Below are 72,089 nucleotides of genomic sequence, written 5' to 3' on the forward strand. Positions count from 1 at the left end.
AGAGTTAAACAGCTGAGGGTGCGATGAGAGGCCAGCACGAGGAACAACACATTTGGTGTGTCAGACCTCAACATGGCTGAGCAGGAACTCAACACTGTGAAGTACGGAGGCTTCACTCAGGGAATAGTTCACTGGAAGCTGGTTAACGGCATGTGGAATGATAAACACGTTTGCAAAGGAGGCAGTGTTCAAGGACAGAGGACTGTGAGGAAGAGAGAGAAGAAGAGAGAGAGAGAGAGAGAGAGAGAAAGAGAGAGAGGAAGGGAGAGAGGAAGAGAGAGAGGAGAGAGAGAGAGAGAGAGAGAGAGGAAGGGAGAGAGGAAGAGAGAGAGGAAGAGAGAGAGAGAGAGAGAGAGAGAGAGGAAGGGAGAGAGGAAGAGAGAGAGGAAGAGAGAGAGAGAGAGAGAGAGAGAGAGAGAGAGAGAGAGAGAGAGAGAGAGAGAGAGAGAGAGGAAGGGAGAGAGGAAGAGAGAGAGGAAGAGAGAGAGAGAGAGAGAGAGAGAGAGAGAGAGGAAGGGAGAGAGGAAGAGAGAGAGAGAGAGAGAGAGAGAGAGAGGAAGGGAGAGGAAGAGAGAGGAACAGAGAGAAAGAGAGAGAGGAAGAGAGAGAGGAAACAACTTACTGACACCTTTTCTTCATTCTGACAGTTAATCCTCACCCCCACATCCCTCACCCCCATCCTCCACTTCCCAAATACAGACACCACACACACACACACACACACTGCCGCCCCCCTTCCTCCCATCCCGCTCATTCGCCCTCATCTCCCCTACCCCATCTAGACTTGTTTCCATGGAAACGGAGGAATAAAAAGGAGCTAGTGCTAGATTAGATGAAAGATTTGAAGTATCGGATAATGTTAGGAGATCTTTTAATTGTGTTCCTCGAATTCTCAGCGTTAACCTTTTTTCCCCTCTTCCTGTAATACGCCAGATGAACACAGTCTGGGGTGAACAGAAGGCTGTGGCTTTGCTAATTCTCACATTGCCTCGTAATTCGTTCTACGATCTTTTCAGCTTGGAACAGTCCAAGACAGGGACTAACACTGTTGAATGGTGCAGTACTCTGTGTGTGTGCACTTTTTGAGTTTCATGTTGTTTATTGTAACTTGTTTAACTGCATGCTCTTATGGTTCTTCCCTTTGGCACTTATTTGTTTTTTCGCAATGTATGCTTCATGTTTTGGCTGCTTGCAATGTTTGGGGCTACCTCGTTGTTATGATCAGTGACCTATGCTCTTTTGTAAAGCTCTCTCTTGGAAGAAAAGCGTCTGCTAAATGCATAAATGTAATGTGTGTGTGTGTGAGAGTGTGTGTGTGTGAGAGTGTGTGTGTGTGAGAGTGTGTGTGTGTGTGAGTGCCCAGTGTTTTCAGAGCGCCTGCCTTGTCTCTGTGAGTGGATGAGGAAACCAGGGTGACATCAATAGCAGCTAAAGCTTTTACCAGGGCCTTTCCAAGACGCCTCTTCTTTACACATGGATGAATTCTGAAGGAGATCAAACTGCTACCTGCCTGAAGGCACACACACACAAAATACGTACACACACACACACCAAAAAAAAACACGTACACACACAAACACACACGCATACACCAACTCATACGCACACAAACGCGCACTCGTACAAACACACGCAGACAGAAGCCTTAATCCCGAGAGAGAAAAGTAGAAAAACAAGTTGGTCAGAGAGCATGGCTGGTGTCTGGTCATGGTGGTCCAGTATCTGGGACATCCACGTCTGAAGCACATCATCTGTGTCGCACGCGGGGCCCTTCCCTTCACACAGCGCAGCAGCCTAACAATGAACGACAGCTATTGTGCACGGCCAGAGCAACACCCTCGTGTGATTTACGAGGAACACAGTTCACCAAATTACACCTTAATGAATTGTACAGGGAGGCTGATTGGTTACAACACCTCTTCGTTTTACTGCTTGGTGGAACACAGGGTTACGGCCCATACTCGAAATCGATTGTGCTGGGGATTGGGGGGTTAATAAGTAACGGGTGCGATCCAATATGAAAGGAATGATTTACTCTTGTCATAATAGGGATTTATGGTGTGTGTTTTTACGCTAGACCCTAAAGGTTGAGTGCCAGCTCCCATCCAAAGAATGTCAGCTCATATCAGCTTTGAGCACAGTATTGTCCACGGCCCTGACGACTCCCCCGCCCACCCACCCACCCACCCCTACACCACTGCACCATGGGCAAACATGCAACCGGTACATCCATTGGCATGTCAGACACACCATTAGATACTGCAAGCCCACCCTCACCCTCACCCTCGATGATTGGGAGAATAAATACTGGTTTCTGACGCTCCCAAACTGCCAAACCTCTGGGGTCAGGGTCACCATCCGTAAATATCTCCACACTTGTTAACGTGTCAGGGCAATAATGCCCCGTTAAACAGCCCACCTGGGACTGATGGGGAAAAAATCTAACCCGTCGGCTAAAACCCCCCCCCCCCCCCCCACCACCACGCCCCCATGTTATTTTTACACATCTTTACGACTCAATGTGGCTAGAGGGAAATAAAACAAGCAACGTTGTCAAAGCTTTGGGAGGGGAGGGGGGCAGAAGGGTGTCCAGGCTGGTACTGGCAGGTTCCCTTAGCTGTTCCTTCAGCTCCTAGCTGTCAATGATCTCTGCAGGGAAGGAGAATGATAAGGATGGCGTGGAGGGCAGAAACAGCTAATCAACACTGCTATTGAGATCAGACCCCTCAGCCTAGGGTTCAGATCCTGAGCCAATCAAAGCCCACCGGGTATCAGGATGATGTGGGGGCCTGTGTGTGTGTGTGTGTGTGTGTGGGGCAGTCCTCAGCTCATCCAGGCTCACAGGGCGTACCCTTACACTGTTTGGGTACATCTATTCCTCCTCCTCTAATCCTCATCTTAATTAAAAGAAAAAACTAAACAACACACATTTCAAATGCAAATGAAAAGGCTCTTAAAAAGCAAAAATGTTTCTCCTTTCATTCGACTGTTTTAATATTCCAGCGAGGGGATCCCCAAGGAAGGAACTGATTGGCATTTTTCCTTTTCCTCATCGGATCGGGACACAAATAGAAGGTTTTTCTGTCTGTGTTAATTGCGCTCTGATTCGGCTTTACAGTGCTCTCCATAGCAGTGTGCTAATGGTGCTGTCTTTCCTTCAGACTGACTTCTTTTCTTTTGCTGTTATTTCAGACCAACTGGGATTCTGCTGTCAGAGAGGGTGGTTACGATGCTGTAATTAAAATTCTGTTCGGCATGACAACGTTGTTTCATGCCTCATTTTCAACACATAGGATGAAAACACCCCAAGCACAGAGACTGTAATAGGTAAACACACACTTTAGTGGTAAGGCTGTTACAGAGACAAATCCTTTTACACAGAGGTATAAGACACACACATTTCCGTTTGAATGTTAATTCACGTAGATTTCATTGTCACACCTGTAATAATGTGAATGCCAGGTATTGAATCAAATGCTCCTGTTCTTTGTGAGTCTGTCTGTTGTCGGTGTCTGTGTGTGTGTCTGTGTGTGTGTCGGTGTCTGTGTGTGTGTCTGTGTGTCAGCTGTTGGTGTGTTTGTGCTTTTGGATGTGTTTGCTTCTACGTGCCCCTGTGTGTGTGTGTGTCTGTGTGCTGATTCTGATTCTGTGAAGTGTTTACATGGCTGGGGGAGGCTGAGGGGGAGGCTGAGGGGGAGGCTGAGGGGGAGGCAGGCAGACAGAGGTCTCCTGGGATGTCGTCCACCAGGCTTGTCAACTGGTGTCAGTCACTCATCACACCCTGCCTGTCGCTGCGAAGCGCCGACAGGGGCTCCAGCGGCCCGGGGACCATCATTCCTCCATGTTTAACCTTGCTCAGCCGGCTTCCCACTCTCCCCGCTCCCTCATCAAAGCTTGCTGGCTATTTAGTTTCCCAGCTTCAGCGGAGAGTTATTGCTCGTGACAACGATCGCGGACGTTTATTTTCTCCAGACTCGGTGCATGCTGGGATTGCATTACCCTGTGATATTCGAGGCGCTCTGTATTAAATATGCATGAACTCTGGAGATGAAAATTAATTTTGGGAATGCTCTCCTCTTTGATTGTTCAAATATGCCTTCATCTGCCTTTGTATGAAGCCTTCAATTCATTATTTAATTTACCGTGATGGGGTAACCGAATGCACAATGGAGGAATTGATCTCAATAAAAAGGGGACGGGTGTCTCTCTCTGTGTTTGTGTTTGTGTGTGTGTGTGTGTGTGTGTGTGTGTGATCAAGTTGAGAACTGAACAAGAGTTCAAGAGTTTGAGCCACACAATAAGAGCAACCCCACTACTGTAGAGTATAGCTCACACCAGGAATATCAAGATACCGATGCTGGAACCAAGTTTGAATGATGTATGTGTTAGAGGATGTAAATCAGGATTACAAGCCTGTAGACGTTCTTCTCTTTCAGGCAACATGATCCTCCTTTAAGCATCCAATCCATCGTTGAGAAAAGAACAGCATGCCTGTGCATTGTGCACAGGATGTACGGCTTTGACCTCCGTTCATAGAAGGACCGTGACCCAGTCTAATGCTGTCGTTTGGCCCGTGTGAAACGGAACAAAACCACGGTACATGGTAAGTTCTGGATGTGTTTTGACACTCTGTCCCCGGGAAGCCCTTCCTGAAGACACACCAGAGTCCAGGGTGCAGGTCAGACACACGGACACACACAGAGAAGAGCGGGGGAGCCTTCCTGCACCGCTACATCACCCCCCACCACGCGTGGCACTCGCTCACACACAGCAGATCTGCATAACTGCATCTTTCATGAGTTCTGCTCAGCAATGCCTAAATCCCAATGATTAACAGAGATAAGAGAAGGGGAGGTGGCGGATAAGGTAGCTCAAACCTCTTCCAGGTTCGTAGCGTCTTCTCACCTCCTGCCCTGCTTTTTTTACTCTGAACGATTAGGAAGCCCTGTCCGTCCCTTCCATCAGCCTCATGGTTAGCACTCGTGGCACCTTGTTAAGCCTGGTCAATATTTACAGAAGAGGGATGGGGGCAGGTGGTGGGGGCATCCTGGGGAGTCTTATCTGGTAAAGTGCTTTTTGATTAGTGTTAATGGGGAACATTTAATGGCCTTTGGCCGAATCCCCCCGTGACAATACTTCAACCTGCTTGGCGTCACGTCTGCAGCTGTAGTGAGTCGCTCGTACGCCTCTTCCAGAAGACGTGTTATCAGTGCATCAAGCCGCCCCACATTCTCTTGGGCGGTTGTTGATACATACCAGTTCGGTTTCTGTGTTAATGTCTCGCACTGCAAAGTTCAACCAGCGCCACCACTACTCACTCGCTACGACTCTTGGCTATTGAAAGAATGCTGATTAGGACCATTGTTGCAACACGTCCTTCTGAGCGTGTCGCGGTGCAGGGGTTGTTTCAGTGTGTCACAGTGAAAGATGTAAGGTCAGTGGAATGAGGTTCTTCTTGTCGTGCATAGATTCTGGATGAACTCACAGCCTCCAAACAGGGCCCTCCTCCCAAAAAATAAATGCCTGGCATCTGCTACATCTGACAAGCCATCCATGCTAATGCCCAGTTTATAATATTCTTATGAACCACGAGTGACTTCACATGTTAGCAAGCACTCTGTCAAATTAATGTTGATTCCATTAACGGTTCCGTCTATTCTTTGCGGCGTGCCACGCTGGGTGGTGTTCGCATGGTAGCATATGCGCAGACAAACACGCACACACACACACACTTTCCCTCCCTTCACCACTTCCTCACACACACACACACACACTCGCTCAGTAACTCGCTCACAGTCGCACATACACAAAATTTATTTTTTTATTCCTCCGCCAAAAGGCAAGAAGAAGAAGAAGGAGAGGAGAATAAATGTTCAGAGTCATTCATCACTGGGGCCCAACAGTATAGATGAATCGGGCGATGAAAATGTGTCCTGAGAAATGTCGGGAAGATATTAACACCAATACATCACAGTAGAGCTGGGTCTCCAAGCTCACTGCCAAGCGGAGATCCTAGATCCTACCCTTTGGTTACATTCAGAGTATAACGGCACCAGTGTCATTTACGCCTCTCTCCCCCATTCATCACACAAACGAGTACATAAAGACACACACAGAAAGTCGCTTTCTTCCAAAGATTACCATTCGAAATGATGCAGGGCGAATGTCATTAGAGCTCAAATACGATTTCTTAAATCTGTCTGGTGTCACTGAACCATGCGAGAGAGAGAGAGAGAGAGAGAGAGAGAGAGAGAGAGAGAGAGAGAGAGAGAGAGAGAGAGAGAGAGAGAGAGAGAGAGAGAGACAGAGAGAGAGAGAGACAGAGAGAGAGAGAGAGAGAGAGGATAATCGCAAACAAAAAGATCAGCCCTACTGTAAGTAAATCTGAGTTAGGGATGACTGGAAGCCTAGGAGGTGAGACAGTTAGACTCTAATGGAAAACAGCTTTGCTTTACATGCCTCCATGCAAGTTATAATTGGCAAAGCAGTTCTGATTAAAAAGTCTTCCCTCGTCCAGTGACTTGTGAGAATTATAAATTGCAGTTCAACTCATTGGTGTTTTTCGAAGATACAATACTTCTAACGCAATTCCATGCTGAGCAAAAGGAATAAACTCCCTTCAGTGATGGCTTAGACCAAGATGACTGCATGTAGTTCTGAAATAACCAGCTTCACTGGAGTGCAGTATTTCAATCCTAGTTAGCCAGAGTAGAGGAGAAGTATAGAATTCTAAAGTGGAGATATGCTGTAGTAAACCTCTCATATCTATACACCCAGAGGACACAGTGCATTTCCATTGTGCTTTTTTCCCCCCAGGCCTCTCGATTGCATTCTGTTAGTTTATTTTTGCATGGATTTATTCGTTCATAAATATTCATTCTCCAAGTGTCACATGTACAAAATTTATTTGAAAGCAAAATATTGGTTTTTCAATAACACAAGCAAGGATTTATTGGCTCCCGTTACTATTGTTATCACAATACCTTTATGGTAATTTATTTGAACACTAAAGGTATTCACTGTGTACAGCACTGGAATATCAACCAATGCGATTCATTTTCTCTCTTAAAACTCAAGTGAACAGGTTCAAAGAGAGAAAGGGGGAGGGATGGATGCGCTTTTAACCTAAAAGGTCAATTTAGCGGCCCATTTCAGTGATTCAGTGCAGGCTTATAATTGCACGCTTGTCTAAAGACAATGCACTATTAAATGAAGACAAAGTTGCCAAGCACAGGTGGGGCCTCTGATGGGAGACCGAGACTAGCCCTTCATTTGCAACCCTTAATCAGTCCGATGAGATCCATTGCGCATGTGATTTCAAAAAAGAGAAAGAAATGAAATGGTAATTACTATTGATTACCTATGTGCATATGACCCTGCAAGCCCCCCTCTGCATTCTTAAATCAACCCAAATTATTGGATTTGCTAATTTTGTGCTCTGGGAGAGAGAGGCAATGGCAGAAGAGTCTCCTCTGAGAACCCACAGCTCGTCCTGAGGTCAGGAACAAACATAACGATGGGAAGAAATGGGATTTGTTTTGTATTTTTTGAAAGACGGTGTGCGCACATTGTTGAATTAACCATTTTTAGTGTAGTTAGAGCAAATCAGAATGACATGCTGGGTCTGAGGGGATTAACAAGGTTTCTTTTCCTGTCGCTTGAGACCGGTGTTGTATTAAAGCATCCATGGATGCCTTATGGCTGAAAAGGAAAATCAGTTTAGGGTTAGAAATACCGGGAAAATGTATCCACATTTAACACATGGGAATTTGTAATAATTGTTCAAATAATAACATGAATTCATCATTACATTTCACTTTCATAAAAACATGCACTGAAATTGTACTTGACGCAACAGTCTCTAAAAACTGCAGGTGGCATTAATTTGACTGCAGGTGCCCTGACTCAAACATGGGTAGAGCTGTGTTGCCACCCTCTGGTAGCACAGAGAACTGCACTACGCCGAAACCTTTATGCTGCTGTGTGAAGGACCATTTAAGCTACAAGAACCAACATTATGAAATAAAAAAAACACATTCTTGGCTGAATTTCCAGGCTTTCCTCCTGCTCAAGTTTGATTGACAGTGGTTTCACAAAATAGCCCCACATGGGAATATGGGTTCCCTCCAAGTTAGCCTTGAAGGTAAATCGACTACATTAATATATATATATATATATATATATATATATATATATATATACACACACACACACACACATGCTTTTTGCAATAAATTCCTTGTTGATAGCATCGGTGAAAATGGTATTGGTTATTTGCCCCACACGTTAAATTAGACCAGCACACACTGCTTAATTAAATCAACTTGACTGACACAATGACCCCAGACTAGTGTTGAATTTATATATTACGTTTATTCGGTGGGAAATGTTAGGCTTAGACATTTTAATTTAATTAATGGTGCATTACATGACTAATACTTTTATTGGTACCTACATTTCTCAATCATATGTCGAAGGTTTGAGCAGGCGAAATGTCAAAATGTCTAAACATTTGGTTCCCACATATATGCAACATGTTCAACCTAACACTGGCGCAGCTACAGTAGGATAGCATCTAGTCTCTGGGCTGTACGGGGAGCAGCCTCGAGGGTTCAGAAACAACGTTTCAACACCAGGTTTGAGAAACAAAGCCAAGATGACAACTATAAAGACAAGGAAAGGTGAGTGGGAGTGTGTGTGAGAGAGACAAAAACAAAAAAGACAGGAGAGAAAGAGACAATGCGTGTGCTTTCACATGAATCACTGGCAGCATTTGAAAACCCTAACTGGAGGCTGGTTGTAAGAACTCCAGCAGGAGCTGAGCGTCTCCACTACACTGCCCTCGCAGAGAGAAGGGGGAGAGGGACGACGTCTTACAAGACGACAGACGAGGGGGCGCTAGCGTGGGTGACCATAGAGAAGCTGAGATGCTGTGATTGGTGCTCTTACACAGACAGACAGGCTGCCCTGTGAGGGTGAGGGTGGGGGAGGAGGGTCTCACACAGAGACAGACAGGCTGCCCTGTGAGGGTGAGGGTGGGGGAGGAGGGTCTCACACAGAGACAGACAGGCTGCCTGTGAGGGTGAGGGTGGGGGAGGAGGGTCTCACACAGAGACAGACAGGCTGCCCTGTGAGGGTGAGGGTGGGGGAGGAGGGTCTCACACAGAGACAGACAGGCTGCCCTGTGAGGGTGAGGGTGGGGGAGGAGGGTCTCACACAGAGACAGACAGGCTGCCCTGTGAGGGTGAGGGTGGGGGAGGAGGGTCTCACACAGAGACAGACAGGCTGCCCTGTGAGGGTGAGGGTGGGGGAGGAGGGTCTCACACAGAGACAGACAGGCTGCCCTGGTGGGGTTGGAGGGTCTCATGCAGAGACGTCCGAATCCTTGGGCCGGATCCTGACCACGTGCTCCAGCTGACCGGAGTCAGACACGTCGTAGCTGGTCTTGTACTTGGCCAGGATCTTCATCAGCGGGCGGAGCTTCAGCCACCACTGCTCCTTAGGGATCCTGTGGCTGGGGGGAGGGGGGTGAGGGGAGGGGAGGAGGGGGAGGAGGGTGAGGTGAGGGAGGTGATGGGGGGAGGGAGGTGAGGGGAGGGGAGGGGAGGGAGGTGATGGGGAGGAGGGAGGTGATGGGGGGAGGTGATGGGGGGAGGGAGGTAGGGAGGGAGGGGGAGGTGAGGGGGAGGAAGGGAGGGAGGGGGGGAGGGATGTGTTGGTTAGAAGGGGGACATGTATGGAGAAATATACAAAAATGTAGACCTTAACCTGTGTAACTTTTCAATGCAATCCCTATGGATGAGTGCAAAAAAATGCAGACAACTGTAAAAGTTGGGAAATGCTCAAACCAGGCCTGGGGTGTGTATCGTCTGTGTGTGTGTGTGAGAGACGGACTGTGAGGTAACATACACAAAGTCGGTTTCATCTCTGAGCTGCACCACCGGCTGGAACACCATTGCTCGACGCCGCATGCCCAGCAGACAGCAGCTGTCCTCCGTGTTAGCAAACACTCTCCCTGGAGGCACCAGAGCAACAGTTAAGAACCAACTGACTGACTTACTCACTGACTCACTCACGCACTGACAGACTCGCTCACGCACTGGCTGACTGACTGCTCTCTGACTGACTGGCTGACTGCTCTCTGACTGGCTGGCTGGCTGACTGCTCTCTGACTGGCTGGCTGGCTGACTGCTCTCTGACTGACTGGCTGGCTGACTGCTCTCTGACTGACTGGCTGGCTGACTGCTCTCTGACTGGCTGGCTGGCTGACTGTACTCTGACTGACTGGCTGGCTGACTGCTCTCTGACTGGCTGGCTGGCTGACTGCTCTCTGACTGGCTGGCTGGCTGACTGCTCTCTGACTGACTGGCTGGCTGACTGCTCTCTGACTGGCTGGCTGGCTGACTGCTCTCTGACTGGCTGGCTGGCTGACTGCTCTCTGACTGACTGGCTGGCTGACTGCTCTCTGACTGACTGGCTGGCTGACTGCTCTCTGACTGACTGGCTGGCTGACTGCTCTCTGACTGACTGGCTGGCTGACTGCTCTCTGGCTGGCTGGCTGACTGACTGCTCTCTGACTGGCTGGCTGGCTGACTGACTGCTCTCTGACTGGCTGGCTGACTGACTGCTCTCTGACTGGCTGGCTGGCTGACTGCTCTCTGACTGGCTGGCTGGCTGACTGCTCTCTGACCGGCTGGCTGACTGCTCTCTGACTGGCTGGCTGGCTGACTGCTCTCTGACCGGCTGGCTGACTGCTCTCTGACTGGCTGGCTGACTGCTCTCTGACTGGCTGGCTGACTGCTCTCTGACTGGCTGGCTGGCTGACTGCTCTCTGACTGGCTGGCTGGCTGACTGCTCTCTGTCTGACTGGCTGACTCTCGGACAGACTCTCCGACACAGACACGCAACGATGTGACAGTAAGAATGTTTCTAGCTAACATTGAAAGCGTTGACACAGCTCAAAGACAGAGGCAGCACTACTATGACTGTACTATGAAGCTCCTACAGCAAGCTTGATGAGAAGGCACATGGGGCAAGCTACAGGTATAGACCGAGGTCATGGAGCCAGTATCAGTTAACAGATATATTTACCTTCATCTTATGTCATCCATGTGGACAGCAAATAGACAAAACAAAAAAGGAATTTAAATTGTATACCTGTCTGTATTGTTGTATAATTGTCTGTATGCGCTATGAAGAAACTGTTGTGCAAAAAATTAGGTGTTTTAGAACTCAAATTTCACACCGTAATGTTACTGTGATAATGTTTGTAATAATATTACAAGTACCACGATAAACATCAGTATTTTCATATTATGTAACGCCTACATAGGATTACAATTAGGATATATTAGTATACATGATCTATTGCATGTGTTCAGGATGCTGTGCATTCAATTAAGTTAGGTTCAGCGCCCCCCTGAGGGCGCCTACTGTAATGATTGACTCCATGACGGATCCAGGAAAGCTCTCTGCTTCACTACCACATCTCAGCAGGGAGGGGAAGCTGCCCGTCTAGACACAGCACGGCTCACTCTACCTTGTCTGAAGGTCTCCTTCAGCTTCTTGGAGAGCCACTGCATGGCTTTGGCTGAGATCTTGGTCCCGAAGTTGCGGTCAAACGGCGATGGGGCACCACCCTGGCAGGACAAAGGGCATCTGGGTGTGAACGACCTGAACACTTCATCCACTCCCAACAAACAGCTAACGTTGCTCCCCCATCAACTATGTGCTAAACATGTCTCTCTGGCAAGCGGTGGTGACAGTTAGAACTTACATTACATTTAGTCATTAGCAGACGCTCTTATCCAGAGCGACTTACAGTAAGTACAGGGACATTCCCCCGAGGCAAGTACGGTGAAGTGCCTTGCCCAAGAACACACCGTCATTTGGCACAGCGGGGAATCGATCCGGCAACCTTCAGATTACTAGTCCGACTTAGAACAAGCTTGCAGGTAACCATCTATCCGTAAGGTGGAACAGTATACCCACTTGCAGCAGGTTGCCTACCTGCTGCATGTGCCCCAGGACGTTCTTCCTACAGTCGAACACGCCTCTGCCCTCCTCAGAGTACAGCTGGTAGATGAAGTCAGTGGTGTAGTTCTCGTTGCTGTTCTCGTTCCTGGAACACAGCACGGACAAGAAGTGTTGAGGTCGAGGTTTTGGAAAGGAAAACTGGCAGGGATGTTAAATGTGTAACAGAAAGAAGCATGAGAGCATTTTTTTTGTATTCACTGGTGTTCTCTCAGTGGGCTGGGAACTGGAAAGTAGAGTTGATAGTTCTGACGGCTTACAAGAACCTTGGTCTCGGGGATAGTGAGTCAAACTGACCAAACGTCTGATCTAAGGACGGTACAGACTTCTGATCTCCACTGAATGTAACAGCTCATCAACATCTGCGTCTGTCATAAGAAATCCAAAACTGGAAATCTGACTAGTTATTTGATCAGGTTCAAAGATCTCAAGCTGACAGGAACGGGGTGTTTTTTTTATATATTTTTTTTATTTTATTTTTTTACGGAATCACAGACTGCTTCAATCTTCTTCTTGACCCTCGAGTTTTGATTGTAAATAATACTAAACAGGGCAGTAGCTAGCCATCTGTTACCTGAGGATGAGTCCTCTCTGAATGCCATCTGTTACCTGAGGATGAGTCCTCTCTGAATGCTGGTCTTCATCTTCTCTGTCAAGTGTTCGACATTGGACTGGAAAGAGAAAGGGTTATGAACAGAACATAAATCACCACCAGAGGCCAGCACAACACTGTACTGTACTCTTGTCATCTGCTATGGAAGCAAATGAGTGACATCATGTTTAGAATTTTTTTTTTTAAGCATTGAATACTGAATATTGAAATTTAAACACCACCGAATTTATTGGTTTTGAATTAGCCAATTTATTTCTATAGATTTTTTGGATCAGATTTTTTTTATATTTTTGGGAATTAATTAATTATTCAATTTACAGGTAAATTAAAAAAACACAACAAATTCGGTGGTGTTTGAATGTCAATATCGTTGGTGGATCTCACCTGCAGGTCTTTGATGTCGAAGGGCTCTTCGTAGATGTAGGCAGCATCCGCCCCTGCCGCCAGCCCCCCCACGCTGGCCAGGTAACCACAGTAACCACCCATCGTCTCAATGATGAACACACGGCGCTTGGTGCCACTGGCAGACTGCTTGATGCGGTCACACGTCTGACACACACACACACACGCGCAAAGTTAGTGGATCAAGATTCAGTTGAGGGGGAAAAGGAAAGCCATTGCACAACCTAGAGTCCTGCAGCAGATTTATTCATAAGTGTGGTACATTAATATAAAATATTCATATTATTAAACTACCTACTGTAACTTATAACCTGAAGGGGGAATATAGCCTACAAAACATATCAGTACTCTGTCTTAACATGTGACATCTAAACCCTGTCAAAACCTTGACTTCCTCAATCACTTCCTGCCATTTAAAATGCAACTTATTTTGACAGTTTGATACATTCAATAAACTGGTCCCGTTCATATTCTAAGAAGATGTATTGCCAGAAAGACGTGAATCCTGTAGGTGGATAGAGAGCACAAAAGGACACACACTGGTAAACATGACAACCCAGGCAGTGTATAGAAGGTTGTGTTTTCCCAATCTGTGGTAAACATTATTCTTCAAATAACTCAACATTAAACTGGTGCTAAGAACAGACTTCTATTGTCGCTATTTCTAGGTAGTATTGTTACGTTTCACAGTGAGGGTTGAGGGGGGGGGGGGGCAGGGGGAGGGAGTGGAAAGTTCTCTCTTACCTCTACGATGGCATTGAGGGCCGTATCGGCACCAATACTAAGGTCAGTGCCCGGCACATTGTTACTAATGGTGGCAGGCAGCATACACATCGGGATGCAATACTCCTCATAGCTGCCGCGAGCCTCGTACAGCTGCAGCAGACACTCTAGTGCCTGAAGCGGGCGGAGGTACAAACACGTTAGAACCACTGGGGGGCGCCCTTGTGGACAGAGTGAGACAGCCTTCCCCCGTTCAGGAGAGTACCCTGCCCGTTTTGGCTCTCTCCGTGTGATAGTGGCTATGGCTTCCCTTTGGCAGGAGGGGGGAGGGGTTAGGGGGGGAAGGAGAGACAGTGAAGGAAGATGGACAGGAAAGAGAAAGAGAAAGAAATTGGGGGATACAGACGTGAGATAGGACAAGGGGGGGTTCACTCTTGCCAAAACAGGCACTGGTGAGGCTGTGTGTGTGCGTGTTGCATGGCACCTCAAACGTGGTGCCACTGCCTTGGAGCCAACAGAGGATAGACCCACAGGACTGCAGCCAGGACAGGCACTGGGCAAGTCCACGGGCTGAGGAAGAGGACGGCTCGGGATGAAGAGTGGGAGATGAAGGCCAAGCAAAGACCCAGACTTGACATGTTTAACATACTGGAACACTTAACATTGAAGGAAGGGGCTGTGTCTCTCTAACCTAGAAAGACCAGTTGTGTGAGGGGGTTCCGGAGGTCACTGGTTTGTAAAAGACTGAACTGACCTACTGTCTGAATTATCGCGGACTAAGTTGCGATGTCGTCACAAAAAAATGAGAATACTCTTGAAATATTTTAACAACATGCACTGGCGTGATAGGTTATAGTAAAGGGGCGATGCTGTTAGAAATGTAGTTAGTCTCTCCACACTCACAATGTCATACCATTTACAGATTTACAGTAAGTTAGTGGAAGGAGGTAGGGTTAGTGCCATTAAGCAGTGTCAAGTCTGAACATCCTTGACCCCTCACCTTAGATGGTGGGGTGGGGTGGGGTAGGGTGGGGTGGACTGTTTTGGGTAGGTGCAAGCACAGTCGAGGGACGGAGGGGGTTGGCGGAGCAAACATGGGGGCTATGACACACAGGTATGACCCAGCATGCCCCCATGTTGTCCCTCACTTACCTGGACGCCACCAGCTCAGCTTTGGGCTCGACCAGTCACACCTGGCAGTCTAGACTGGCTGACTGTCTGACTCGGAATGGCTGGCTGATCAATAGAACATCAGTCACTATGGTACTGAATCTACTACCACTATTCACTCTAACTCTACAACCTGGAACCTTAAAGCCAGAGTATTGGTAATGGTTTCCTCCATTACTGTGCGAGTGGCTGGTTGGCTGGCTAGCTGGCTGGCCATGACTCTGTGTGTGAGAGGGTCTCTACTCTGGCTGGCCCCAGCCTCACTTACATCAGTGATGGCGTTCAGAGCTGTGTCTGCCCCAATGCTGAGATCAGAGCCCGTCACATTGTTGGAGACAGTGGCTGGGACCATGACCATGGGAACACAGAACTCGTCATATTTCCCGCGGGCAGATAACAATTCCAAGAGTCCCAGGTAGGCCTGCAGGGCAGAGCCAAGGGCTTTAGTGGTGCTGGAGGGAAGGAAGGGGGGAGGGAGGGTGGGAGGGTGGGAGGGAGGGTGTGGCTATGCGAGGAAACATGAGGGTGCCAAGGGAAGAGCCGGTTCTATCACAACGGACAGCAGCATGAAACAGACAGGTATCACTCCAACATCTACTACTCTGCATTATACAGGACACACGCTCGCTCACACACACACACACGCTCGCTCACACACACACGCTCGCTCACACACACACACACACACACACTCGCTCGCTCACACACACACACACACACGCTCGCTCACTTACACACACACACTCGCTAACTTACACACACACACACACACACACACACACACTCGCTCACTTACACACACACATACACACACACTCGCTCACTTACACACACACACTTCATGGACTTAATCACACCCAAAACCACAGATAAAAAAAAGCCGGTGAACTTCTACAGTGGAAAGCGTGAAATGGCCAAATACAAAGCAGCTTGTTGACTAAATCATCCCTTTCTTTCCTTGACATTTGACGCACTGGGTTCATTTCAACAGTTTGAATGCCTCCACTAAAGCAAGTCTGAGGGATGTGAGGAGTCATTCCGAAAACTGGGAAATGAACTGCGATGCTCTCATACTGCTTGCAGATTTGAAAGTTATTTGCCAGGGAGGCGGGCATGACTATGGCAGGAGTGTAGGCAGGACAAGCATGTGGGTGGAAGCTGCACTTAGAAAAAAGGAGCAGAGCAGTGGCAAGGGACCGCAAAATTAAACATAACAACCTCACAGCATACAATTTCTAAATAATAGCACACTTCTCAAAACATCATTTACAAATGAAAAATATGGCAAAAAAACTTACATTGCCAAAATAGATTCAAAACATTTGGAAAATATGCCCACAAATAATATTACTATAATATACTACTACAACATATATATTGCCATAATATTATTATAGTAATGTTTGAACTCAAAAGTAGCAGCTAAATTGATGTAGCAAAGTAAGGTACATGGTAACCAAACTAGACATTCACATACCTCAAACCCCCCGATGACTAGCAAGGCATTGATATTGTTTATACGCATCTGCTCTGCTAACTTTTCAAGGTGCTTCGCAGGCAGAGTCCTGGAGAACGAATTAGAAATAAAGATTATAGCATGTACAAAAACAAACACGACACGCAGAAACATGGAATAACTACATCAACTGAAAATATTTCATCCAGCAACAGCAAGCTGCAAGGTAAGGAATCATCCATTCGACATAGTGTACGTTAGACACTAATATTCCATGTGGCAGTGTTTACCTCTTGGTTCCCAGCAGAGACCCCCCCTGGCCGGTCCATCCACCCACATCTGCCCACTTGATCTCTTTGATCTGGGAGGAACGCAGAGACACACGTCTAAGTTCATAGGTCATGGGACATTCCTGACTGCCTTTGCTCCTGTCCTTTCACCAGCAGCTGAAAGCTTGTCATGGTTTGCCTGCTGGGGTTGTGTGTGTGCAGTTTGAATCAGTACTGTAAATATTCTGCATTGCAGGCTTTATTCTACAGAGTCTCATCATTAGACTCATCATTGGACAGAGTAGCAATCTTTATATCTTGTTTTGGGGTTATTGGGGTATAATCACATGATCAATTTTCCCTTTCAAAACCAACCACGAAAGTATGTTACTGTTGGCAAAAATACCATAACATTCATGTCAGTGAAACTTCAACTATAAACGTATATAATATATATGATCATAACTATGCTATTTTAAACAGAGCCTTTGGAAGCATGCACGAGCCAATCCCTAACCCTAACCCAAGAGCACAACAGTCAACATCTCCCTGAGGTCATCTCCTTCAGCCTTGAAACACCCGCTTTAACCTTCCGTGTGTAGGGACTGAGGATCAAACTGAGGAAAAAGGCGCTTGGATTTCAACACATAACTCTGCTCCACCCTCCTCTGGATCTAAGGTTTGTTTTTGTAAGGTGTGTTTTTGTGTGTCCTGTACTGTGCTGTAACGTTATAAGATCTGCCGCCCCCGCCAGCCGGCCCACCTGCAGTTCCCTCGCGGACCACTAGTGGGCTGCGGGCCACATTTTGGGAATCTTTGCAATTTACTATACTTTCCTATATATTATTATTCTGCTGCTATTCTATACCTTGTATTATTATAATTCTATATTCTCTATAGAGTTATAATAACTCTATATATCTTAATGATAAAATCATTGTCTGAAGTTATACCCTGACAATACCTAACTGTGTACATTTGGGTTGTCGGTCCACTACTAAAGATTCACATGATCCCAGTACCTGCCCCTTGTAGAATCCCTCGAAGCCGTCGTTGACGGCGAACATCTTGTGTCCCTCGGAGATGCCCACCCTGACGGCGGAGCGCACGGCGGCGTTCATGCCCGCGGCGGGGGCGCCCACGTTCAGCACAGCCACGTTGAAGTTACTCTGAGAGGTCAGAGGTCACACACAGAGGTTAGAGGTCACACACAGAGGTCAGAGGTCACACACAGATGTTAGAGGTCACACTGTAGCAGCCGGTTCGCCCATGTTCACACTTCAGGATGCTGAAGCTGTAGACTTTCAGCACTTCCACTAGAAAAGGGGTGGTTTTGATCTGCATAGAGTAACATTTACATTTAGCAGACGCTCTTATCCAGAGTGACTTACAGTAAGTATAGGGACATTCCCCCCGAGGCAAGTAGGGTGAAGTGCCTTGCCCATGACACAACGTCATTTTATCACGGCCTGGGAATCGAACCTTCTGATTAATTCTCTAACCGCTCCTCCATCTGACCCCCCATCTTAATTACGACAATACGTTTTGCTACCTACAAATTGGATTTACGTGGGAATATTTTGGAACAGACTAGAACTCTCTCTTGCATCCGAGTGTCCTTCATTTGCTACTGTGTTCTGTTTACGTTTTTTCGCAATGCTGTCACTATACGTTTCACTGACCTTAGATCGATTATGGCTTACCCCAATTCCTCCCTCTTCAATCACAACACATCACAGCCCCCTTCCCATCATTAAACGTAAAGTTAATGAAAATGTCCATTATACCCACATCACTGCTTCGTCTAAATGGAGTCGACATACCATTAGCCAGTCTGTGTCCTTAGGCTTCAATAGTTTCTAAGTGGACGAGGTCAGAGAGGTCGGTCAATACCTTCCATCTCTCTTGTGCCCACCAAACAGCTGTCCTTGCAAGGTGACTTACTTGTGGAAGCTCTGATTCAAGTTCACGGTGAGCCAGTAGTTTGTATGTCCTCAGATTGTTCTCAAAGCTCCTGTGAAGACACAGAATGGCCCAATGAGAATCTGGTACAGTCTTCGTAGAAAGTTACAGGATTTTATATATATATATTTATATGTGTGTGTGTGTGTGTGTGTTTTTTGTTTTTTGTTGGTATAGGGGAATAAAGGAAGTCAATCTTTCCGATCTCAAGCACAATTTAGAATACAGTGTGGTCACCGAGCCACCAACCATCCATCCTGAAATTCGAAATCCAAAACGGCTAACAATGTTTTTCCTTTTGTTTAATGTACCAGGAAGTGTGATGATTCCAAACACTGTGACCCAGAGTTGACGACCATGAACCCCCATGCCAGCTGTTCTGTACCTGCCACGCAGCTTAACAGCCTCCTCAAACTTCTTCTCGTCCATGGCCTTCTGGACCTCCTGAGTCTGAGGGAAGAGCGTGGATTCATAAGCAGCTCCAACAGGAGTATTAGAAACAGCAGAAACGCATATCTGCAGGTAACCACTTTACTGTGGAATACGTCTGTTATACACAACGATTCGGATAACGCAAAAGAAAAGCAAGGTGTGCGTTTGGAGTTTAGACAGAGCAGACTGGCATTACGTCATCGGATTGCTTAACGACCAGTCAACCAAATGGCCTGGATAATGATTCATCAGAGAGCAAAACAATTACTGCATAATGTCCTGCACAGAAACCAAGGAGTCCCTTATATCTGCACAGTGTTACCTTCAGGCTCCCGACACTGACTGCCACTATAGTATGTAAAACCAAGTACAAACACATAGAAGGCTAACATGATTAACGAGGCCCAATGTATGAAAAATGTATAATAAGGCCTATGTATGAAAAATATGGTATAATGCAAAAGCAGTCATTTTAGAAAGGGGGGTTGTCAAACAGGCAAAGATTAGTAATGCTTTTATTACCATTTGCGATCTTGGGATTGTTATCGTACTGGGGATGAGTGTGTGTGTGCGCGTGTGTGTGTGTGTGTGTGTGTTATAGTACTAAGGATGTGTGTGCGCGTGTGTGTGTGTTATAGTACTAAGGATGTGTGTGTGTGTGCGCGTGTGTGTGTTATAGTACTAAGGATGTGTGTGTGTGTGCATGTGCGTGTGTTATAGTACTGAGGATGTGTGTGTGTGTGTGTGTGTGCGTGTGTGTTATAGTACTGAGGATGTGTGTGTGTGTGTGTGCGCGCGCGCGCGCGTGTGTGTTATAGTACTGAGGATGTGTGTGTGTGTGTGTGCAGATGTGTGTTTTCAAGACCTGAGCCTGGGGCCAGCAGAGTGCCTACCATCTGTACACATTCCATGAGGGGCAGTCTCACGGACTGGTTCCCACAGAGAGACACCACGCAGGCTGGTGTGTTTGCCGTGGTCTCCAGCAGGGCGAGGACAGCCTCCACACCCATACGACTGGCCTGGGGAGGACACACACACACACACACACACACACCAAGTCAGTCCACACAAAGTTCAGCTTATCTTCCCCCCCCCCCCCCCATCTCTCCCTTGTTCCTATTCATAATCCCTCTGTATCTCCCCCTTCACTTTCTATCAAATCATGTTTTATTTTATTTTAAATGAGACATTCGTAGGCTGGTATTATCCCCCCCCCCCCCCCCCCGCCCCCTCCTCAGTGTGTTGGGGCAGTACATCCCATCACGTGCCACAGCATAAATCTGCTAATGTGCTTAACCTAAAAGCACTGGCGAGTCCTCTGAAGAGCAAATGAGCACACGGCACCCGCAGGATTAGAGACAAACTGCCAGGGCACAGACCCAGGGTGCGCTGGATTCGACTCGCTTGGCACACCGAGTTGCACAGAGCGTAAAGTTAATATAGAGATTTTAACTGGCTATGTTGTGTCGCGACGGGCGAATGAAGTGCACCTTAAAGAGCATGGTACCCACCAGGATGCGGTCGAAGGCGGAGGGCGTTCCTCCGCGCTGGACGTGGCCCAGGATGGTCACACGCGTGTCGAAGCCCAGGCACCGGACCACCAGCTTGGCAGAGAACACGGGGTTTAGGCGAGACACCAAATCCAATTATATTTAATGTTAGTAAACATGCAATGTAAAAGTGTGCGTTAACACTGGACGGAAAAGTATCTGCAATGTTTCATATTACAGATATGGTAGGCTAATCATAGCAATTATTGCTATGATTATTGCAATAACACTAAACATAGGCCTAGCTTCTGAAATACAGAACAAAGGTCATCTTAAAAGTCAAACTACTGACAAATCTGAATAATTTTTGAAAGCAAATTCAGATATAAAGAAACTTAGTTTTACACACAACAATCACATGCTTCAAATAAATATGGCAAGGGAAACGGCAAAGCACATGCAAACCATTATTTTTCAGTCATGTTAGTTGGGGTCTTTTAAGGTAGGATTGAGCACATTAGATCTCGAAGCGGGTAAGATTGTTTTTCAAAATGCAACTAACGACATTTGTAGTTTTGGATTAAATACGTAAATACTGCAGGCTAGTCGGTTCAGCTCAGGATGTTCCGGGAACAAATAATAAAATATTCTGTCAAGGCACAAAAGATGTTAGAATCTACGAGTGCACCTTGTGAATTAAAACACGTGTACCGTGTATGCAGCGTAAGGCTTAAAAAACTAGAATAACCTATGCAAGTACTTCGGCCTTAAGCCAGCCTTAGCATTCCAGTGTCTTTCAGAGTCTGTAGTGAGTGAGCGGTGGTAGGAAAGCAGGTGACCGCAGTCTGCGAGCGAGAGCAGAGGGTCTTACCACAGCAGTGTGGCATCCACAGGGGGAGTACCAGCAGCAGGGCGCAGCGACAGAGTGAAGCCACACCAGAGGGCAGTAGGAGAGGGCAACAGGACAGTCTCAAGCTGTGCCATTACCAGGGGCACCAGGGGGCTGGCAGTGTACTTACATTCTTGACATGGTCGGTAGTTATGGGCTTGTTGTTACAATCAATTGCCCCCTCGGCTACTATTATGATATTCAGCCGTTTCATTCCTGCTCGGTTCTACGTTGGGAGGTGAAAGACACATGACAGAGAACTGAAACAGATGGTTTGGCATGGGCTTTCAAAAGCTGGAGGCCAGAGTGTGGAAAGATGTCTGAAGGCCATCAAGGAGTACGGAGTCAACCCCAAGGAAGAGATTATACCAATTACACTATCGATGTTTGCACAGTAAAAATGAGCAATACCCTGTCTACCTTTATGTCTGTTTCACAGATAAGGTTGTTCTGTTCTGCTCACTCCTTGCTTCATTAATTCTCCACTCTTGGAAGATACAAAACAGCGGAGGCAGTAAACATGGCAAGACAATTAAGCCAACGTCTCTGTTCTGATTGGCCGGTAGACTGCTTAGACACCGCCCAGCCTCCAGACTTTTGGCTTCCCATTGGACGCCGTGCTCCAGTACTCACATCCTTGACATAACTAGAGGTTATAGTTTTCCCGTGTCTGTCAATGGCCCCCTCGGCCACTATGATTATGTTCAACCTTGTACCTCTGGAACGAGTCTGGACCATAAAACGCAGACGTTGTCAAAGAGAAAACTGTTACACACAAGTGATTTAACAATGCATCGCATAATATACAATGAAAATGCTGGCGTCGACTGATTCCATTTAGTCCTGTCCTACCCTAACCCAGTATTAGTCTAGACTTAATCTGGTCAACCTCCCTGATGCTGGTCAGGACTCAAACAGGTATAAACCAGTACAACACTGTTAGGTGCTGAACAGCAGACAGAGAGAGCGAGGTGTTCAGCTGTGCCTGAGACATGGTGACACAGCAGACAGAGAGAGCGAGGACCAGCAGGAGGCGTTACCGCAGACAGCTTCTGACACATCTTATCCTCCCAGCCGTCTGCAGGAGGCATCTCAGGGATCAGCACCCAGTCAGCTCCACAGGCCAGGGCGCTCACTAGAGCTAGGTACCTGGACACACACACACACACACACACACAAGCATGCACAGAGATATATGCATGGACACACCAAGTATGGACACACACACACACATTGCAAAGCTGCCGTGTAGTGCCGGTAAAATGTGCTCGATTTGTTTTTGAGCTGATAAGTTTGTAACTTGCACCTTACCCACAATGCCTTCCCATGACCTCCAAAACAAAGGTCCTTTGGTGACTGTGAGAAAAGACAGAATTACATTAAGGAGTATCACCAAATCATCGACACTAACAGACCTAAAGTATAAATTCTATTCCATGCTCCATTGACACAGCAGTTCTGACCTCTGACCCCCCCAGGCTAGCAAGAGAGCTGATAGGCTAAGCCTGTCAGGATGTACAGAGACCCTCTTATTTGTTATTGGGAGTCTGTTTTTGGTCTGACACAGCTGTTTAAACAAGTAAAATAATCTAAACCTAGTCTAATCTTGACCCAATCTGAATAATTCCCGAGCGGTTCCTCCTGACCTCTGGGCAGTGGTCATAATGGCATCCACCACCTCGATGATCCTGTGCAGGGCCGAGTCGGTTCCTATCGTCATGTCGGTGCCGCAGAAGTCGTTGTCGATGGATCCCACCATTCCCACTATGTGCAGGGCGGAGTACTTCTGCACCGCATCTTCATCAATCAAACCTGCGGCAGAAAGGAAGGAGGTAAATATAAATTCTTGTCTGAGTCAGTCTCTGAGACAAAAAAGACATCTCTTTGTGAACATCGTCCACACATGCAATCCTACAGTCCCAAGGGTGGAATCGGTTGTCAGGACTCAACCTTGCAGATAAAAAAATCTCTTTCTGGATTTCTCATTAATCATCATTCTAAAATCACAGTAGATTAAGTTAACTGCAGATTCAATGAAAATGCGAATCCATCAACCAGTTTCAATGCACTTCAATTACACAAGAAGACAAGTAGTGTGTTCAGAAGACGGATCACTGATCCATATCTTAGATGCCAAGATGCTAGATGAGGCTTAGGACCCGTTAGTCCTAAACCAAGACGACATTAGAAAACGCCCCTCCCAGCCCAACCCAACTACTTTTGGACAACGCTGACCCCGCAGTCATGAGGTCAAAGGTCAGGTCAAGCCAGGCTGCTGACGAGCCTCCAGAAAGCACCTTGCTGGACCAGTTCTCCCAGCAGGCCACTCCACTCCTCCCTGAAGAGGTTGGCTCCCGTCAGGCTCCCGTCACCTCCGATTACGCACAGGTTGGTGATGCCGCGCTGCAACAGGTTGTGCGCGGCCTTCAGACGCCCCTCGTGGGTCCGGAACTCTTTGCACCGGGCACTGCCGATCACGGTGCCACCCTGGAGGGATGCAACAAAGTCGCACAGAAGTCAGGGGTTGCAAATACGTGTGATGGGCAGAGGCGTCGCTCAGAATGTTGAGGCCCCATGAAGAGAGTGAAATTTGGGCCCCCCTCCTCCCTATTTTGGTTTTTGGTCCGTTTTTTTCATTCAACACATTTTTACATTTAGTAGTTTAGCAGACGTTCTTATCCAGAGAGACTTACAGTAAGGACAGGGACATTCTCCCCGGGGCAAGTAGGGTGAATTGCATTGCCAAAGGACACAACGTCATTTGTCATGGCCAGGAATCGAACCTTCTGATTACTAGCCCGACTCCCTCACCGCTCAGCCATCTGACTCCCTCATCAGGCATCTCAGGGCCGACTTACCACTTGTAACATGCTGGAGACACTTTCCCATGATGCCTCCTCGATGTTGTCCCCTCCATCCACCATACCCTGATAACCCTGGTAGGAACAACAACAACAGAGTATTCAACCCTCACAATCCTCTACATCAGGGGTCCCCAAACTACGGCCCGCTGGACACCGGCCCTCTGAACAATGTCAGACTTTTTCCTTTTAAAATTGTTTTAAATATAAAAAATAAAATAAATTCAGTTCATACTGATTAATATGTCAAACTAAGTTAATGTTTTGATTTCAATAGCAATGAATATGAAAAAAGGTCATTCCGATAGTAATAATACTCATTTAATAGGCTATATATCCCATGACATGTACGGATGTACAGTGCATAACAAAATAATAAACTAACCTAGCATAACAAATACATTTAAAATCATAATAAAATCTCCACGATAATACTGGTAGTCAATCCAGCCCATGTCATTTTCTGTTACAGACCGATCCGGCCCCACATTAAAGAAAGGAAAAATGTTCTGGCCCTTGCAGAAAACAATTTGGGGACCCCTGCTCTACATTCTTCATGCTCAGCGGAATCCTGTGTTCCTTCCTGCAGTACTATACAGTACTGCAATACATCCAGCTCAGATATATGAAGCTTTACTGACTGGAGTGTTACAAAGTTCACAAGAATCTTCGCTAGAAACCGGATGTACTGTAAATCTGCAAGACTGTCAGACTTAATCCAAGAAATGAAAGCAGCACAATGGAAGGTGATGAACTCCTATATCTGTCACTGCAGGTCGCAGCGATAGTAATCTGTTGGTTGACATGAACAGGTTTCAACAGATAACAGTGCTATTGTCCCTGGCTGGAGAGAGAAAGAGAAAGGTACGAGTGCTACAGCTTAATACCTCCAGTCAGTTACATAGCGGCAGAGTGAGGACCAGAGAGCTCACAGCCGTAGGAAGACACACACTCCAGAACAAGCAGGCCTGCTCAGCTTGTCTGGTAAACATTTACTGTGAAGAACTGGGACAAAGTTGTTTGTGATTTGGGGGAGACTCCAAAGACTTTGATATTTGATTGACGGCAAGAACTGGGAGGTCTTTGTACTTTAGCTTGGCTTATACACTTACCTCATGAATGAAGTAAACTTTGGCTCCCACATAGATTCCCATTCGGACAACAGCCCGGACGGCAGCATTCATTCCTGGCCAAAAAGAAAATAGTATTTTCTGGAAGGAAGGTACAGTGTGCAGTCATACTTGAAAGAAGTTCACTTCAGGGTTATGTGATACATTTTTTTTTTTTTTTTCAAATCAGTAGAGATGCAAATCATCAAAATCGTTTTTAGTCCCAAGATTAAGAGTGTGTTGTGGGTGGGAGGGAGGGAGGGAGGGAGGGAGGGAGGGAGGGAGGGAGGGAGGGAGGGAGGGAGGGAGGGAGGGAGGGAGGGAGGGAGGGAGGGAGGGAGGGAGGGAGGGAGGGAGGGAGGGAGGGAGGGAGGGAGGGAGGGAGGGAGGGAGGGAGGGAGGGAGGGAGGGAGGGAGGGAGGGAGGGAGGGGTACATGCAGGCCCAGTCTTTTTATCCACAGCAGGACTCACTGCCATGTTTGGTAAAATACAAACTGACTCCTCCTACACTCAGTCTGAAAGTTGTTTGATCTCTTCTGAGACAGGAGAGATGCTTGGTCTGTGCCCTGAATGAGGATGTCTAGTTACCCTCAACTCAAACAACGGCTCAGGCTTCACACATTCTGCCAAGCAGATCCTTGGATCAAGGCCAATTCTGGGAGGGCTGAACAATGACATGAAAGGTCTGCTTTCCCAGGCTCTCTCTTTCTCCAAACTGGCAAACCCTGTAAGGGTAACCAGGCTGTATTGCTGTTACTAAGCAACATGGCAAGAGAGCTTGACAGTTTGGAAGAGAGAAATGAGGAGAAATATAAGATATCAAACTGTACAATTTCCTGTAGATATGGGCCTCTTGCATAAACGAAAGGGATCCTACAGTAGTTGTTCATTACTGATTGTCCAAATGGTTCAACTGTCTTCCTGTCATGTGACACTTCAAGTTCTGTTGCACCGCAGACTAACTATACAACCACAGAGTAGACGGGGGAGAGGGGAGAGAGGCACGGGAAGGTGAGAAAGAGGTATTGAAGTAGAGTGGAAATAGAAAAGAGACACATGTAGAAAGAAAAGGAAAGCACCACTGCTGAACCAACGGTTAGATGTCAGATTAAAAGGCTGTAGGTCAGTTACTCGGACACTGCAGAGTTCCTGCCATACAGTCATGCATGGTCTGAGTTGTTTGCAGATGAACAGAATAGCCTGGTTGTTATGTTAGGAGCCCAGCTTGAGGTTTCCAACATTCAAGTGGCCTTCTTCTGTTCTAAGTCAATCAACCCAATGAGCTATTAAATTCCCAGTCAATCTGGCAAGCTAAGCCAAGAAGTTCAACACATCCATTATTCGGGACTGGACATGCTGTAGGTTTATCTCATAACTGCAATTTAGTATCCTACAAGTGGGAAATAGTCTGTCGTTTTAAAGGACTAACAGTGCAATGTGCTAGGTAGTACAGAACTGCCTACTCTAGGTGGTGCAGAGCGCCATGTCATGTTGCCAATGGATGCTGAGTCATCAATGAACTCATCCTTCTCCCACTGTTGGCTTGACATCTTATTGCTCCTTGAAGTACGTGTGCTGGGTGCACTCACCAATGCATTACCTAGCAGACATCTGTCCTTCGAGCTTAACCTGACCTGCTCGTGGCTGGGGTTCCTTTGACGCTGCGCTCGCTAAAGCACGCAGTGATGACGCACCTGCAGTTCATCACGTACGCAGGACATCCCCCACAGCAGCTTTCCACAAGAATATTCAGCACTGGCTTTAAGGACTATGGATAGTATTACAAGTAGATCATATGTAGCTTACTATACTTTCTACTAATTAATTATGTTTGAGCAGTGATGCAAGTAGTCAAAAAGTGATAGCACCCTACTTTGTAGCCCACATTTATGCCTGACTTCCTGATTCGTAAACTCGGTTACAAAAATTGGCATATGGACAGATAATGGTAGCCAATGTATCATCAATTTCATTTTCCATAACATAATTTATTTTCAAACCACGTTTAAGAATTTCACAAACTAGCCGACTGGATCCGCAATGCAGTGGCACTGGCAACAATGTGGGAATTAATCTGGTGCGGTTAGAAATGAAAGATTGCATCAGGGCTGTTGTTAACACACAACACCAGTCTAATAATAGGCTATTTCACCTGAACAGTCGGCTCACAGACATCTTGGATTTTTAAGAGTGAGAATTCTTCAAATCAGTGTAGCATTAGCCTGCTAGCTGACTAGCAAGCCACACAATTGCTATATCATAATCATTTTCACGAATCACGGGGATGAAACTTTGTAACTAGCCTACATATCAACACTGCACATGTGTAAAATGAAATAAGTTTGTTTCGAGTTTATTAAACGGGTGCTTTTCGCCCTCTACGGCCTCCACACTGTTACAATGTCACAGCGTTCATTGTCTGGCACTCATCTGTCAATACCTTGAGCATCCCCGCCGCTGGTGAGTACTGCGATAGATTTCCCCGCCCCGGTCAGATTCTCGAAGAATCTCTTGGTGTCTGGCTGCGCCATCTTCACAGCTTTTCACGTACACTCCTTTAATTTGATTGATATACTGTTACAGATAAAACGGTAAAAAAAAAGTCTTCCAGTAAGGGAAGTCTGACAACACACACCCCCCCCTTTCCTCTTTTCTTCCCTGCAGCCCGGTATCCTCCCGGTTCCGCAACTCTTTCACGATTTGCATAGTGCGAGCCTTCAGTGGTAAATAGACAGCAGCGCCATCCAATGACCTGTCGGTTCACTCATGAGCTCAATTATTTAGACCAATTGGGGCCATTGTGGGCTGATGACATGAAAGGAACAGCCCATTCGCAATTGAACGAGGGTTCCATCACGTCCTTAACGAGAGCTCACACACCTAGGCTCATAGATGGCGTGACCGCCAGAAATTGCACATTTACCTCGACAAGGTTTGAATTACAATAATGTACTAATATAAAAGTTCTACTATTGTCAAGAGTAGGCTACAATTTACGCATGGTATTTACACTAACCAACCTTGCTCAAATATGTATTAGACAATTTATATCTGTTGAACAAATAGCATGCGCAATAGAAACTGACCTTTCTATTGAGGAGTTCTTTGCGCCCCCTTGTGGGTACCTTTCAAAAAAGTTTTACATCGCCATCGTGTGGCTTAATTTTTTCTTTGACACTTTCACTTGTGTTGTTGCTGTTTAAATTAAGTCATTTTTAATACTGTCAATGAAGTGACAAAGGCTTGTATGCATATAATAATTTTATTTGATAAATATACTCTTTTATAATTTATATAATATCCAGCAGAGATTATTCCTGGTCAAGAGAATAACTTCTGATTGATCGCTTATCGCCGACGGAGAGTGCGGTTCTGCAGTCTCTGAAGGATCCTCTTGACTCGGTCATTGACAACCTCCCAAGCACAGTTCTGATCGTCCTATAGGAAAACGTGCAGAAAAGATAAACAGCGCCAACTTTACATGAGTAGGCCTACATTAAGTCACATCAGTCACAGAAACATAATTGAGTTAACAACAGCATATTTGATAACTATATACAATTGTACTTATACAATTGTATATGTTTTATATACATCGTACATTCATATCTTCTATTTTGTTTAAGCTAAGATATTAATATCTACGATTTACTTATTTTGATGCTGACCTTTTTGTGTATCAGAAATTCCTCTAGCTTGTCAAAGCAGACAGTCACTGGCTCAAGGTCATAGAAGGAGATGTGGGGTGCCTGTGATCAGAAGAGCAAATAAGTCAGTCCATTTCATCTAGCACTGAGAGACATTACATTGACATTCATTCATTTAGCAGACGCTCTTATCCAGAGCGACTTACAGTAAGAATAGGAACATTCTCCCCGAGGCTAGTAGGGTGAAGTTCCTTGCCCAAGTACATAATGTCATTTTGCATGGCCGGGAATGGAACCAACAACCTTCTGTTTAATAGCCCGACTCCTTAACCGTTCAGCCATCTGACCCCCGTAGACGTGAATAACATAACAATATGTCGACATTATGATCCCGGAAAGCTTCTACTCACACAAGATGTTAGCCTGTAATGGTCGATGAGGAAGTCCTCAGTCAATTCATGGGATTTGGGTTTTTTCTTGTATATGGATCCAGCCCTCTTCAGTACATTAGCCAGAATCGTTTCAGTGTTTTTAAGCTGTTTTAAAATAGGAGACATGATAGTCTGTACAGATATGACACTCTATCACACACTGTCTCTGTCAACTACGTTTCTCTCAAAATTACTATCGTCAGATGTTTATGCAAATACTGTTGACACAATCGACTGCATATCGTTTTTAGGAGCCCTAGTTTGACTTTGTCTTACCTCACTGAGCATCTGCAGAGGATCGCAAGGCACTTCATTTTCAAAGAGATGCAAACATTCATGGGAGATATTATGGCTCTAAAAGGAACAACAAAGTAATTAGGACTGTACCATGGGACACAATCACAGCAGTCCAGACAAAAGTTACAGCGTGTGTTGTCAGGGTTAGCAAATGTTATCTCCCGCTATGCATAAATATTCATTCGTTCAGATTTATATTTACTGTTTGTTTACCAGGTCTTTTAAGCTTTGCAGGATATGTGTCCATCGAATTAGCTGTGAGCAGACTTCCTGGGCTTGGAGTGAACTCAGGACAGTTGCGATGAGGAAGACTTTCACCCAGAACATGATTGCTGAAAGAACAGACGTAAACATTATTTTGTCATTCAGGGAACAAGCAAGTAGACAAGACGTTAAGGATCTGACGTGGGTTCCTCACCTTTCAGATGGTCCTTTCTCACCCGTGATGCACTCTGGATGGATGGAAGGCTCGTCGATGTGTTCGGTGTTCATCATTGCACTCAGCTCGGGTACTTATAGCCGTCAGTGATGCTGCTTCTGAGACACCACACCTGTCTTACACAATGTGAAACTATACTGTTGTGCTTCACCTTGTACTTATCACAGCAGCACATCAGGATGTTGCTTGGTTACGAACCTGGATGAGCAGGATTGTCCTCATTGGGTGTCCCGGCATTTTTTTTGTGTGTTTCTATTTTATGATGTCATCAGGCATGTGCGTATGCCTTTGGATTACTTGTGGTTCCACTCTCAAGACGACTTTGTCTTCGTGTTTGGGTAACTCTTTTTCAGCCCTTCTTCACATTGTGGAGGCAGCCCTTTCGGAGGCTGAAGAGTAGTTATTGAGGAATATCAAAAGGGCTTATTGAAGGCTTGACATGCTCATTATTCTCAGAAGATGTACATGTTCATGGATCCTTGAGTCTAATAGTGCATACAGGGGGCACACAGTGAGGCCCCCCTCAAGGGGGGGGCCAAAGGGTACAGATGTCATCTGTGGAGGGGGCCCAGACCCGGGGAGCCCATGCAAAGATCCAGAGGGGGGCCCAGATCCAGGGGGCCGATGCAAAGATCCAGAGGGGGGCCCTTGTATATGGGGTTACAGTGCTATGTGAACTCATTGTCGTAATTCTATTAGGTAAAGTTGCAGCCAACCTAGTCCTGGAAGAGAAAACACCTTCTGAAAACCCCAGGGCAACATAGCAAACAGATGATTTCATTCAGTCTGCTCACTAGGGATTCCTAGCATGCACACATTACTGGTACTCCTGCAGGTGAAATGAAACAAAGTGCATGTCATAATTCGTTATTAAATGTTGGAGCACCCTTAAACAATCAAAATTGCATCACAGCAAATTTCACTGGGTTGATTTGGCACTAGGAGTTGGGTGTTTGCGTAGGTCGACTCTCACCTATGTAAACACTCCTAGTGTTGACACTTGTTTTATATTAACAAATTGGCTGTGAACAATTGTATTACCCTCTGACCAGAATCAAGCTGGTGTTAGGTGCCAGTTTCTACACATTCTTATGTCACTCATTCAGATTTACACTTGTCACGTATTGTAAATTGTACGTTGGTTTCCTATCTGTAGGGAGGCCAACTATACTGGGTGTCTGAATGCACAGGTTGAAGTTCAAACGGCACTTAGGAATGATTGGCTGAACCTGATGTTAGTTTCATCCAGGATCACTATGAATCTGATTGAGAGACTTGTTGCTCTGGTTGGTTTGTTGTAACTGTCTTAAATTATTGTACTCGCTATGAAATATATTATTGTTGCTTGCTTTTTCCACAGGTACACTCTTGCACTTTTGAGGTTCTTGCTGTTTAATCGTAACTTGTCGAACTACATGCTCTTATTGTTCTTCTTCTTCGACTTATGTGGTTTCACAATGTATGCTTCATGTTTGGCTACCCGCAATGTTTGGGGATATCTCGGTGTTATGATCAGTGACCTATGCACTTTTGTAAAACTCTCCCTTGGAAGTCGCTTTGGATAAAAGCGTCTGCTAAATGCATAAATGTAAATGTAAAAGGTGATATTGTACCCTTTGAATTGTTAAAGGATAACCACGATGAAATTAGGCCTCAACATAAACCCGCAATTGAGTTTTGTAGCTACAGATTATATAAACTGATCAAAACAGGTTTGAATGAAAGACTATTCTGCCATACGAACCTGCTCAAGTTCAAGTTTCCATTTCTGAGATGAAGATTGTGAATATGTGTCATTGTCAGAAATGAAACCGGCAGATCAGTTGGTCTGTGTGGGTGTTTGGTCTTCTGCACAACTCATGGAACCATGTTTGTGTGGGCCGACATCAGACACACGTTTACCTGAAGTTCACCAGCATGCCTCAACTTGTTTGCAAAGCTTGAGTGACATATCCATTTTCCCTGAAACTCTCCCTCATTATCTGTAAATGTTCTCTGAGAGCATTGGAGTTTGAGCTAACAGTGTCACAAAGTTGTACTGAAATCAGAACCAAGCACGTCTATATCATCTTTTACCTTTTTTTCTAAATGCTTACATTCTCAGTGTCTCCAAGATGGCGCAGTGGAGAAGGACTGCAGGCCACCAAGGAGATCAGCGTGTGTGCCAAGGAGACGGACACTCCATTAGTCTCCATTTAACGTTGTCGAGAGGCCATCGTTCATTGTCGTCAGCGCTGTTTGCATTGTGGAACAGAGAACACCTGCATATTAAAGTCGGGGGGTCACCAGAGAAACCAAGGCTCAGTCCTCTTTCGTTCCACACCACTGGCTTACAGCTGCATCAGAGGCCAGTAATTGTATTGACAACACCAGAGGTAATCAATCTTGACAGGTTGTTAGAGAGCGGTATCTAGGTATGATTATGCATGCTTATTTCCAGCATCACATCCCCAGCATCGGCCGCATAGACATCATAAACCTATGTGTCTGTTTAGAATAGTTGGATAGTGAGATCACATTGATTTGTGTGTTAGACTAATATCAGACACAGATTTAATGATGTTTCTGAGATGTTTGGAGGACACTGAGACAGTTAAAGTTAGGCATGCCTCTTTCCTATAAGAGGAGTGGCTATCCTACCTGAACACAGGATATGTGGGAAATGTGTTTTACTCTCAGTTTGGCAGGGGGGAAACGTGAAAAGCTCTTTTCCTGTTTCAATACGTTAGCCAAGAACAACACATCAACACGTCTTCTTCTGTTTCCAAATGAATATATTATTATTAATAAAATGCCGAAGAAGAAAAATGTATCTAAAACAACAAAGTGTTTTATATCTTGTTAATGATGACAACAAGCGTCTTATTTCCAAGAGCCTGAGTATCTTATTAGATTGAGCTTTATTTTTTAACGGACGAGGTGTAGCTTATTGTTGGCAGCACAAGCCAGTTGCAACCAAGTCCCAAATTGATCCATTTCCTCAGTCTCAGTGGTCATTTGGCCAGACATCTCCTGAGAGAATGTTCCCCAATCCATTAGATTACCTGTTTGCAAAGATGTGAAGGCCTTATGATAGAGTCTCAGCCCTGAGATACATTGGGCTCCTGAGGGAAATCACAGACTATTTACAGAGTAAAACATCAGGGTGATACTGGATTAATTACTAAATCATTGGCAAGGGTTCGTTCAGCTTTTGTTATATGGAGTCATGGTCATGGATGTGTTTGCTCACAAACAGATGGACCTCAATTTTGTGTCTCAAATCCCCTGAGAATGACTGGGCATCTCACCAGTCTACACCTCAGTGACTGACAGCCGACCCTCAAATAAATTGTATGTTAAATGGAAAAAAAGGGTCAGTTACATGAGACATAATGGTATATCTTGTTGCGTTGTCTTCTCTGCGCTTATAAATCCAGAGTAGTGACATAATCAGTAAAAGAATATACAGAAATCCTTGATGCTTCTTTTCATCTTTTTCCACAAGTTGGGAGGGGTGCTCTGAAATTTACGGAAACCAGCATTATTCAGGAATATGTTTAAAGTTTGGTTTCATAATGAACACACCTGTCACACGCTGTCATTCAAAGTGAAGTCTTCCCCTCAGGTTAATAGCTGTGATTTCCTGTGTTTTTTCTTAACCGGATGAGCAAGTAGAAATGGACAGAAATACATTCAGGAACCCCCTCAGAGGGCGGATCAAAGAGAAACAACACGTCTGTGAAACCTGAACAACCCAGACAAGCTTCAAGGTGAGGCAGGAAACACAACAGTACCACTCCAACAATTACAGCGGGGTTCCAATTTTTTTTATTTCCAGTTCTGCTAACAGTCACCAAGTCACATGGCGACATCCAGAAGTTGCCTTAACTGAATGTTAATTGAGGTCAAACCACATCATTTGAACTTTGCTGCCCAGCACCCACTGTTAGAGTACCTTATAGCTACATGCTTGCTGGCTTGCCATGGCCAAGGGAAGAAAGGGATTTTTTTTGTAAGTGAAAAATTGTGATTTGAATATGTTTATAAGGTATAGATAACATGGGAACCTTGATTCTTTGTGAACTGATTTCCCCGCGCTCAGATTGCCACATGGGAACAAATGAGAAAGCAGCAGATTTGCTGAACTGATTTTCTGGAGTCTTTGGTTGATGACTAATGCAATGCAGGGAAATAAAAGACAGCTTCGAGGAGCGTAGTACACACGCAATCCCACACTCTCCTGATTGGGCTAATCATTCCATTGTCCCCCCAGTACTTTCAGTCTCTATCGTTTTACCGCTGGAAGGAAAGGACATCGCAGAAGAAAGGAACACAAGAGACCCCTGCGTCTTCTCACTCTCTTTTCTCTCTCCCCTATATCGCATTTTTGCACCATTAGCTCTCCCTTTTTCCATAAAGCCCTCCTCACCATCCATCTAACTCACTTTAATGGCAGCCTCATAATTATTTAGATGATTATGTGTTGCAAGCCATTTAGCATGCTCAATGACACATGTGCCTAATTTATTTGCTGCTGCTACTCCTACGGAATAGGAGTAGAGGTTGCTGCACAGCTAGAGTGAAAATCTGGGCAAAGATGTGTGATATATTGCTACTGTTGTTGTAATGTGTCTTATCACAAAGCTCATTTGATAGTGCCTTAAACAAGGACAGGCTTTATTTTCCATTGCAGTTTTGTGTTGAGATTGTGTTAATGGGGTGTGCCTTGGTTGACTAGTAAACCCACATACCATCTTGCACCATTGAACAAGCTATTAGTCTATGATAATACGAGTCACGTCGGGGGAACACAAATGTCTGATATTGTGGAAAACAGGCATCTTTCTTTGAAGGAAACATAGTGAACATAGTGAGCACAGAACTGCTTGTGTATTCTTCACTGGTTAAACATGTAATGAATGTTGGGGAAGTAATGGAGTACAAATACTTTGTTACTGTACTTAAGTCGATTTTTCTGGTATTAGTAGCTACTTTGGTTCACTCTATTTTTCTGACAACTTTTTACTTTTCTTCCTTCCATTTTTTACAAAAATATCTATACTTTATACTTCTTATATATTTAAGCCAGACTAGTTACTTCAGTTTTAATCTGTATTCAATGGCATGATCAATATTATTTCTTATCATTGCGCACCTTTTTTAATTTCCTGGGTATCATGCACAACATTAGCTAGTCTACGAAGCTACAATGGAGTAAGGCAGAAGGCAACTCAAAAAAAGTTTCAAAAGAAAGTTTTGAAAGGTTTAAAAGAGAATTTTGAACAAAAAAAATATTTCTAAAAAATAAAGTTTTGAAAGGTTGTAAACATGTTCGAAAAAAAGTAAAACAAAAACAAAAACAGGTTTGCATCATTGATGAGTATATGAGTATCTGTACTTGAGTGAAGGATGTGTGTACTTTTGCCATCTCTGGAGAAATTGTACAGCACGTTTTGAGGGTGTGATAGTAAAGGTATATTGGTCGGTGCACAGGAGTTTGAGAGTACATTTCACCCTGATGAAAAGTGTTTAATCTATTTTACCACTAGAGGATGCTACAACTACACTGGAACTCGCTGCATGAGTCTCAGACTTTAAACCTTGTAGATTGAAAATGTGATCTATTTTTATATTTTAGGTATGATAAAAATGCAAACTATGATAAAGAATGCCAACCGAATTTTCACTCTCAGTAAACATAATCATAAACATGTGATTTAAAGCTCATTCATGCAGCAAAGTAAGTTCTCATATTTAGACATATAAGAAGACACGCTTACCAATGTTCGTTTTCTAACTTTAATTTCAACATCAAATTACCCGAAAAGTGTAACTCCACTTGAAAACAACCCAGAGCCCTACATGGTGTGTGTAAAATATGAATAAGGCCTTGTTTGGTTACTCTGTGTACTGCTGGATGATATTGGCCACAATGGCAGATGAATGTGTCAGCATTGCGGCGCTAAGCGAGGCGAGGCGTTCTCTGTCCTGAAGTCTGTCACTGTGTTCTGAGACCCTCCCTGTCATTCCTAGCATCTGCTGTGACTCATGGGACAGGGTAGAAACTTCTGGAGTAATCAAAGTTCCCTTGCTGTCAGCACCTGGTGTTCTTGTCTTCTCTACAGTGTGTCTCTAGAACAACATGTCATATTCACATACAAATAAAAAAACGTGAAAATAAAACGGCAGACAGAGCAAATTGTTGAAAGGAATTTGCAGCAATGACTGTGTCTGCAGGTATAGTGATATCAGGTGTGAAAATAGCAATGAGGGAACGTATTAAACTATTGGATCGTGCCTACCTTTCTCAATCATTTACAAATAAGACATGAACAGGTACGAACTATTCACCCGTTTAGCATCTTAGAATACATATTATTTTATTCCTCCGCTCCACCCTCACAGTTCAAACATCAGAACAGAACTAATAAAATGTCTGAGATCAGGAACATGACCAGAGATCCTGCAAAACAATACATCTCCAAATCTGTGCAATCTATTCAGGGTGGCTTCCAGTCTGTAGTTCTCTTCAAAGTGAATTTGAATTGCTTCTTTGTCTGTGGGAACTTCCAAAGTACCGTTTCCTCCATGGCTGGTTCTAAAAGTTCAGTTAAGTTTGGATATCAGGTGCCGATTCCTCCGACAGCATGGTAGCTAGGTGGATGTTTCATTAAAGGACAGGAAGTAGAAGATGCTCACCCTTCACTATGAACCCCCACTCTTTAGAGTACTGATAGCTTTTAGCATTGGTTGACAGGAGAATATGATCATGTATAGGGTTCCTCAGACTCATTTACCCACATGAGCAACGTGTAACACCAGTGTTCCACTTCAATTATCCAAGTTTTTTTCCTGACTTCAATGATAGTGTAGGGTGAATGTATTAGCTGGTACCTTATTTATTATCACAGGGTGATGGCACTCCATTAATTAGGTTAAAAGATGATTGAAAGTTGTTTCATTCCAATGCTTATGAATGAGTTTAGTTTACTGATTGAAGTCCCTAAATCAAGAAATTAGTCATCCAATCAACAGCTGATTCTTCCGCAGCCAGATACCACAGAATCTTCTGAGATGATGTTACAGTAACTATACTTAGTTGTGGTATTTAACACCTCTTGCAGCAGTTTGCATTTGCACTTTACGTATATATATTAAGTCAAGGCACTGAGAAGTTCACATTGTCTCTGATTTATTTGGTCATCACTCGAGTCCTAGTTCTGGAATTTTAGAATGAAAGTATACCGACATAAGTTGTGGTTTGCTTTCACTTGCTCTTGTTATACTTCGCTGGTCCTTGGTCTTCTCAGCTGTATGGACAAGACCTTCCCTCCACTTAGTCTTCACAACGGGGTTCAAGTTTCAGCCTGTTAATTCTTTTGAACTTGTGCTCTCAAGTGGACACCCTATACCTCACTGATTGACTTGCCAACCGGGGTAAGAAGCCCTCAATCACCATGTCAGTCTTTGTTATGCAAATGTGGATCTCCGGCCAGGCTGCGTTTCTCAACTTTGACCTTACTTCTTCGATACTCACGTCTTGCTTCCACAAGACTTGTAAGGAGAATGGCGAAGATTTTACTCACTCCAACCAACCTGTAAAGGAAAGAAAAGAAAAACCCTGATTACGTGATGGGGTGCAAGTAGGGCATGGTTGGAGTTACAGGGTTCCTAAACCTGAATTGACAGGAGGGGGTGACCTCAATCCATTACTGCTGATGAACAGACTGATTTCTATTAAACTGCAGCGTCTAGATCTCGATCTGCTGCAAGGAGGTAGAGGAGGGGGTGAGTTTTACTGGAAGGAGAGAGGGATTGAAAGGAAAAGAGAGTGAAAAAGAGAGAGAATGAGAAAGAGAGACAGAGAGAGAAAGAGAAAGAGACTGCTGCCGCCAAACTTTTATGACGCAGACTGTCTGCTTAATGGCCTGGAAGATTCTTTCCATTTAGGGCCATGCGGAAATAAAAGGTATCGAGATAGCACTCGGAAAAATGGCTGCTCCCAGTTAAATCCTTGAACGAATTGGAAATCGGTAATGACAAACACCTTGATTGATCTTGGGAGGGCCCCCTCAGTGCCCCGTGCTCTGCGTTCCCTTGAACGACACGCCACTATCGGATACACGAGGGGCAGAAAGAGGGTTGAATGACGTTAGTGCTATATTACTGTCTTGTTTGGTTAAATCTAGGTAAACTTTCTCCTCACTGACAGGACCAAGAGAGAAAACACATTACGCTGGCTGTTGTAAACCATCTCGACAAATTCTGTGGTACTTTGAAATAAACACTAAATTGTCTAAGTCAATTGATATTGAGTTGAGAGTTGAGGGAAATCTTGATAGTCAAATTGGTACTGACAAGGAAACATAATGTGAAAAAACACAACCGTCAACGACATTTGTAACAAAACCTTATGTTTACGAAAAAAGTCCAAAGCAATCTTCAAAAGACGACACCATGTCCATCAAAGCAGAGGAGACATACTGTAAGAAGCTCACCAGGATAAAACCAACCAGCTGACAGACAACATAACAGATAGCGTAAAAACAGAAAGATTAATCAGACTGACATTTGACTCCCAGCCTTTCCCTGTTTGGCAGAGTGAGCTCTAACATATGAGGGGACTAGCAACCCAGGGAGCTCCAGGAACCAAGCGGACACAGGAAGCCCAGAGAGGAAGGACCCAGGGGGGGGTGGATGTGGGGACGTAGGCCTGGTACTGGAGCTCAGGGATAGAGGAATGATTGAATAAAACAATAGTGACACACAAGATGCAGACTGTCATGCAAAGCCCCCGGTGCGATTCATTGTGATTGTCCTCCATCATTTCATAGTATTAACTGTAATCTTCAAACACTGCAGATGTTGTGCCCGTTAGAAACCCATTGCGTGGTGTTTGAGTTTACCTCCACTCCATGAGGTTGATGATGGAGACAGAAGACAGGGGAGCTGCTGTACCAGACTCTATCAGAGTTTGCGCTTCTATGATTCACCACCCCTGCATATGGGTCCAATAAAGATGGTTCTTTTTTTTTTACTATTGCTAACAATGTTAAAGAATATTCTAGGGGTCCCTGAATTAAATAATGATGAATAGCTCCTACTGAGGCAGCTAGGCCACCGCAGCCTTCGGCTGCTGTTTATTTCTCGCGCGAAAGTTCTGTCAGGCCTGATAAATCGGATCCCTGAAATAGTTTGTAAAGTACTAAATTGATGTGGTGGCTCAGCACAAGGGGAAAGAATTAATGTAAGGGAATGGGCCTGCTACCCTGGACCTGTGATGAAAGCTCAGGAGGGAAAGTATTTTATATAAATTGTCTGTATGGGCGCTGGTGAAGATGAGCAGTGAGACACAGAGGAGAGTAATGGCCAGAGATGGGGCCGGGCAGAGTTAGGGTCAGCTAGGATGAGGATAGAATGGAAGAAGGGGGGAAGGGAGAAGAGGATGGGAGAGGAGAGGGGGGAGAGGAGGGGAGGGGAGGGGAGGGGAGGGGAGGGGAGGGGAGGGGAGGAGAGGGGATGGGAGAGGGGGAGAGGAGAGGAGGTGATGGGAGAGGAGAGGAGTGGGGGGAGAGGAGAGGAGGGGATGGGAGAGAGGAGAGGAGGGAATGGGAGAGGAGAGGGGGAAGAGGAGAGGAGGGGATGGGAGAGGAGAGGGGGTAAAGGAGAGGAGGGGAGGGGGTGGGACAAGAAGAGAGTCTCTACCTTTGTGGGGAGTAGTGGTGGAGGCCATGTGCTGATCATTCATGATGGCACCTCAGAGGCCGTCGTGTAAGGAAGAAAAATGAAAACTATTAAAGGCTCGCTGGGCTATGTTGACTTTGGTGTGTCAGCAATTATTGGACATAGAGGTAAAAGTTGGAGATGGGGTGAAGCTCAATGATCCCCTGATATAGCTCCACTGCCTGCACAGCCCACAATATGCAGAGGTACTGTCAGGCTCTCTCACATCGAGTAAGCACAAGATTCCTTCACACGTCACCATATTTTCAATCTAACATAGTAAAAGACGCTCTTGGGGATGACTGAAGGTCATTATGATAAATGCACAGCCCATTGGCTATGGTTTTTCATACTGTATCACAAAATTAAAATGTGTGGTTGAATTTGGTGTCCTTGCCATTTCTCTCTCCTTCATACATCAAACCCTCTATGGAGTAGATCCCATTACTCATTACAATCTTTGATGACCTGAGAAGTCACGAGAGACACGTATAAATGGCTTGCTTGTACGTCTGCAGTGGAGAAAAGGTTTGGATGGACCAGATGGCTTCCAATCCACTCTCACACGGTGTAACACACACACAGCTTGCTCACAGCCTCAAGCACTGTTGATCTGTTCCATAAATGAATAGCTGTGTGTTTGCGTACCACTCTAATGGTATCGTCATCCACTACAATTATAGCAAACGTATGTACTTGAAGAGTGCCGATTGTGAGCGGTTTATTCTTAAATGTATTTTGTAGACGCTTTAATCCAAAGAGGTATTCAGATTCTCGTACTGACAATTTTAAGTGCAAATATAATCCCAGAATGAGACTTTCAGGTAGAGCTTGATGCTTGCGTAAGAAGGCTGAGGGTAGTGCATCTCTAAAGATCCTGCTGTACGAGGGTTAACCCTGGGGTGGAGGACCAAGCAGGCATCAATCACTGGTCCGTGTGTCCAGGGGTGAACCAACAGACATTAACCTTCACCTGGAAGTCATTTCCTTGATGCTCTCTCTCTCTCTCTCTCTCTCTCTCTCTCTCTCTCTCTCTCTCTCTCTCTCTCTCACAGAACCTCGTTCAGTTTCTCAAATAAGGACTGAGATTAAGGCAATGCTAATATAGACTAATGTAACATTGTGTTAGTGTGGAAAACTAAACCAAAAACTTTTTCTTTTTTCTTGCCTGGAAGCTTTTCCCAGACCAAAGCAGAGGAGAAAGATCTAATCATGCTTCCTCAGCAGAATCTGATAGGCTCCCACTCTTTATCAGCGGGCAGAGGCAGAATTCACTCCAAACACCCAAGGCAAGAATCTAAGTGAGTAATTCATGATTCTAATCAACAAGGCCAAACTCCAACACACCCCTGTGAATAGCTGAAGGAGATACATGTGAACAGTACTGCCAAAAAGTAGAAAGAGAAACTAAAAGCAAGCCTTCAAGGCCTTTGTGGTGCATAAAGGCAAAGGAAAAGAAAAGAATAACTGACTTTGGGATAGTTTTGGAGAACTGATAAGGAGGATGCGACAGTTTTTGATTCCAAGCGATTGTCAGGCAGCTTTTGATTTTCTGCTAAGTTAAATAAATGGTGTTCATGAAGCGGGCATCAAAATTCAATATCCTCCTTTGAGAGAACTGTTATTATATTTTTATGAGGAGTATTCCTTTCTTCTATCAAGACAATTTATCCAGAGATACAGACTTGAGAGGGGAAGATTCTTAAATGCCACATTGATTGAAAGTAAAATGTGAAAGTTACTTTTTCTAACACTCATAGTTTAAGTCTCGTTGAGGCAAAATTGTATTGTGTAGTATAGTGAGGGATGGCACAAATGCATAAACTGTAGGGTCAAGTTATGTACTTTGTACATATTATATATTTCCAATTCAATTACATTATTTGAATGTGTATCCTTGGCAGTTAACAATAGGCTCTCAGTTTAACTTAAGAGGTCATGTTGATGCTTACTACATTCAGAAGGTTAAAGAACTTTAAGGTTAAAGAAAAAATATGTTTGTCAATTTCTTACTAAGTAACCTACCGGTAGTTGGAAACATTAAAAGTTTTGTTAAATAAAGCAGGGCTCTCAAGTGTCACACATTCGCCGTGAGACTCACGCATTTCAGACATTTCTCACGCTGAGAAGTAAGGGATAACTTGTCCCGCTGTATAATGGACGAGGCATTCTGAGATGATAGACCTACGTTGTATTCCTTCCACGTTTCATCGCCCGTCTTAACTTTAAAAATGTCCTTCTCTTAAATACCTCTTGATTGATGTCATCTGGTTGTGCAATCTCGTATGCAATTGCAGACGCCTAATAAGGTGTTGAAAATAACATCAAACTTTGAAATGCTAAACGGAACGGAAATACAAATTGACCTGGAAATGTCAAGCGCACGTAATTAACAGCCACAATGATTCCAGTAATCAAATAGCCCATCTTCAGTGAAAACTGTTACACAGGGATTATGAGTGTTTACTTAATCACTCTCTGATAGACAGGCTTTTTATTTTCTTCACAAATATCATGTTGCTCTTCTACACTAGTAGGCTATGTCACTGTCAATCTTCAATAAAAAAGTGATGTATTCCTCTTTTGAAAACACTCCTTCCATCCCCACCCCCCCCACCCCACACACACACCCCCACGCAGACACACACACACACAGTCAGTTCAGTTCATCCCACAGTTCCTATTGATGTCAACCTTTGCTCTCAGTTATCATCTGCACACAGCCAGGCTTCATATTGAATCAGAAGGGTTGGGTTAAATAAAACTGGAAGGCTTTCACTTCCAATCTCATCCTGCCTCAACATGCCTTGGCCAACAGGTTCAGGAGATAGAAAGGCTTTGGATGTCAGCCCCTAAGCATTGAGATCGAGTGCATTTGTTCATTTTTCTCAATCTATGTACGTGTGTGTGTGTGTGTGTACTTCATTCAATCGTAATTCTGTAGTAAATTTGACTAGTCTTCTGTGCTTTTTACTGTGGTGGAATTATTAACTAAGGCTACACTGTCTTTTAATGTGTTGAGTTAGTGTTAAAGAAATAAAGACCAGCGTTTCAACCTGACTTGTATAATATCCCCAGGACTCACAGAAGTCAGTGTTGTGCATGTGCCTGTTCTACACTGCATGGACCAGATCTGTGTTATCTGTCTGGCATTGTTTGGGACATGCACAGGTATGATTTGTTACCAGTCCGCTTCACAGAGACTCCAGGGGAAATTAATTACTGACATTAAAAACAGGCCACAAATGCGTAATGGTTTGATGCAGCCCAATGTGTTTATTGATTAATAAACTGGGGGAAGGATCCCATTTGCCAGATATACTGTCCCATCGCTGACGCACAATTTTGCTGCCGTAGGGAATTTTTTCCAGGACAAATGCGTTTCAGTTGAGCTGATCCAATTCTCCCTCCATTGTTTTTATGTAGTTCTGTTTAGCACTTCCCAGAGGTCCACAGCGACTACCTGTCACTTTAGAAACACATAAACATAAATCACAGTTGTTGGGGGGGCTTTACATAAATTCTTCACTAGGAAACAGGCTCTAACAGATGGATGAAATATCATCAGCACACAAAAAAAAAACTACAAAAAATTATGTTTCATTGTTTGCTACATTATTGGCATCAATGAAACAGGTGAAAATAAGTGACAGTAAAAAAAGATGGAACGACATTAGGTTTTATGGTAATTTTAGTAACCAAGTGATTCTTTGGTATGAGTTATGTTTTTATGTAACACGTTTGAAGAATCTCAGCAAATACAGAAATATGAAAAGAAATTCAAAACCTTTTAAAAGAGAAATCAATTGGATTTGTGCAGCCAATTGAAGGAATATACAACACAATTTACATTTGATATCACTTTTGATCAAAAAGAATCCAGAATTTCCTTAAATTCTATTAGTTATTAGTTATGTTCATAAATCTCTCGTTTCTCTCATGGTGTTTAGCGAGGGCTTGACCTTTGCGGAGCACACGGAGGATCTATGTATCCACAACCCATCCCATTTGTCCCCTCACTGCACTTGACTGGGAAAGATAATTACACTTCGAAACGAAGCTCTGCTCGTAGCGTCCTGTCCGCATGGGTTGCTACACGCCACAATGGAGAGAGGCAATAGACCCCCGTTCACCTCTTATTTACAAGATTCATGTTTATCTAATGCAAAATCAATATGGGGGGGAAAGTTAGGGCCGATACAGCCTAACAATCGTTCAGTGCTACTTAACAGCGCATCTGCCCATGCTTTAGAGGCCAATAAAGGAGAAGGATGGGTCTCCTGTAGTGAGGACTGGGTGCTTTCTCATTCGGCTACGAGAGTGAATACGCTTCAGATTCATTTGTTCATTGAGCCGCCTGAAATCCCAAACTTGCGACATCTTGCATGTTTTGTATTAGAGTTGGTGTTTAAGACTAAAAATGCAGTTGAATGTAACACACTATCAGAGTTAAATATTGATTTATAACTTGTCTGTTTTACTCAATTTCTTGCAAACGGCACTAGATCAGCACTTAGGAGTTCGTGCAAGCGCTATGCACATTGAGCATCTTGTTGCCAAAACTCCCTTTTCTCCCCCAGTAAGCACTATCTTCTTTAAACCTCCGTGAACCCCAACAAAGTCATGGCCATCTGTCTGTGTCTGTCGCTCCACAAATTTGCCGCCATTAATTGATAAACAATTTGAGGGGCCGAATGTGAGGGTCAAGGAAACATGCACCACAGCCTCACTGGTCAGATCTTCATCAGAATCCCTTCGTCCTGGCATCAACACGACAGATGTCCAAGCACATTGTGCCAGTTCAGTCGAACGGACATTCATCTTGGTGCTGGCTGTGATGAGGCCGGGTCAGCTCTAAGGAATCTCAAGGCTTGTGGTAGATGCATACAGTACATATAACACAGTCAATACACTGATGAGTCATAGACAGGAAGCCCATTTTGTGGCCATTGAACAACCACCTTTGTCCTCTTGTCTTTTTTACTCTTCCTCTCCACCAATTCTTCAATCTCTCTGTCTCTCTCTCTGTCTCTCTCTCTCTTTCTCTCTCTCTCTCTCTCTCTCTCTCTCTCTCTCTCTCTCTCTCTCTCTCTCTCTTTATCTCTCTCTCTTTATCTCTCTCTCTTTATCTCTCTCTCTTTATCTCTCTCTCTTTATCTCTCTCTCTCTGTCTCTCTCTTTCTCTCTCTCTCTCTCTCTCTCTCTCTCTCTCTCTCTCTCTCTCTCTCTTTCTCTTTATCTCTCTCACTCTCTCTCCCTCTCTCATCTTTCTCCTTTCTGTTTCTCTGAGTGAGTGATGGTCTATTATCTGCAAACTCAGCACATCGAATCACCCAGGCTTTCAGGGTCGACTGAGCAAGCCTTTCTCACTAACCTAGCGGACAGGCACCTGTCTATATGCAGAAGCATATCATGACACTGCTTTTTTACTGCACCACAGACAGGCTGGCGTGGTACCAAACTGGGTCTCCTCAACAGACCCGAGTCGTGTCTCCTTTGGTTGTTTCTTCACGTCTAGTCGACAGAAAACATGGATGGTGAATACAGATGAGGTGGGGATTAAACAAATGAACCCCATGTTGTGGGGAACCCTGACAGTATGCACCGACGTGCGGAACCACAAATACTGCATGTCTATCCTCACCCTCTTCCCATTTAGAGAAGAGCATATGGATCTGAAATACAGTACTGCTACGACTTGTCTTGAACTGAATAACAAAAGGTATTTGAAGTGGTTAACACTCCTCCTGATCAATGTCAGAGTCTCATCACGTCACAGTAATGAAGCAGCCATTTCATCCACTCCCAATCCAAATCCATCATAACCATGTTGCTGGGTAGCTCACATCAGGCACATCATAGCTAATAAGCAAATCAATAATGTTCATTCTACCAATTAGGTGTGGATTATAACCATAAACAACAATATCAGGAGATCAAAGCCATGGCATCACAGCTCACGTTAGAGACAATGTCATTTTTGTCGACTTCAAGAATGAATAAACTGAACAAGGAGTTCCTAGGAACCTATGGGAAACTTTATTTGGCTGATTGTAATGGTGAGCTGCAGTCTGCTGCCAATCATACTGTAAGAGGTTTTTCCGTAACCCTCAAAAGGACAGTGAATTGTAAATCTATGTATACAAACCATCCTTTTCTTTGGATGTTGCAGAAGGTCAATACACAGTTAGAACTGAACAGCTCATCCAGATAGTATGATACCCTCCAAGGTACTCTGAATGAAAACTGTTAGTGACTTATTTTAGGCCTATAGCAAAAGGGGGGGGATCATAACTTCAGTTTATTTTATTACCAGTTTGTGAAGGAGGAAATACACATTTACAGAAATAGCATGGCCACATTTCCCAACCACGTGTCCCCTTCAGAAAGAATATAAAAATCTCAGCAACCGTGCATTTAATGACATCTTTAACTGTCTTCATCACCGGCCATGAAAGGAATTTTCTCATATATTCTTCAACCTTATAATTAACATTAGAATTATTCATCTGATACCCGTCAGGATTGCAGACAACCAGTGGTTAGGAGGTGCAGTGTTCTATGTAAGAGGTGCTTGAGAGGCTCAATTATGTGTGGATGAACAAAACAGTGTCTCTTGCGACGATGCAGGGCTAATACCAGGATGATTTGATTATTCTGCACAGTTAGAGACCTGCAAATGCCATTTAAATTTGAAGTGGTTAATTTTGGAACACGATAAAAGTACAAATCTTGCAGGTATTGTATGACAACCTTGTAAAAAAAAAACTTGTTTATCTGACCCCAAACTAGTTAACTTTGTTAACTACAACTAACTACCCAAATTAAATGACATAGGCCTACTCAAATGCTGTTCTGTATCCAGTATCCAGTGGGACAACTCGTCCGCATGTCCACATGAGTAATACTGAGTTGTTTTCCACCTATTCTTGACGAAAGGAAGCTTGGCAAAATTGAACCTTGAAGTCGATTTTATGAAGGGAGGGTTATAAAGCTTGTGACGACCTGGTTGCTCACCCTCCCATCGAACCTTTTGTTTTTCTCACAGTCTGGACGGCCATCTGTCAAGCTAACCTGGAGAGCTGCAATGATTTTTGCTCGCCTGACTGAACACTCAGCAGAGCTATATTTCACATCTTAGGACATAGACAGTGAACAAAGAAAGATCCATCTGATGGGATTTTACTTACATACAAGAATGATATGGTAGGGTCACAGTTTTACACCTTTTCAGTATGTGTTTGGTCAGTGACTTACACTGGCAATCTTTTGGTTATAACCAAGGGTTAATCTTATTGAAAACCAGGGTGTTGTGTAAAATGAGATCTGAGTCTCATTTTAGTCTAAATCTTGTAAAGCATAATCTATTTTCATTTTAGATTCAAAATGCCACTCATCCTTCAAGGCATTGGTTTCCCAAAATTACATTTAGATCTGTGTAGAAGTCATACATGTCTAAGCAGAGGATGTGTGTTTCATCGATAGCACTCTAAATGAAAAACGTTCACCCAAAACATTTATTTACCCATACAGAACAACAAAGAACCAAGAAACTAGAAAACAAATTAAAGGAGAGAGAAAAAAAAATCAGATCTCCTCAATATCTCTGGAAGAGTTTTTTTTAAAAATAATTTCTTTGACTCTTGAAGTGGTAGTCGGCTGAAATAGAGAGCAGAGATATTCCACCTGACTGTGCATGAAGTAAATATTTTCATATTTTCATGCAGTCTCACCATGTCCATCTCCTCATACTGCTTTGCTTGCAGATCATACTGCAGGAAGGGCAGCCATATACCAAAAAAGTGGATCCATTTAGTCAATATGTATTCTTGTGAAGGAAATACATTTCCTTCACTTTAAGTGAAGTTTTGATTGTGTTGTTTTTGAACCATCCTGAAAATACTTTTAGCTTTAAGTTCTGTTCTCAGTTAGCCTCAATGCTGATTTGGAAGGCATGGAATAATTAGTCAAATTCAAACTTCTTTTCAAGGTTAATATCTACAATAAGGCTATATTTCAAGTATCAACTAATTAGGACACAGATGATCATTTGAAAGGATTAATGAACTATAGAAAATGCTTACGTCAGAACGTATTAATGCCATACAGGACTTTTAGAACTGATGAGCCATTAGCAAAAAAGGAAACAATTAAACGAACAACTAATTAGTAGTTCAGAGAGCCCATGAAGAGCAAATTGAGTAATAATCATTGTAATATTCTGCACAAATAAATGTTGTCTATTTAATCAAGCACCCAAACAATGAATTTAATTCCTAGCATATTTGTCACATTACTGATCCTAAAGTCTATCATTAGCATGTAGGTGGGTTAAATTAAGAGACAATACTGTTTGTATGTTTTGGTTGGAAGGAATTTGTGGGGGATCATCAATTATTATCAACCAAAACTTTCATGAGATAAACATCAGTTCTCCCTTTTATATAAGTGTACTGTACAATTATAGACATGCATTTTTGCACGACAATGATAAGATGCTATCAATGACAGATCGTCATGAAACATGATGGAAAAGAGGAATCCCAAATAGTGAATTCAAATAACTGTATTTGGTTTCAAGATTGTGAAATTGCCTTAGTGCTGCAGAAATGATTCCCTTAGCAATGTAATTATGTCCCTATCATATATTTTCTTTCCTCACAGAGAAATATTAGATCCTGTGCTTTATCTAATTTATGCATCTTAAAAACGTACATGTCTGAATTTATTTGTGCTAGGCTAATGGCATTCATTAACCTCCGGAACAGTGAAATGTTTGATTGGAATATGGCATTTCCTTCTTCAAAGAGATGTTTCATTCTGTTTGCAACTCATGTACTTCAAATAAACCATTAAATGCTTTTTTACTTCAGAAAACCCAGTTTACGTATGCTAATAGGAATATCTCATAAACAGACACACTCACACACACACAATAAAAAATGAAAACCTCCTATTAAGCTAAATAAAGTTTAAAGGCTGCGCCAAAATACAGAAACCAACCATGCTCAGCTCAATACTTCATATTCTTACAAATGATGATAAGTGTAGAAAACATTAATTTGAATTGTCCAATGTATGTGAACAGGTTGAACAACAACAAACATGGAATATATACTGAATCAGAATCGAGTATTCACCCAGACCATGGTATAAACTGTTGTATCCAACAAATCACCAAACTTTCTGAGCGTTAGGCCTTGATTAAGATGGCAACTGAGATAGAGTTAGCGTTCTGTCTATCAATAACAGAATGACTAAGTGATATTTTTTTAATAATTAAGGCACACACTAAAATGTTATGATTAAATGAATGATTACATTTTCAAGATCCTGTTAATTTAGGAGGTCTTCAACCATCAGAGTCATCAGTGGAAATGCAAAGAAAAATACAATTACTGTAATAAAATTTGACTCAGAGGTCATTGAAAAACAAACTGCTTACGTAACAATGAACACACAAACTGTATTTTGATTCCAAATGAAATCATTCCATCCGAAAACTGAAACTGTGATTATAACAGTGGGAGAAGGGCGAGAGGAAGGCCCCAGTCCCTTCTGAACCGTGCGGGGAAACGTTCAGCTTGAAGGGCACAGTGGTGACAGAGATCCATGCCTCATCCCAAGCGACCAATTGCCTCCAGAGTTATCCAAAATGTCCGAGCCATGTAATGATTTTTCAGACAGCTGACTGGTCTAGTCCACTCACGTCACTCCGCAGATTTCACCAGATAATATGCTTAGACACAGTGGCTGATCAGACGTCACATTCACCTGACCTTGCAGCGCTTTGGAGAAAGCACCTGCACTTATCTGTTCAGTTTGCAGAAGAAAAAGTCTGTATGTTCACCTCCCCTGGTAAAATTGACTCCTTCGCCATTGTTTCAACCCTGGTTACTGAATTGATCTCAGGAAGACTCAAAGCTTGCACCTATCCCTTCTAAATACAATTAGTTTTGTATGTAATAATGTAATAAACATCTAAATTCTCTCAAGGATCTACAGGGATTCATCTTTGTGTCACACACTGTTGTCCATTTTCAGTTGTTTTTTTTGACATAATTGTATTTGTCAAGGAAGGCTGTCTACACCCGGCACTTGGCAAACCTAATGAGATGCTGATTAGAGATTCTCAAATTCTCTCACCACTGATTTGATGTTATTTTAGCTGAAGAATGAAGATAATTTTCCCTAATGCCACTTGTTAAGGTAATTGCACTATAATTGCCTTATCAAGGTGTCATAGAGGAGTTGGGGCAAAAATAGCACCTAGGAAAAGCACTTTGTCACACTCTTGTTTAGAAGTTACTACAGAGACTACCATAAAGGCATCTGATACGATTCGGTCAGTGTTGAATAATCTAAAGAATAACAGACATGCAGTTATGAATGCAAAGTGAAGAAACCAATACAAAAACCATGGCAGCTGATGCACGTCATATTTTAAGAATCTTTTCATTTTTCTTACAGTCAGAAATGGTAAGTATAATGGGATATTGATTTGCTCTGGTATCTTATGTTTTTGTGAGATAATCCTCACTCGTATTATACAGTATTTTATTAGACAGACACATAATTACAAATAAACAATAATACGAGACGTAATATGATACTGGGTTTCCGAGGGGAACGATATTGAACCATTTTGCTTCCTGCAGAGTTTGGTATTGGGTTTAGGTTTTACCATGTCATTTTCTCTGATTAAAAACAAACAATTGAGCTGAGGACAAAATGCCAAGGTCTACGAAGTTTCCTTCAGCGGGGATGAATCCCAGGTGTTTGCCTTAAGCTTCATTTAATTGATTATACTGAGGGTTTTCTTCCTCTGTTTGTTTTCAGTACTCCGCACAGGCACTCCAGGTGAGATCCATCACATCGCTGGCATGTTCTCTCTGCAGGGACAAGGAGCTGAGAGTCTTGAATATGGCTTAGAACAAGCCTACCCTAAAACAAAAGGCCATTTGTAAGACAATAAGCATATAGGGATCTTGCTGTGGTGCAGGGGGTGTGTCCCCCCTAGGAAGCCAACCACTCACTGACCTGTTTGATTCCAGCAGGAAGCGAAGGAACACTCTTCCAGTTCTCGTAGGAAGCCAAGCACAGGCTGAGCTGAGAGGTTCTCTCCCTGGTGATGCTATTGTTAGATTAGCGTGCCTTGCAGCAGGGACTAGGAACTCCTTTTTCTCGGCCAAATCCTTTCTAATTAAACAAGCAGGTAGAAAAGTTTATATATCTATATATAGGTATACAGATATACATATAGATGGATAGATAGATAGATAGATAGATAGATAGCCTGGTAATTGTGTGGATACAGATGATCATAATGTCATTGTTTTTACTAGGCATCCATCCCAGACTTGTCTAACAGACTTGCACTGGCCAGGTTCTGTTTGTCCCTCCCTGTTAATGTGAATGACTGCCTATTTATTTTATGGCAACTAAGGAAGCCAAGGTTTGAAGGAGGCCTTTGAAACAGTTGATGTCACAGGACTGCTTTTGATGGGACCCCAAACAAGGTGGTACCTTTGACTTTTCCTGCTTCAAGCCTTATTTTTGGGGGGGATTTTTTTCTTCTTTTCTCGATCATAAAAGTCCAAAAATGACCCTTAATGGAGTAATTTACACACACCATTCCACTAACATTGACAGGACAAATGTCTGGCATTTACTGAATCAATGACTTGAGTTATGAAGAGGAGGAGGCAGTCTCACTGCCTCTCCATTCTTCTCAATAACAAAAGAGGAAGGGCATTAAAAACTAGCATTGATGGGTTGTTGTGAGCTTCAGTCAATGAGCTCTCCCAGAGTTAAAATTAAAAGACTGTTAGGGGGAAAATTGTTTTCTCTGGTCATCAGTCATGTCCTGAAGGATCTTTTTCACAGTGATTAATTGGAGTCTTAAAGAGCAGAGTAGGGGAAAGATCCAACCCGTGTATAAGAAATCCTGGTAGTTATCCTGCTCCACATGAGTTAATGGACACTAGCTTTCCTTGACTAAGTGTTATTGCTCAGGTCCATAATTTCATCTTGAAAATAGGCGAGGGAGTGGATCTTCCTTATAGTAATTGAGTATTGATTTGAAAATAAACAGCAGCAAGACTCGGACTGCACTGACAGACCATCCTTCGGACAGAATCGACAATAAATGGGGCCTCTGCTTCACAGGGAAACTTATGGATCAGGATGATACAGTCAAGCGCGCTGTTCCCCTGCAATCTTTCTTCCAATATATATTGGATTTAAGATAACCCATTTACGAGGCTTGTCATCTAAAAGCTTTAGTTTGTAGCGAGCTGGTGATAAGTTGGGTGTTTGGATTTTTGTTTCTACTTAAACTCCAGCATGTAGAAAGTGCAACAAATGAAACGGAAATGCGATGTGTTTTTAATGCATGTTGATAAGCTTCAATTAAATAAAGTAGGAGATTGCAACTAAAAACAAATATTATTACGGACTGTGGTAATCAGATTAATTTTAAGCAAATGTTTGACATTCCGTATGCTCTCTAATGTCTTGCCGTCAGCAAACACCTTTATCTGTCTGGGAAAAGGAAATGGAAATATTCAGCGGCTGAATAAGCCGACATCATAGTCTAGTCTAGCACTTATGTCATGCACGCCGTTAACCTTTTGTATAATCACTGTTGAACTGTGTGCGCACACCTAGCGCCCCTCTCCCGCCCCCTGATCGCTGCTAACGACATACAAATGTGCTATTCGTTTTCATTAGCCGCCACTTCACTTGTGATTCAGTGGAAACTGCCGTGCGTGGTGGTGAGAGACGAGTGGAGGAGTAACACGACGCTCTGCTAAATGACCTCTAGATCTCTATCAGCTGCGAGGCTGCAGATTAAAACGGAGATGGGACCGTATTCATTTCCCTTTCGCCCTCCGAGGGGCCGAGGTGACGCCGGGGAGTTTGCCTCCCCGTCGCCGTCGCAGGAAGCTCTTGTTGTCCCCTCCTGCTTAATGAGGCTTGATTATCAGTCACATGCTAATGTTTCATTTTTATCAGCCTGACCCCTCCGAGCATTATTAACCATTATCAATATTTATCTTGTCAATTATTGATTGCCTTTTTCCCCCAGCACAGTTATTAATGTGACGTGTGGTGTCATGCTAACTGTTAATCATATTTAAACAGATACGGACCAGATACAAATCTATTTTCCATTATCCTTGAGGTTTCCCATTCATCCACGCAATGAAGGGGACTTAAAAAGCCAGGGAGTGCGAACAGACAGAGAACAGAGTAAATAATCAGATTGCGTTCCAAACATCAGTCACCGGTGTGATTAGACCTTTTGAGGACCGTTTTCCCAGACACAAATGAACACTAATCCTTGACCAGCTGAAACTACCACAGATCTTAGGATGGGGAAAGTTTCAAGCTCTGTACTAAAATGGGGACAGGAGAGACAGAGGGCTTAAAGAGCTATTACCCAGTGGAAGGTAATGGTGCGAGTCACAAGAGGATACAAACAGCCAAGGAAGGGCACTTCACCCAGATAATGGGGTTGAAGGTTCCTGGCATGGAGAGATTCATGTACAGACAAGCTTCCTTTGATGCAGTGACATTGGAAAAGCCCATAAAACCTGTAGTGTAAAATACTGTGGCGGTTACTCTCTGCTAATAAGGTCTGGAGGTTTTTGGAGGCAGATTTAGGATGGCCTGCCATACCATACAAGACACAATGACACTAATTGGATTCAGGTACCTGAGTTCAATCAATGGACATGGGGGGGCTTTATCAAGTGAGAGGCAGTTTTAGAGTCCGAAGAACATCGAGGAGTCTCCAAGTCAACTTTAACTTCCTCACCTCTCCGATCTTCAAACAACATCCACCAGATTTACTGTCGCAGGATCGCCATTGTGTTATTTTTTGTTCGGTGACCATATCGTTGTTATTCGTACATGAATGCTGAACATCCTCATGTTACACGACATCAGGTAATGCACTTATTGTACTCCACAGTCCCATTCCCATCACAGTCATGAACACTGCATTTTTATTATTGGATACAACTGTAAATGCTTTGAAATAATGTCACACATTCTTTGGGCTTCATTTAGCTATTTCTTGAGTTCAAGATTGAAAAAGTAAATGTCTGCCTTATTCACAATTGAAGAAAATAACCTGCTGGACTGTCTATAGATTTCTCTTGTCATCAAATTTGTATGATCATACAAATTATGTCATCTGTATGATTGCACTCAATTGTAGATTCACAGTATTCATACTGAACTCCAGCGTCTTCAGAAATCAGGCAATCCACTGTTATAAGTCCTTCCTGTTATTTGCCGCATCAAATCTGTAAGCGCCACATAACCTGAACCATCGTTACTTGGTGATCCTGTCACGATGTTGTTTAGACAGCCCCACTCTGTCCTTCTGACAGGTGTGTCCTCTCCCCAAAACCAACACAGATTCTTCAGAAACAGCTCCCCTGGGCACACATCAATACGGCCCTGATAAGACGGGACATTCACAGAAGCTACAGGGGGCATAAGGATGGATTCTGACATATCATGATTTGGGCTTTAATTACTTGGCAGACGCAGCAGTGTATTGTACGTGTGTGTACGTATACACGCGCGTTTGTAGCGAGTGTGTGTGTATACCTTTTTGAGAGAATGTCTATAGCTGTGTTAGCCTATGTAGGTCTATGCCTACATGTACTCGGGCATCTTAGCACAAGGGCTGAGTGCCTCCAGAACGATCCTTCACAGCAGACAAACATATTATTTGTTATCTCCCAACAAGCAGGCCCTCTGGGCAGCAGTGCTGGAATGGGAAATAAATGATAGAGGATGCCCACTGCCTCCTGGGCCCTTGGGCCTTCACGTAAATGGCTTTTAACGTGGGATCAATAACGATAAGTTGTGATTAAAAAGATTATTACATTCCAAATGAGTCACCCGGGGGCTAACACATGTTTATGGAACAAGCAATGGACAGGCGAGTATTACAGGTAGTTTCGTAAAGGTGGGAAGGGTAGAGGGGTACGGGTTTTTCTGAAATACCTTTTTAACATCACATACTAGAACCAAACAGTCCCAGCAAAGTTGTGCTATTTCATGTGCTTCCTTTATTTAAATAAATTGCAATTACATTGGTATGAGTCCCAATTTAACCTGTAGGCTATAGCGATGGTCCAAACCGACTGATCGCTGCTTGTTAACGACAGAGATAAAAGCCAAGACAAACAGTAGAAAAATGGGATTTGCTTATCACATCGTACAGGTTGTGTTTAAAAAGCCATGTTGTTTTACCAAAAAGACCTGAAGTAGAACAAAGCCTCAGTATTTTAATTGAAACAAAATTGGCTTTACAAGGCTAATCCATTTCTGACGGCTCTCCACATTCTCTGGCTATAATAGGCACCTAAGAAGTTTTGTCTCTCTCCCTCCCTCCCTCCCTTTCTCTCCCTCCCGCTCACCCTCTCTCTCTCTCTCTCCCTCTTTCTCCCTCCCTCCCTCTCTCTCTCTCTCTCTCTCTCTCTCTCTCTCTCTCTCTCTCTCTCTCTCGCTCTCTGTTGCCATAGCCAAATCCATTTGACTTTAAACAGAAGTCCATTTATTAAATCTTTCATTAGGCCATTTATTATGTATGCTTGTAAAGATCTTAATAGAGATGTAAAGTAATGAAATTCTGGAAGTTCTTAAAGTGCTCATAAATCTCCATAACTTGTCTATGGAAAGAAAATCTGTTACTGTTGAGTATGATATTTTATTCATTCTATATAAAAATGTTCTCGGTTTAATTAACCCAACCCAATATGACTTATTTCCCTCTAATAAGTATGTGAAACAGTGGCTGCATCGAAAAGTTATTTGATCTTACATACCATAGTCGGCATGATGAAAGTCATGTAAGATAGTGCTGATTATCAGTTCATCTGTTCATGAAAAGTAACATTATAACAGCAATTCCAAGTAACCAAAATGGTTACCAGCTGCATGAACCTTTCTGAGGAATGTGATGTGGATGAGAGTGTGTTTGTTGATAAGAGCACACAGAGGTGTCACACCTGGCCGGAGCAGAACTGTTATGGCTCCTGGAGCAGATGCAGTCCTATCAACTCCAGAGGAAGAGAAAACGGAAGGAAGAATTTTCCGATTTGGATAAGGTGGCGCCCGGCTTTGGAGGAGAGGTCCTGAGGGAGTTGTAACTTCTGTGGAACAGATGTCCCAGTCACAGAAGAGTGAGAAGAAATATTGAGTAAGGCATCCAATGAGTCAATACCGTTAATGAATATTTTCATATACTGTATGTGTACGCATTTGATTTCTTATAAAAGACGATACTGACAATGACTGTGAAATCAGTTTGCATGAGAAAATTAACAAACTGTAATGCAGTTTGCCTTGGATGTATCTACTAAAGTACTCCAATTAAATTTAATGAAAACAATGAAGTCATTTTATAATATTATCTCACCGTTACACTTACACATCAGTTACAGCCGAGTTATAACAGGATGGATTACGTTGACACGTTTGTTTCTAGCAATGCAATGCAGGGATCTTTTCTAACCTTTTCATACAGAATGATTTGTTACCATTACAAACAGCTCCCAACCAACTTCTTAATATAGGTAGAAAAGGTGGCAAAAAAAACAAACAATTGTCTATCTTGAATTTTTATTAAAGGTTAAAAATTAATTAAATAAGTTGAAAACTTAGCATGCAAGCTTCCGCACGGTATTGCAAACATGACAGTCAGCACATCATCCTGGGCCTTAAGCACATCGTCCAGAAGTGCAGCCATTTGCACTTTTTGTAAGCTTTATCCCCACCTAGTTATTCTAAGATCTGCAGCTAAATTTGTCCCTCATTCTGTCTCCCTAAGCCTAAGCCGTCAGCCCAGTAATACTGCTTCAAGAGCACATCTCGTAACTTATTTATTTATATAGGTTCCCTTTGGATAGACTGCCCCAATGCATCACAGAGAGGGGTTGCATTTCTAGGTTATTCCATACTGCTTAAGTACATATGCCTTCTCTGTAAAGCATACTGTTTCATTCCCTATACAGGCCCATATCACAGACTAAATGCACAATGATGTTGTCAGACTCAAAGTGAGAAGAGCATTAACTTGGGAAGAGAGTTATTTTTTATTTCCTAAATCAAGTTTCCAAGTGTGGTATTGGAATGAATATTCCTAGCTGTCATTGTCATTTCAAAGAGTAAAATCTCAGGAAGGTTTACTCACACTTGCTGAACTTGGCATGGACATAATAATCGGGATACTTTCATGACAACAAATAATGTCGTTTCCATGTCTACAGCAGCCGCTGTGGATCCACATATCAAGGAATGCCTTTGAAATTTCTCCCTGTGTTAAAGAAATGGTATGCTTCCACTCTGCTCAAAGAGCTTTCAAAAAAAAAACTATCTGACAAATAATGTCAGCAAATTCCACCAACGTTGGAAGTAAAAACCCTATGGTGAGTGTTGTGTCTAAGATGGAGAATTCACCAAGACATCCGATCACTGCTGGAAGAGAAAGTTAAAGAGTTGTGTCTTCTCAACTTTTGACGCCTGAACGGCTCTTGCCGAACGCCTCTGGTTCCACTGCTTGAATTAGACCAAAGTAGACTTAATGCATTTTCAATGTTTTATTTGCTTGTTGTGGACAGGTTGCTCTCTTATTTTTTGATCTTTTCAGTAAGGAAACGTATTCCTCCTCCCACATTTTGTTCCAGTCCTCTCTGTCCTTTTTGAGAGAACACAGTGTTTTATTAATGGGAAAAACTCAGGAACACATCATTCTCAGCCCAAATCAGTGTGCTAGATATTGAAAGTAATTTGATTTTGTATTTATTTTTCTTCCTATGTAGGATGTAAGCTCTCTCTGGTTAGTGGAGCACATGCCTGACTTTTCTTTGTGTGACAGTGAATCACAGGACGTTGCCTTGAATGTCATCAACCTTTGACTACAATCCTACAGGTACACTTGACCACTGCATTATGCCAAAGCTGACTTCCCCCATGGCCTTTTTGCTGTGTGTCACTACACGATACTATGAAGACGATTGTGTACTCTATTCAATCTTGTATTATTTTTGAATTATTTGATGTCTGGAGGCAGGGAAGCAAGTGACAGCGCCACAGCCCATCTGCACAGTGTAGGGTGGGACTAACTGATAATGTTGCCTGCAATTATATCACATAGTGGCCTGGAGCATCAAAGGCTGTGGCCAAGTTCATATTCCAGACCTTGACAAACCTTAGTTAGCAATTGTTATTACTGTGAAATAACATCTTACATAACTCTTATTCATCCATGCCTCGCTCTCAATTTTTGCCTCTCCATCTCTATTTCTCAAATAAAATTGACTGCATTCTTGTATTTTTTGACTGCCTTTATGCCCGAACTAAGAACAAAAGTGTTGACAGTAATGTGTTTCCAAAGAAGATAAGCTACGTGTTTTCAAACAAACCTGACCTTTCAGTCTGATTTGCACAAAATCATTGCCTTTCATAGCAAAATTAACTCAGTAATTAAAATGTTTTCTTAGCCCTAATTTTCTCATTATGATCCCATAGCACTCAATGCCTTTGTTTGTTTTTTTATCTGTCTCCTACACAAAAGCCGTTAATTAAAGATCTGTGAATATAATCATTAGTGGGGAACTACATGAGATCCCACATCAAATGTAACTTGCTGATCAAGTATCTTTTTGATTATCTCTCTAACTAACAGCATACATCAATCAGGAACCAACACAAATATCAAGGGTTGGACACTAGTGCAAAGCCAGCTAAACCACAGCAAGAAGAGACACGGCAGGTTCAAATAAGTTACATGAGTCAAAGAGCAGGTAGGGTTAAGAAAAAAGACAAAAAAAAGGACAAAACTTCAAACTTTACACCCCATTGCTGAATCAGCCAGATGTTGATTATATTGAAAGTTCTGCACAGTTGGATACTTTTCAACTGATTGAGGCTGAAAAAGATGATTCGGTTCCAGGTGCTGTGGTTTCAGTAATTAATGATGGAAAGTGTGTAATTGCAAGCTCCCACTTCACCACAGAACTATTGCAACAGATAAGTCACGTCCAACAGGGAACCTGGTTTGGGACAATGTTCTCCTGCAGACTGTTCCCTGAATTATCATACAGGCTGCTGTATCTTGATCTAATGGTTAGTCTATTATAGTGTAGGTAGCATTTTTTTCAATTTTCATAATCAAATATACTGGATATTTGTTAATCAAGTCCTATACCTGTGTTGTTCCTGATTCTATGATGTGAAGGAATCGCTTCACACACACACAAACACACACAAACACAAGGGCACGCAGAGCTCAGGGTGTACGCAAATGCAAGAACACACACACGGATTAAACCCTATTAATGCAAAACGCAGAATCAGAGTGACAACTCCAGCAGCTTAATGAGAAATTTTGCATGAATCTGAAACTGATTATGAACTGCAAACTTAATATAATGGCAGTAATCAGAGGAGATGCCATGTGTGCCGAGAAAATTAGGTAAACAGCTTATAAAGCAGGTACTAAATCAAACATACCTGCTCAACCCTACAAAAATATTGTAATTGCCATTAATATAGAGAACCTTTATGGAAAGACGGTGTCCTGCAATTGTTACCTTTCAACATTAAATGCAATAGGCAAAAACACGATACCTTGTTAAATCCCAAAGCTGAGACGTTACGTCATGTCTGCTAGCCTGGGACTTGCTCGAAATGTTTAAAAACGTTACATGTCAACATTTTTGTTCAGAACAGCACATAATCTCCAGAACAACCCTCAAAGAAGTTATCTGGTGCATTTTGGGATTTTCAAAAACATTTATCCATTCTTTGGTCAACTGTTATCAAACCTTTATTCGTAGTTTTTCTCTGAACCTGATCGGATCAAGTTGCCATGGCGACTCTGCCCTGCTGGACTGCTTGGTCCCCTTATTGATAGTAAGCTAGCCTACAATTTCCACAGTGATTTATTTTTTTCAGTGATTATCACCCGGTGCTATTCTTGTTGCAACGGGTAGTGGATTGGCATGCCGGCTATAGGCCTAGGTGTCGCTGGGTTAATCAAGAAATTAATTTACTATCTCTGCAGACGAAGTAATTAAAGCTGGAGGACAGAGGCATCATGTAATTTAGAATGAGTAATGAGGAAGATGCGCAAGTTTGGAGGAAAAAAATGTTTGTTAATTAAGACATATAGTTGGGCAGAACTCGCGAAAAATAGCAATGTCACATATGGCACAGTTCTATCGCGTTGATGTAATGTTGGAGCGGTAACGAGATGAAGCTATCCAGACTCTAGAGCGAGTGACTATATGCACCTGCAGCGAAAGCAAATCAGTATAAATAACCTTATATATCCCACTATGACTAAACCAGGACAACGTAGATTTATTCACACACATAAATAGACCAGGTAATATCTTAAAACAGGAAGCTGGCCTTCCAGTGAAGTTTATTTAGGATATCTACTCGTTTCACAAAACCTGATCCTGGTCTGAAAGTTGCTATCAGAAGTGCAGTGGATGGCACAATCTAGCGATTTCTGAATGGAACTGTTAAAATATTTCAAGCGAAGGTAGCAGTTATACTCAAGTTAAAACTGGGAAACATGATTAGCTTTAATGGTAGGAAAAGAGGCCCAGTGGATCTATAAAGATGTGTTATAGGTATTCAATAGTCTCCACAGTGCTAACAGAGGTAGGCCAAAAGTTGGTTCAATGTGCAAGAAAGTAGCGGGGCGAGGCAACATTACGGTCATTATCTGGTCTGAATAGACGACACCTGTCTCCTCTGCATTTGCTGCATGGCAGGAGCATAAATATGGACAATCAATACTGGGGTGAGTAATAATGAAAGAGCATTCAAGCGTTGGGGCGAAGTGTGACACTCGGACCAATGCGAGCTGTTTAACAGAACACATAGTACAAGGCTGCATGTGGCCGTGTTCTATTCATCGACTGCTGCAAGAAATCAACAGTGGCACACGGGTTTAGCGCCTTCTCTCTACAGTTAATAGACCACATTCATACAGGCCTTTTATTCTGTTCACCGTACCAGGTGACAAATGGATGTAATGTGTGCCTTGCTCCTGAATTTATTAGATTTTTTCCCCATTTCCTCTTTACCTCCTACCCTCTCCTTTACTTGTGAATCTCTGATAAATCTTGACACTTTAAGTATCCCGGGTAAATTCGCACGCCTTGCATTGCTGTTTGTAGCCTTCGAGATGTCAGATCCTGTCAGTAAGAGCACTCTAAAAGCACTGTTGTCATCACAGAATAACTCGAGCAACACAACTCAGAGGAGAGTAGGTACATAAGGAGAATTCTTTAATAAGTCTGACTGAACAAAAACCTGGACAGGTAACCTGAATGAAATCATCTGCGTTTCTGTTAGTAGGTTAGCTCAAGATTATCCTCGCTGGCAGTTTTGGCTTGCACAGAGGATGAAATAGTGAATACTACTAATATTAACTTTAAGTTGCTTCAGTAGTTGAACTCTACACTATAATGAATCAGGACATCCTCTGAGACTAATGTTTTACAGTAATACAATTATTACAAAGTAAGGCAATTCACACAGCATGCTTAGGTGTTGCTCTTTCACAGGGCATTCACAGAAACGACCCATCCAAAACTCCACTCTGATATTCTGTGTATTTTCACAGAATAAAACTACCTCCAGATGATCATCGTTTTGTATCGGATGTGGACAATAACTAATGGGAGTGTTTTATTAGAGGTGCTTGGTAAATAAATATTTCACCCATAACAGCCTCTGGCTAGCCATCTATCACAGGTCTCCATAGACACCATAGTCCCAGGAAGATCAGTCACCAGTTGTGGTTCCTGAGCATCGGGTAATCTATACAGTCCTGGAAAATGTTATTTATCACTTTCATAATTAAATTTGGTATCTTGGTGAAGGGACTGCTGTAGTATGATTCATCAAGTCACGTTGCCCTGTTCTCAAAAGGCCAAGTAGCAGGTGCTTCTCTCTCCAGTATGATATCCTAGTTACTTTTGTACGATAAAGAATAGTTGGATAATGTTACATTTCTATACTAATCATTTAGTGAAGGGAACGATAAATAAAAAGATTATTAAATGAGAGTCTTGATTTACATTTAGTCATTTAGCAGATGCTCTTATCCAGAGCGACTTACAGTAAGTACAGTACATATAATTTGTAGTTAAAATACATTTGTAATGAAACAGTGTGTATGTTCTGAGTGTGTATGTACAGCTGAACGTATGGAAAGCAGACAAGTCAAATCAAATGTATTTGTATAGCGTTTTACACGCAAGCATGTCACAGAGGGCGTCAAGAAGAAGTCAATGGTCAATGTATTGGCATGAGCGCTCATATGACAATGCCTGTCATATCAGACCCACCATACATGACAATACCCCACTGTAGTTTACCAATATCCAGTACTTCCCACCAAGCAAAAGCGAAATAAATCCCCCCCCCCCCCCTCCTACTGCATTCATTCAACAGTCCGAGTGCTGTAGCGCTGGATGTGTCTGTTGTGGCGTGTGTGTGTGTCCTCTTCCTCTCACCGAGCCGCTGCCGTGAGCACAGTCTGCCTCAGATGGTTAATTATCTCTTGTCTGAGAGGAGATCATCTCTCCAGGGCCTGCCTCAGTGCTGGATCAGGCCCCTCTATTGAACTCCCTGCTATGGCCAAGAGGCCGGTTAATAACGATTCATGCAGCTGTCAATCTTTCGGGCCGATGCCATCAATATTACGGTTGCTGCGGAATAACCACAATTAAAAGAGAGATCCAGCGTTGAGGAACAGGACAAACATAATGTGAACGTGGAAAAGAATGATCCCAGGCTGTGGGACTTGTTAACATAGCACGTGTCTCTTCTACAGAGTTGCAACTAGATCTAAGTTATGTCAAATTGAAATACACTAACTCTTGAAAGATTTGTAGCGCAAAACATTTATTCATTTAATCTGCAAGAGACACAGGCTGTCAGACACAGCTAACAGTGGGAAACACTTCACAGTTCAGTTAGTGAAACAGGCAACCAACAGGAGGGGCAGGTTGAAGCCCCTGGCCTCTAAATTGGAGTCCTGGGTTCTTCTTTGCAACTACCCTGATTACAAAGCCCTTCATTTGATTGACTAAGGTGAATTTCATTTAGTCTTGGAATTACCGCAAAAACAATGGCCTCAGCGTTCATTATTTATACAGCGAGGAGTCTATTGACTAGAGTGTGTTTGGTGTGAATACGGTGTGAGTATAGTTTATTGGACAATTCTGTGTGTTCTTAGACAATGTTTGTCATAATGATACAAGTCTATTGTTCTCACTGTGTATTATGTCGTGGCATTTTAGTCATTTCTACACGTACATAATGAACTCCCAGGTTTGTCTTAAGTGCTGACGACCAGCAGGCTTCAACACCTAACAAGGGCCTCATGCAGCTAAATAGAAGCCTTCTTGGCTGACCTAGTTTATAGCACCTCTGAAAGTCAAATTCCCAAATTTATACTTATTGCTAATTCTCTCCGCGTCCTCAGACAAATATTGCTGCTGTGAAACACCATATCTAGTAATCAATCATATCACCTCAGTGAACTCACTATGCCATTTATTAAGCGCTAAACAAATGGACTGGAGCAGGCAAGCGTCTGTTTCCAGGGCGAGAGAATGTAAATCCAAACAGAGTAACAAATTAGCTGGACGTTCTCCCTTTTTTTCGCATGCATTCCAAATGTGCTTTCGGCGATTGGCTATGCAAAGGGGCCCCAGGTACACATTAAAATTGCAGAGGTTACAAAAACTAATTTGCATTCACAGGCATGGAGCCAGGTGAATATTTCAGTAGTTGTTTCCAAAAGCACTACAGAACTATAAGAGGTATATTTAGTAAAGGAATGTGTTAGTGTTATCTGTTTATACAATGTGTCTGACTAATAATATGACCTTTACTGTATTTAATTGTAATGTAATTGCTATACAGTATAATGCAACATAGATTCCGTTCGATGGTAAAGTTGCCTGTGAAGTTAACAAGAATAACAGGCATTTTCAATTGATTTTGACAGACCACACTGAGGTTAGTACACAGAAATGTCACTAGGCTCTTGAGACTCAACCTTGTTAGCTTCTATTCTGCCACCCTCCTGGATCAGAACCACAAAATACCAAGCTAAGGTACGCCAAGTCACTTTGGGTTAGTCCACATTTACTCCAAGTGGGATTCAAATTCATCTGAATACAGTGTTGTTCTGTGTGGGCAGTCATTCTTTTAGTCTTTGATCAAGTTAGGTAACTGAATAGTTTTAACTTACTAGCTGAAGACTGCATTGTAAATTTTTCCTTTATCGAAAAAGACACATTCTTTCAATAATGCCCATCATTATTTTCCAGACATGAACCGCGCACTGTGTAAGGCACGTTTTGGAGACAAAGCAGCCAATTCAAATTGAAGCCAGAGTGAGTGTGGTGTGTTACGAATCGGGCAAAGGGGATGGGAGGTTGGACTCATCAACATTTCTGGAGACGCTCGTCATGGATGGAAATGGCAGTAGGGGGGCCTTTAAACATGAATACAGCCTTCATACTGATGTAGCGACCCAGTCCTGAACTTTTCCCTATCTCCGCGGAACAGACGTCCCTAAAAAAAAAAAGAAAAAAAAAAGCTAATGTTTGAAATCCGTCCCTGAGATTTCCTCTATGTCATGTGAAGGAGAAGAAGTGAATTTCCCTTCCTCGTTAATGGAAACTCTCACCAAAAACTCACCTTTTATCCCACAATTTAAAATGCATAAAGTGTGACTCACTGATTACTTTTACACATATTGCCTTTGACCCTCCTGTCAGCTAATTATCATAATGTGAAGCTTTCGCCTCTTCTTTTGTGTCACTGTAATTGCATTCTTAATTTCAGAGGTTAAGAACACTGATATCTCCACCCAAGCCTAGTATCACATGGGCGACCGCAGAGTCACAGTTGTGGGGCACAGAGACAGGATCCAGCAATGGGAAACCCAAGTAATTGTCCCAAAAAGTCTTAATTATTTTTGCAGGAAGTTGCACAGTAGAAAAGAATGAGTTCATCATATGAGGGTGAGCTAACCTGTGAATTCAAACACACACACACACAAATGCAAAATGATAAAAGTAAAATAAACTGTTTGCTCTGACAACACTGTAAATCCAGTGTGACCTTGTCCAAGGTTAGACTTTTGGTGATAGCAAGATTGGTGTGATAGCAGTAACACAGATAAGAAATATACATTTTATAATCAAAAATTGATTTTTCCTTTTTTTTCCTGTAAAGTCTGACATTAAAATGACATTGCAAAATGGCATGGACTGTCTTTTTTTTAGACTAGTAGTTACATTAGTAGAGGTGTGCTTTTTAATGGAGAGTGTGGACATAATAGTGATTTGTTGACACTTTTCTTGTCTTAGTTAGAAATTATTTCCTTCAGCTCTACTTTTGTCTGCTGCTGCAGAACTATTATTCTTATAACAAACTCGAGTTGCGGTTTCACATGAGAGATTAGGTGAGTCACTAGATCAATACAAGCGGTATAATTTCTGAAACATTCATTGATTTACACAGAATAATTTTTTACGTGAAAATACATTCGGGAAAGGTCTTGAGGGAGTTATTAATGAATAGGACTGCTTGACTTGTGCTTTATCCCACTTTTTATTGATTCGAGAATTTGTGATAGCACAGCAGTGTCAGAAATATATATATTTCTTTGTGTAAATGTTTGGTTACATGGACACATGTTTTCACTTCCAGGTTCTGCATCATCTTTGACTGCTAAGGTTTCAAACCGAGGGCTGTCATTTCATGCCAAATGTTATAATGGTTAGACAGAGACAAACTAAACATGTTTTCAGGTAGATGAAAGGATAAATGAATGGAAGTCTTGAGATGGAAGCATTTAAGTAAAGTAACACATGGACATGACATGTTGAAAAATATCTAAAGGACAGTACCTTACAGTACCTCCTGACAAACAAGATCTCATTCTCTCATGAATCCACATGACGATGTCAGAAAAACTATTTGAGAGTTACGTTGACAGGCACGGCTACTGCTGCGAGGGTGATCTAAATTCATGGTGAAGATAGTGTCCTGGCTTTGTGTCGAACAAGACTGTAATCAAGCAGTGAGACAGGCTCTAATTATTCATCGCCCTCCTGTCTCTCAGTGACAACCCTGCTCTTGAATTACAGCCTTCACGGTGACCCCTCTATATCAGAGGACCCAAATTAAAAAACAAAAACAAGGTTAATCATATACACATTCACACTCACACACAGAGATTCATGTTCATCCCATATCAGCAAATAGACATATCTATTCCACTCAATCTAAGTGGGCTGTAGTATTGTTTTATAAAAACAAGCGTGGGTGTTGTTTATGTGGCAATGCACATTTTCAAACCCACCAGAGAAAGAGGCTGTGATACAACACTTGCACATTTGTCACTGAGTAATAACAGATTGTGAACAAATATCAAGTTAAGAGACTTTTATTATTATCTTATCTTAATACAGATGTCCCTTTCAGAAATTTTGAAGTGAAGAAGGATGAACTGAAAAGGTGGAAATGGTTAAAAGTGTCACCTAAAAATAGCTGATGCGTGGAAGCTTAAGTAGATACATTATCTGATAAATCAGCTAAAGAAGCTGCTTGCAACAGCAGAGCTGTTATCTACGGGTTGAGTAAATGGCGTGACGATTTCTAGTCAGTACTGTAGGTAGCTGTCACCTTGATCCCTCTACACACACACACACACACACGCATACACACACGCCACACACCAGTGAAGGTCACAAGCAGTTTGTCTTCCCATACCAGTAACTTGAGCTCAGGCACTAAGGCTGAGGCCACTGCTAAAGGGAAGCTTCCGGAACTCAAGATTCACATTACCAGCATTAACAGAATAGAGGTTAATAGTAAGCCACTTCTACAACATGGCCCGGATTGCAACTTCAAGGCGAAAAAATGGGCCACGATGTACCGCCAGCACATCTTTTGTCTGCCCTCACCCCCCCCAGCCCCCACCACCCACTCACACACCCACCACTCACTCACCCACACACCAACCTACCCACCCACCCACCCATATAATACATCGACCCCCTACTTTACACGCCTCCATCACCCCCCCCCCACCCCCCCTTTATCCCCCCGTTGAGATTGATTTACCTCAGGTCCCAGGTCGGCTGTTATTGAGGTCCTTCCAGACAGGCCCGCTATGATAGCAGTGAGAAAGTGGGACAACGGTGGCATCCGGCGAATGATGGAGAAGAGCACCTTATCTTCGATAGAAAGATCCATCACTCCTATGCCGGGGGAAGTCTCCCATTTAAAGTCTTTCTGGGGACTCTAGGGATGTCGAGATGAGGGAAAAACTAAGTGCTACTTAATATGTTTGCGTTTGGTAGAGATTCTTCCTGCATTCCTGTTCCTGTTCTGTCATACAGTATTTTGTGGGTGGGATGTCAGAGTGATTGGATGGCCATTTTTGCCCCTTTCAAAAATGCTTTGGTTAATTGTTGTTTGTATATTATCATGGTAAGACATTTGACTGAAATTAATCTGCATTTTAACTGCATTTTTGCACACTGTTTTGCATGCCAGCTTTACCATACTACAGCACCTTCAGTCTCATTGTTCCCAGGACACCCTGGGCTGAGACCAGTCTCACTTTGATTGGGTGCACAGGTGATAAATGTGACAACCTTCAACAAGCCCTTGAATATATCGGGCTCTGAAAAATTCAGTTACTTACATCACACCAAGCGGTCTCTTAGGTTCCCTCTGGCATGTGAAATATGTCTCTCCATGTGGCTACCTTCCTCACAGGAGAGTAATATCCCCCATGATAAGGAGGTTCCCAGTAGGCCAGGATGGATCCACAGTACATCACACATGTTGCCATCCATCTCAGTGTGCCACAACACGGTCAATATTCAGTAGGTTTTCCTCCCCGGTGTTGATACACAGGGGCATCTCAGGGGAGTTCCATGTATATCTGGTGAGGATAGCTCTGCCAACAGACCTGTTTACACTGTTGGTAAGCAAACTCTTCAGGATTTGCAGTTGGAATTTGCGCTTCTAACTTCCGATTGAACGTTTACAGGCTTCCCGCATACGATTCCTACGCCGAAATTCTTCTTTGCCGAAATTCAGCAACCATTTTTTTTCTATTTAGAGGCGACCGAAGTCTCTTAAATACATCATACCACAGGCTGTAAAAAAAAAAAAACTCAATTTGGATAATAGCGTTGAAGAGTCTGACCAATATTACAGGTTATCTAGAACAGCAATAACTATTATCTGTGAGGCCAGAGGATCCCTACCAAAAAATCATCCGATGCCCATTTGGAATAATAAGTATACCAACATTAATAGCTCATTGATCAGAAAATTGGCATTGACATAATTCTTTTCTGTACATCAGACAATGTCATCATGCGGTCAGAAAAATGAATCTCCTGAAAAGATTATTGACCTGGACATTTTCTTAAACGATATTCATAGTCATCTTTCTGGGCATTGGATAAAGATTTCTTTTCATTTGTGAGATAGGATCCTGATGATGTGATTGTGGATCATACATGATACATCTCAACAGAGTATTTAGCTTACTTTAAACCAGACATATTCCTGTGAAATATGTTTAAACTAACTGTAAGCGTTCCTCTGCTTGCTTTAACCTCTTTAACCTTTAACCTTCTCTCACAATAAATAATGTATTTTACATTTAGACACCATTTGTCATTATATTTTTGCACAATATATTTGTCACACTCGTGCAACCATTTAAATAGTTTGTATAGTAAATTATGAACTATGTAGATGCTGTATTGTGGAAATACTGGATATTGTTGTGTTTATTGTTGGTACCAGGTCTTCTTGTTGTGATGTGACCACCGCATTAGTTCTACCTTGCAAGACTAACCCTCTGTGAAACCCCCCTGGTGGCGTGCTCTGGAGATAATGATGAAGCAGATGGGTTCTGTTGATGAACATGATCTTTGAAAGATGTCTCATCTGCAGTCACTCACACGTCTTAATTGAATTACCCAGAAGGAGAACCTTCCAGGATTACTAGCCGTCAGCTAGCGGTATTTTGGCAGGTGCCATCTAAAACACGTGGTGACATTTCAGTGTTGGTTCCAAGATGCATTTTTTTTTCTAATTTTATACTTTGATGTGTTAATGCTGACTCCCCAAAGGTCACAGATAAGAGATGTATTCAATTAACTCTGCGTTTCATGTCAACGTCATGTGGTGCTATCCTGTTTGTCTGTCTGTCTGTCTGTTTGTCTCTCTCTGTTCTGTGTCTCTCTTTTCTGTAGACTCTCTCTCTCTCTCTCTCTCTCTCTCTCTCTCTCTCTGTCTCTCTCTCTGTGTCTCTCTCTCTCTCTCTCTCTCTCTCTCTGTCTCTCTCTCTGTGTCTCTCTCTGTGTCTCTCTCTGTGTGTCTCTCTCTCTCTCTCTCTCTCTCTCTCTCTCTCTCTCTCTCTGTCTCTCTCTGTCTCTGTCTCTCTCTCTCTCTCTGTCTCTCTCTTTCTCTCTCTCTCTGTCTCTCTCTCTCTCTCTGTCTGTCTCTCTCTCTTTCTCTCTCTCTGTCTCTCTGTCTCTCTCTCTCTCTCTCTCTCTGTCTCTCTCTCTCTCTGTCTGTCTCTCTCTCTTTCTCTCTCTCTGTCTCTCTGTCTCTCTCTCTCTCTCTCTCTCTCTCTCTCTCTCTCTCTCTCTCTCTCTAGACTCTGTCTGGTTTCTCTCTTTCTCTCTCCCTTATTCTTTCTTGCTCTCTTAACGTAAATAGTCAATATATATTTAGTTGTAACCAAGTGAAAGTCGTCCTCGCTGTCTGTGTGCTGGCTCACTGTTCATGCAGTCACTAAACATTACAGCAACGTGAGAGCAGAAGCTGAATGAGGAAAGACATGAAGCCTAAGGCTGATTTGTTTAACTTTGAAAGGTTCTTTGGTTTGAGCTAAATCTGCTGGGAGCTACATAGCAGCGGATCATCCAGCTTTTTCCCAAGTGGCACCAGCCAACACTTGTCTGGGCTGTGTGTGTGGGTAAGGAAGTGATACAGGCAACAGTCGCTGACATGACAGCACTCATTTGGGCAGCTAAAAACAAGGCAATTACAAAACAATTGCACACCCCTGTCCTAAAACTCTCTCCCTCCCTCATTTTATCTCTCCGTCTCTCCTTCTCTCTCTCCCTTCCTTCCTTCCTCCCTCTCTCTCTCTCTCTCTCCCTTCCTTCCTCCCTCTCTCCTTCTCTCTCTCCCTTCCTTCCTTCCTCCCTCTCTCTCTCTCTCTCTCTCTCTCTCTCTCTCTCTCCCTTCCTTCCTTCCTCCCTCTCTCTCTCTCTCTCTCTCTTTCTCTAAGGAACCATTTTCTTTCTAACCAGCTCAGAACAAGCTAGATGAATCTCATGAATCACATTACCGAGTGCTTAATTCACTAAAGTGACGGTCTCGGGAGAGAGCAGGAGCAGAATAAAGGGAAAGAGGAGGTGACAGGCGAAAACAGAGAACGAACAGAGCGAATGAGGTATCAGGCGGAGACACACGTTACAGTAAGTCTTACGAGACGGAGGGTTCCTGGTTTAGGTGGAGCCAGCGCCGCAGCCTCCCGGTTGTCACACGGCACAGCTGGAGATGTTCGCTCCTGGGGGGTTGTGGGTAAGAAAGTACAGATATGCCTGTTTCTGCTCATCCATCCGAGCTAATCCAGTCTAAGCGCTTATCCGTGGAGGTGTGGTGGAGATCACCTGGGTCTGCAAGGGATCAAAGTCTTCTCAGCGAAAATAAGAGGAAGTCTTTGGAAGGGAAAAGCTGATGTAACAAGAAGGTAGAGATTAGCGTTAAACTTGACAGATGCAAAAGTTTTGGGGCGTTAATCTTCGAGTGAATCGTGGCGCTTGAGGCCCCGTGCTAATGACAGACTCCACCTGCATGAGTAGCCGTCAAAGGAGGCATCGTTTCACAAAATGAAAAGAGAAGGAATTTTTCTTTCGAATGCGGTTGAGGGAATCTAATTGAAAGGTTCATATTAACCTTAAAACAAAGGTATGAGATGCAGAGTTTCTCTAATGCCCCTATTTGAAATGATATGTCTCCCTATCCATAATTTAACTGACTGCTTTGCACTCAACTTATGAGCTAGCCCAGGGCTCTCCACACACTTATTTCAAGTCACACACAGTAATGTACTTTGACAAGTAAATTGCTTGCCTTTTTGCTGATAGCTACTCACATACATAATGAATTCTTAGTAATAGCCACAGTAATAATGCAAGCGAAAAGGTGACGTGGATGAAATAGTTATTTCTGAAAAGAGGCACAGATTGGAGTTTGTTTTCATGGGAGAAAAATATTCTTTCACACGCCAAAAGTGTTTCTGGTATTCACAACTATTTCACCATGTCAGTTACTGTGGCTTACTTTGTGTTGGTAAATTGACTGCAGTAAACGTCTCTTTTCTGTGTTTGAGAAAATAACACAAAAAATCTAAATGTATGTAATTTTAGTGTAATATAAATCACATTATGCCAAACATCTTCGTAGCTTTGTGTTATTACCCCACTCACATAAACCCCCCATCTTGCTCTCAAGTAAGGGCCTAATTTAAATAACTCGAGGAACACTATACTGTTTCTAATGAATACATCTGGAATGTATGTACAGGGAATGTAAACAAACAAGCCCATGCCTAACTTCTCTCATATTTGTCAATGATTCATGCATTGACGGAGAAATGTCTGGCATTTCCAACTATAGCTGCTGTAGTTTTGGTACAGTAGTAACTAAACTGACTAAATGTAAACCACCAGAAGGCAAAATAAATAACCACGCTGATGATAGTGGTGTCATCATAATTCAAGAACAATAATAACAGTAGAGAGAACAGATACTGTGGCTAATTAGACACAATTTCAATACCAAGTTTAGGCTTAATTAATGACACTGATCTCAGTGTGTGGTAATTTTTTGGGTCTTGTAGAGTTTTTCACTGAAGTATCAGATGGTTATTGTACATTTTAAAGTGTATAAGTATCCAGTGCTGAAAACGTTAAGAGGAGTTTGGGGTATGTGGAGGTAGAACACATTTACATTTAGTCATTTAGCAGACCCTCTTAT

General features: G+C 43.1%; 1 protein-coding gene and 1 long non-coding RNA gene across 7 annotated transcripts; one reads left to right on the top strand and one right to left on the bottom strand.

The window, feature by feature from the left end:
- Positions 1-8,353: 8,353 nt before the first annotated feature.
- Positions 8,354-28,085, bottom strand: pfkpa (phosphofructokinase, platelet a). Of its 6 annotated transcripts, none has more exons than XM_084702687.1 (23): positions 27,851-28,085; positions 25,413-25,486; positions 24,298-24,375; positions 23,737-23,926; positions 23,086-23,251; positions 22,751-22,795; positions 22,480-22,588; positions 21,570-21,665; positions 20,572-20,664; positions 19,954-20,079; positions 19,014-19,078; positions 18,611-18,680; positions 17,689-17,835; positions 16,688-16,758; positions 16,419-16,506; positions 15,210-15,362; positions 13,793-13,945; positions 13,031-13,195; positions 12,643-12,704; positions 12,010-12,121; positions 11,540-11,639; positions 9,910-10,015; positions 8,354-9,514 (listed from the first exon to the last, which is right to left on the bottom strand). In XM_084702687.1, exons 1-23 carry the CDS (start codon positions 27,939-27,941, stop codon positions 9,364-9,366), a joined length of 2,511 nt encoding a protein of 836 aa, XP_084558813.1. In that variant the 5' UTR covers positions 27,942-28,085; the 3' UTR covers positions 8,354-9,363. The 6 variants fall into 6 exon arrangements, with proteins under 6 accessions (XP_084558813.1, XP_084558808.1, XP_084558810.1 ...); XM_084702682.1 differs by lacking the exon at positions 15,210-15,362 and adding an exon at positions 22,073-22,168; XM_084702684.1 differs by lacking the exon at positions 15,210-15,362.
- A 1,924-nt stretch (positions 28,086-30,009) lies between these two features.
- On the top strand, positions 30,010-32,458 carry LOC146274704 (uncharacterized). Its single transcript, XR_014766269.1, has 3 exons — positions 30,010-30,131; positions 30,211-30,294; positions 32,329-32,458. It is a non-coding gene; the product is annotated as an uncharacterized LOC146274704 (long non-coding RNA).
- Positions 32,459-72,089: the final 39,631 nt, after the last annotated feature.

Source organism: Hypomesus nipponensis, chromosome 8 (assembly GCF_054491055.1).
Source record: "Hypomesus nipponensis isolate SF chromosome 8, ASM5449105v1, whole genome shotgun sequence".
Classification (NCBI taxonomy): Eukaryota; Metazoa; Chordata; class Actinopteri; order Osmeriformes; family Osmeridae; genus Hypomesus; species Hypomesus nipponensis.

What these genes read in the sequence shown, in the direction of transcription:
- pfkpa (XM_084702687.1), bottom strand. Translation starts at nt 27,941, where the DNA reads ATGGCGCAGCCAGACACCAAGAGATTCTTCGAGAATCTGACCGGGGCG. An exon ending in GGGAGAACTGGTCCAGCAAG is followed by an intron (nt 23,252 to 23,736) that starts GTGCTTTCTGGA and finishes TTTCTGCCGCAG; the next exon opens with GTTTGATTGATGAAGATGCG. An exon ending in TCATGGAATGTGTACAGATG is followed by an intron (nt 19,079 to 19,953) that starts GTAGGCACTCTG and finishes CTCTTCCCTCAG; the next exon opens with ACTCAGGAGGTCCAGAAGGC.